Raw genomic sequence first — 61,795 nt, forward strand, 5'->3', positions numbered from 1 at the left:
TTGTTTGTTTGTCCTTCAAACTTCTAGATCAAGGTGATGAAGTCAAAAATGATATACCTTTCTGAAAGGTGATTTCATAGGTAATGCACCTGTAAACTGTGAATGCCTTGTCTTCTTTCATTCAAAATTTCTTACAGATGTTAAAAAAATATGAAAAAGACTGAAGGTTAAACTTAAAGGTCACAAGGTCAAAAACCAGAGTATATTCAGAATAGATCTTGAAGCAGGTAATGCACATTTCATATGTAAATGCCCCATCTTTTCACATTCAAAAGGTATCAGCAATTTTAACATTTTTGAAAATTAGGTCAAACTTCAAGGTCAAGGTCATGGGGTTAAAAATCAAAGTACAGTTGAAAAGTTCTTGTCACAGATAATGCACATGTCAAATATGAATGTTATGTCTTCTCTCATTCACTTTTGAATGAAAGATGATAGGGTGTTCATATTTGACAAGTGGATTACCTGTGTCAAAAAGTTTCCGAGTGTGCTATGATATTCAACCCTAAGACCTTGAAGTTTGACTAATTCTCAAACATTTTATCACTGCTGCTAACTTTTGAAGGAGTGAAGATAGGGCATTCGCATTTGACACATGCATCATGCATTAACTGTGACAAGCATTTCCACATGTACTATGATTTTTAACCCCAAGACCTTGAAGTTTGACTTAATTTTCAAAATTTTGACATTGCTGATAACTTTGAGAGAAGATAGGGCATTTACATTTGACATGTGAATCACCTGTTTCAAGACCTTTCTGAATGTTCTCTTGTTCTGGACTCCATGACCTTGACCTTGAATTTGACCAACAGTCTTCTTCAAATTAAATTTACATTAGTAATAACTCTTGAATGAAAGAAGATAGGGTTTTCATATTTTTACATGTGCATTACCTATGACAATGCCTTTCAGAAAGATACATCATTTTTGACTTCATGACCTTGACCTAGAATTTTGACCTACTTATCAACTAGAAATATGCCCATAGGACATGAATGCCCCACCCAGGGTCCATTAGTAATGCAATATGAAAATTTGTATTAGTGTAAGAAGTTTGATGAAAATACCTTGAGTAGTTTCTTTAAAACCGAGTTTTTACACAAAAGAGGTCTAAGGGCCTTGAATCGCTCTTCTGATAAATTGTACAACCTATCACTTCTATTTGAAGCCTCTAAATATCCTGTATATTTAGATAAAGCCTTGAAATTCCAAAAGTAGGACCTACATTTGGTTAAACACTCTGAGAACCTTAGAAGAATCAGCTTACAAAGTTTGATGATTCAAAGTCCCTTATTATCTGAAATATTCAGATATATCCATGAGATTCCAAAAGTAGGTCACAGTGACCTCCTTTCTGATAAACATACTCAGAGACCCCAAAATGTCTCAACTCACAAAGTTTGATGCCTTTAAGTCTCTTTTTTATTTGAAATATTTAGATATTGCCTTGAAATTCAAAAAAGTAAGTCACTGTGACCCACTTTTTAGTTGACACATTCTGAGGACTCAGAATACAGCAACTAACAAAATTTGATGATTCAAATCCAATTATTATCTCAAATATTTAAATATAGTCGTAAAATGTCAAAAAGTAGGTCATGGTGACCTACTTTTCAGTTGAAACACTCTAAGGACCCAAGATGCATTGACTTACTCAGTTTGATGACTCTGAGCCAATCAGTATCTAAAATATTGAAATATAATCATAAACTACCAAAAGTAGGTTATGGTGTCCTACTATTTCAATTCAAAATGTAAGTCACTGTGACCCACTTTTTAGTTGACACATTCTGAGGACTCAAAATAAATCAACTGACAAAGTTTGATGATTCTAAGCCAATTAGTACCTGAAATATTTAAATATAGCCATAGGTTTCAAAAGTAAGTCATGTGACCTAATTTTCAGTTGACATTCTCCGAGGACAAGAGATGCATCAACTGACGAAGTTTGATGATTCTAAGCCAATTAATATCTCAAAATATTTAAATATAGCCATAAAATTTTGAAAGTAGGTCACAGTGACCTACCTTTTAGTTAACATTCTCTGAGGACCCAAGATGCATCAACTGACAAAGTTAGATGATTCTAAGCCAAGTGGTACCTGAAAATATTTAAATATAGCCAAAAAATTTCAAAAGTAGGTCATGGCCACCTACTTTTCAGTTGACGTTCTCCAGGGACCCAAGATGCATAAAAGTTTGATGATCGCCTTAAAGTGTCCAAAATATGCCTCGAAAACAATCTGAAAAGGAATGACTGCAAAATTTAAAAAGTAGGTCACACTGATCTACTTTTTGATAAATATGTTTTAAGGCCCCATGATGCATCAACTGACATGGTTTGATGATTCTAAACCTCTCAGTATCTGAAATAATGACCTTAAATGTTTTGAAAAAGATTAGACATAAAAAATTCAAAAAGTAGGTCATGGTGACCTACTTTTCAGTTGACGTACTCCGCGGACCCAAGATGCATGGTAATTGAAAAGCACGTAAATAATAATTTTTTTCAGCATTTTCAGCTCTTCTGAGCCAAAGAGCTAATGCTATGGTCATTTGTGAGGTGTGCAGTGTGCTGTATGTGTAAACTTTTTAGAATATGGGACATATCCCAAGAACCTCTTGGCCAATTTTTGTCAAATTAAATATTAAATACATGTAGTAAAGTCAAAGGTCATTGGGAAGGTCAAGGTAAAAAATAAATTGGACACAGTTGGTAAATTCTCACCAAATAATGTATCAGCACATATGCTCACAAAATTATTTTGAATAGTTTCTTTGAAACTAAACTAAACACAAATTTGAGAAAAGTGAGGTCAAAATCAAAGGAAAGATTGTTGGGAAGTTTGATAAAAATATCTTGAATAGTTTCTTTAAATTTAGCTTAACACAAATTTGAAGTCAAGGTCAAAGGAAAGGTCAAGGTCAGAAATGTTGATGCCATTGAATAGCTCTCATGAAAATATGTAAGTATAGAAAGATTGATAAAAATATCCTGAATAGTTTATTTGATATTTAGCTACACACAAATTTGAAGTCTAGGTCAAATGAAAAGTCAAGGGAAAAAATGTTGATGCAGTTGAATAGCTCTCGCTGAAATGTATCAGCATATTAAATTTAATAAAAATATCTTGAATAGTTTCTTTGAAACTGAGCTTAACACTTTTTTAAGAAAGTTAGGTCAAGGTCACAGAAAAGGTCATGGTCAAAAATTTTTGATGCATTTGAACAGCTCTCATCAATTTTTAATAAGCATATAATATTTTGTTTCATTGGAATTGAGATTATCACTAATTTAAGAAAGTAAGATCAAGGTTTAAAGGAAAGGTCAAGGGCAAAAATGTTGATGCAGTTGAATAGCTCTCATCAATATGTATCAGCATATATTTACATCCAACCTATATAATCTCCTGTATTTCTTATGAAAACCGTTGCTGTTAATCAGTTAATAAACACTGCTGAGGAAGTCACCTGTATAGATTTGTTGAGCAGCAGCTGTTCCATCAATGAAACATACAATGATGTACATATCAATGATACAAAAATTAACGTACTTAATTTATATATATGTATGGTTCTTTAAACAGATATAAATATAAACAATAAAATGTCTTTCTTTGTTAGTATGGGTGTAAGGCTATAGCTATTGCAGAAAAAAATTACATAACTGCAATAGCAATAGCTGCAACGTTAATTCCTGTACTAGCTACCAAAGAAAGTATTTTATTGTTTAAATAAAGTTTAATTAAAATATCTTGAATAATTTCTTTGAAACTTAGCTAACACAATATATGACATATGGACTATTACTCGTAATTGCATTAAAGATAAAAAATTTACTACAAAAAATATTGAGTCTAGATAATTGTCCAAAATTTATTTTGTATAATTAATCAGCATATTAGTAAATTTTGGATAGTTTAATATGTCAACACTGCTTCAAAAACCTGAGAGACAACTTGTAACCAGATACCAGGAAGGTTATAATTGAAATTTTGTTTAAGGTATAACTTGATTCTTCCCACTTAATCAACTCATACCCTGAGTAGTAGTTAGAAGTTGAAAGTTACCACTTTTGCCTGTTGGTTTTGAGTTGTTCAGACTACAAGTTGACAAGACACTCTGACACTTACAAAAATTGTGCAGAAGCATAATACAATGTATTAAGTTTTTTTTTAAAGAACCACTGTACACTCAGATTTCAAAGCTGAAATTACATGTTCTCTCTTCAAAATCTGCTTCCACTGTCTATAAAAGGTGTATCTGCTGCCAACATTCTTTAGTTTTCACATCACCTGAACACTGAATTTCATTCTACTTCTCCAAGGAAAATCTTCTTATCACTGCCACATGACAACACTGAGAAAAGTCAATAAATATCATTATCATAATGATCATTTTTCTTGTTAATAAAAGTATAATGCTTATTTTGTTCTTGAATAAATTGCATGTGCAAAGCACATGATAGATTCATCAGGAAAACAAGCAATAACTAGATTTCTGACAAGTCAGCAAGAGCCCCCCAGAGAGATATACATCTAAGGGTGGGGTTAAAGTTGATATTGGATTTGTACAAAAATGAATCCCACCATAAGGCATGCCAAAACAAAGAGTGCGCAAAAATTTCAAGCATCTGCAAAGACACAAGAATAAATCAGTACCGGCCTCTCCAGGGGTATAATAACAAATAATTCAAATCTTAATTTTATTTATTGATTTCCTGTGTTTTGATTGGATGAGAACAAATTCAAGAAAAAGTTTACACATCGATAAATCTCTCAACCAGAACTAAGGGTGAAACGTTTACTGAATTTTGTAAACGTTTAAACGAACAGCAGTAAACGAAATGTTACCGTTTAAACGGGAGAATATTTTGTGTTGAATTTTTATGGTTACTTACTCATTAAACACTAATTTAATACTCTATTCTTTCACTATAATGTAAGTATGAGTTGTTATAACTATTTATTTGTTGGTTTTTATGACGAAAGAATATGAAGCGCATAAAACTCATTCACTTTTACACTGCATTAATAGTTTGTTTGGCTACATACCGGACGTAGAAAAAGCATTGTCAAATTAATCTTGCAAAGATGGCTCTTTTAATCCTGAATTAAGTATACCGCGATTTGCTGACTGTGTTGAAACACTTTTCAAAGACTGGTGAAAACGTATTATATTTAAATTTAATCAACGTAAATCAAGTTTGATACTTGGAAAAATAAAATAAAATCATAATAAATCTTTAGTATTCGCTACTCGGAAATCGGAATCAAATATGTTAGACGCAATTGGGTTTTAGATATTTTAGTTTAATAACATGTTTCCAGTATCGATTTAAACAGAAAACAATTGTTTTCTTTGGTAATTATGAAATTAAACAACTTGTTTGTATTTATCTTTACTTCTGATAGACATTGATAATGACCTTCGTCTAAACGTTTACACAATTCGTAAACGTTTAGAGCATTTAATCGAAACGTCGCCGTTTACACGTGTAATCGTTTCGCCCTTAACCAGAACTACTTTCTTGGTCTAGCTTTTATTGTAAAAAAAAATGAAATCGTTACTTATAGTCTGTTTTAGCTAAACGATTACAGAAACTTTAAATTAAATAAAAACAATACTGACGACATACAGGACTGACAGAGGGGAATGCTATGTTTATGTCACTGTCAGATCACAAGTGTGACTTTTTATTTAAATTTCTCATAGGATATTATCGTCATTCTTAATGCTAAGCAAATCAGCTCAGTTCTTAGTACATGTAGCTGATAGGAAAGAGAATTAAACTACCTCAGACTCTTGCCTTAATAGCATCAAATTCATATTTCTACATGCTATATTCTGTCACATCTTTAAACAAACCAGAGCAAATCACCGGTGTTGTCAGAGTGCTACTTTCATTTTAGACCATTTATCATTAATGTCAACATGGTCAAGGACAAATTCTTCTGAAGTCTACTTGTATTTACGATATTCGTTGACTTAAACAATATTCAAAGAGTTTTTATAATTTGTTTTATTGAATGTTTTGACAATTTAAGTTAAACTTTATCGATGTTCATCTCAATTGAGTTTCATTTCCACATCACGACATAAAGTATTCCTACGCTGCATACAGAAATAACCGATTGTATGGAGGCTTGAAAGAGAAATTATTTTAAAACTTCGTAATTGGAATTATAAGAATTAAACATTCTTTTTGAAAATGTTATTGATGTGTAAACTCTTGACATTTTACTCAAATTTATACATAGAAGAATTTTTATCCAAACGAGAAAATCGTCAATTATCATTTAGCCGATAGTAATGAAGATCTTGTTGAAATAATTAACAGCTTGATGAACGAACTGTTTTAGGACATTGAAAATATAGAATTAAAAATTCCTGTATTTTGGTTTTGATGATTTTTTTCCAGTCATATTCAGTAGGCTGTAACAGGGAGATATATACAGGAACTTTAATTGTAGTATACACGACCCTGGCTGTAGGTTGTTTAGAAATCTCTATAAATTCCTCGTTAGAATCGGTTTCTGGCTCAGCCTAGTAAGGTCTGATGCAAAGCTCAATAATTATTCCGTCTGGATTTTTAAAACTTATAGACCAATGCCTCATATCAAAGCTAAAATCGTCGTCGTTTTCAAAGTTAATCTCATTGTCGTTAATACTGACCCGCTTATGCGGTACATGTTGTGACGTCACACCAGTAGAGCCTCGTTATCGATCATTTCTATTTTCGCTTGATTGGATTTTCAAAACAGGTAAAAATAGGCACCTTTAAAGCGCGATAACTTCGTTATTTGTGCATAGATTTCGATGCGGTTTTTTTCTTTCGTATTATTTTATTGTGATCTTTATCATTTCAAAAAATAAAATGCTACTGCAGGTAATCTTTAACATAAAAGTGCTTTGCACTTTTATTTAGTTTGTGAATAAAATGTCAAGAGTTTACACATCCATACATGTGATATGTACCGGCTGTACGCAAAATGTACAGTTTTTCGGGCCCATTCATCGTGTACCGGCGGGACAAAAAAATTCACGGAATATGAAAATTTGTACAGTATTTTGAATTTCTAGCTAAATGCCGCCATTTTCCTCTCATTCTCGCTCGCGAGACACTGGGAAACGTCACCTGTGTTTGACACTTGACCTTCTGATAATTGTGTAGTGTACATAAACCATCGTGTGCGAAGGTGTGAACTGCCAGTTGGGATAATTATCTTGCTAATATGTTGACGGTGCAACCGTTAGGGCGAGCGCAGATACCTTTCAGTTTTAATTTAGATCGGGCTCGTCAAACAGCACGTAACATTTACTACGTCTAAACTCTGACTTCATATGACGTCGTATGTATGTTGCATTACCAAAACGAAGTCTGAACAGTGCTAATTTTGATCTACTATTTATTTGCTTTATATCCATTATATCAAGGTGATTTTATTTTTTGTCGAATTTTTGTTGCTACCGCGAGAACGTTGTTTGCGGCGAGATGCAATTTGGATCAAAGTGTAAAGTCAGAATTTTCTCTTCGCCCAGGCGTTGCTTTAAGAGCTCGCAGTGACGAGCGGCGCTTCGCGCCGATCGCTGCGCTCGCTATAAATCCGTATCAAATACCCCTTTAGGTAGCTTTATGTTTTAAGGTGTACTTAATTACTGTTAATGTTTCGTATACGTAACTTGATTGAAAAAAATTAAGCCAACTTTTTAAAGTTGATATACATGACTTATGATATACATGACTTAATATGCGTGAATCTGACCCAGATCTTCGTAGGTATAAAATATACGATGTTTATTAAAATGAATACGCTGGAATTTCGTCAGAATTTAAGCGATATTTTATACCATTTTTTGTACCGTTTTTTGATAGGCAGTGTACAGTTTTTTCACCCAAATTCCAGTTTTTTTTATGGCTCCTGTACAGTTTTGTGGTCTTTGACTTATCACATGTATGCACATCGATAAAATTTTCAAAAAGAATGTTTAATCCTATAATAAATGTATGAAGGCTTTCATTTTGTGGAAATATGCAGGATGAGCACCCAATACCAGTTAAAAAGCATTTAACACCATTACCAAGAACACTGAGGGTACTGGATAAGTTATGCTGAAATCTTGCACTCCAAAAATAGGGCTCAGTGATAAGAACAGAATAACCAATTGATTGAAATAACATCTTTATAAATTGAGCACCTGGAATCTATCAAGAATCGACTGATTTTTTATCATAATCAATGATTAGAACAATGCTAGCTAAAAAACCAATAAAAAGAATTTTGTATCTTGGCTTATCTACTTCTGCACCAAGTTCTACTGATATTTGACAAAACTGCAGAAGGAGGAATGTTTTGAAAAATTTACAGACAAGACAGAAAGATGAAGGTCAATTTACTATTGCATAAGGTCTTTTTGTCTTTAATCAGTAGAGCTTAAAATGAACTATGTTATACCTATTGGTTCTGTGGGATGGAATCCTACATCATTGACAGACCCTGCATGTCCTGGTAACTTATACAATATCCTGCGTGATGTAGTGTCCCATATATACAAATAACGATCACCTGATCCTGCTGAAATCTTACTGCCATCTGATGACCAAGCACAACGTAACAAATTCTGAAAAATTAATAAATGGTGGATAATACTGAAAATATTCTTGAAGATGATAAAATTATAAGAGGCTCATGAGCCACTACGCTCTCCTTAGTCATCATTGCCCTGCTGTTCTTTATCAGTAGATTTTTCTTTCTAAAAATCTCTTTTTTAGGTAGAAGTGAGTTTCACAATTTTATTCCATTTTTTTTTTTAAAAATATGATTATGTATCATATTCTTCCTATTTGTGACTTGTCGCTTGATTATTTTATCTTTTCACAAATATTAACAAATTAATGCGTTTTATTTTCATGCATATAGTATTTAAAACAATTTATATGCCTATCTGACTTTTCCAGACATACGTATTTTATAAGATATTTTTATACTGTGCCTTTATTAATGGCAAATTTTAACTAATGCATATTTTTTGCAATTTTTTTTCTTTATATTTTCTTTAAAAAAAATCCTACAAAAATAATTAAGAGATAATATCAGTCTTTCCATGCTAAAATCTGTTCTTGAGAAAGAGATTTTTTAGACATTTTCCCTATACCGTGGGTATATTACAATGTAATATTTTGATAATGTTAGTCATGATTTCAACAAACATGAATCTACACTGCCTAAGGATGCTTCAGTATAAATATGATTAATCATGCCTTTGCTGTTCTTGAGAAGAATTATTTAGATTTTTTTTTTCTTATATATTCCCATGTAAAACCAATGGTTGCCTAAAGTGGCCCAACTCTACCCTTGGGGGTGGGGGTTATGATTTGAATAAACTTGAAATAAACTAACTGAGGATGCTTACATATTTATATGACTAATCAGGGCTTGGCTGTTCCTTGAGAAAGTTTATAATGCATTTTTCCTTTATATTCCTTTGTAAAATTTTGATATCCTAATGTGCCCCCACCCCCCAAGTGCTGGTGCCTTGGGGTCATGATTTGAACAAACTTTAACCTACACTTGGTAATAAAGCTTTTACATGTTTCATCTTTTCTAGCCCAGTGATTCTTGAGAAAAGGATTATTAATTGATGCCATCAACTTTTCACTAATTCTTTATTATCTCCCCCTGAAAAAAAGGTTGTCCTTTATTTAAATAACTTGAATCCACTCGACCCAGAATGCATGTGCAAAGTTAAGATGAAATTGGCTCAGTGGTTCTGGAGAAGAAGATGAAATTTTAAGATGACAACATCAGACAAAAAATTTTGATCAGAAAAAGCTCAAGTGAGCTAAAAACTAATTAAAGATATGTATAATACATTTATCTTTAATCAATGTCATTCATTTATTCATTGCACAATGTAGACACCTGATTTTCAAAGTAAACTTACGAAGAAATTTTACAGTTGTTTTCATTTTACAGCTGTTTCAGAGAATATGCTTTTACAGGTTTCTTAAATGATTTCCATAGAAAATGCTAGTGTATGCATTACAATTTTCAACTGACATTTCATTTATCTCTACATTCACTTCTGTTGGAAGGATACTCTTATAACCTGAAAGTTGTTCCTCTCCTGGTGTTTTTATTATACAGTCAAACCTTGTTATCTCAAACTCGATGGGACCAAGAAAAAACTTTGAGATAACTGAAGGTTCGAGATAGTGAGGGTAAAATACTTAAAACACTTCAACATATCCATGGTATTTGAGATTTCCTTGTTTGAGATACCGAAGTTCAACTGTATACGTATATATGTAAGAAATATATCTTTTTCTTTACTGAAAATATCAATGAAATTGATAGATAAGCTGAATACAGTGAACAAAATGAATTATTACCTGATGTACTTTCCTTACCTTCTCAAATGTGTGCTGATGACCTTGGAAAAGTTTAACACATCTTTCCTGTGGGGCAAATGGTCTTACATCCCATATTCTTACTGAATTAAAAAACAACAATGATTAACTAGAGGTCCATGGGCCACAATGCTCATCTGAGTCATCACTATGGCCCTTCTGTTCTTTATCATCAGATTTTTTCTCTATATATTCCTATGTAAGATTAAGATCACATATTGTGATCCCACCCTACCCCCAATTATCAAGATTTGAACAAACTTGAATCTACACTACCTGATGATGCTTCCATATAAATATGGCTAATCATGATTTTGCTTTTTTTCAGAAGAAAACTTTAAAAAATTTTCTACATATGCTTAATATACTGGAAAAATTTGATCGCCCATCAAGACCCTCTCCTACCACCTAGGGAACAAACTTGAATCTACTCTTTGTCGGGAAGCTTTCACATAAGTTTCATCTTAGAAGTAGATGAAAATGTGAAAAATTTACACCACCACCAACAACAATGACAGACAATGGACAAATTTTGACCATGAAAGCTCACTTGAGCCTTTGGCTCAGGTAAGCTAAAAACACTGATTATTAAAAAGTTATTTTCCAATCATGGACCTTGAGAATCATTTAAGTATCACGAGTATTTCCACATTCTCTCCAGAACATAAGCCAGCTTTGTATGTCATATTGAGCAGGTTGGAGAGAATACTTGAAATTGAGTACCATCTGTGAAATCCCTTATAGAACCCCATATTGAGCGTTGTTGAATCCATGAAATTGGGTATCCTTCGCAACTTTCTGTATAAACAGAAAGAAACAAAGCAATGATGTATGATGTCAGTGTTTATGTACCTCTGTTTCTTGGGGGTTTATTTTTATTGAATCCCATTTACAAGTTTTTTTTCTGAATAGCTGAAAATGACATGACAAAACATATGAGATAGCAAGGAAGACATGGTAACATCATTATTCTTCACTGAAAACATCAAAAACAAATATCTTCATGTTATTTGTGTTTATTTCCAACTAGAATATTCCCTAAGCTTAATTTGTAAACTTTCGCTGTATTCACAAATTGTTTTTGTTTGTTTGTTGTTTAACGTCCCTATTGAGAATTTTTCATTCATATGGAGTCACCACCACTTGCTAGTAGAAGGGCTGCGAATTTTGACCTATACTCGGCACTCAGGGCCATTGAGCAGTGAGGGATCTTATTCATGCCAGCACCTACTGCAACACGGGACCTAGGTTTATACAGTCTCATCCAAAGGACCGGTCTCCATGTCCCGCAATGGATTTGAACCCTTGACGTAAGGATCAACCCCTTACATCATGACTCTAGAGCAAACACTCCAACCACTGCGCCTCGAGGGTGACTTCACAAATTGTAAAACATTGAAGAAAACTAACAACTCACTGTTTGTCATCTATTTTGTACATGTATCTTAAAATGTATGAAGTCCCTTTCATGCTAAAAATCTGACAATGCTCTATTGTTGGTGTAAGTATTTCTTGCTGATATACACCAATGGGATATACATGAAGCAAAAATTAATAATTTCATGTACTGGAAAGCTGGTTATGTAAGATTAAAAGACATAAATGTATCAAAATCGAATTTCATTACAGGCCTAAACAGCAGATTTGTTGTGATTGTGTTAGAAAAAGCACATGAGGGAAATGAAACATTTTTTTTAATTGCAATGATAGAACAATTCCTTATTAGTAGCATATCTAAAAGTTATGACTAGAAGTATGTCCATAGGACATGAATGCCCTGCCGAGGGTATATTAGTAATGCAACATGAAAATTTGTATTAGTGTATGAAATTTGATGAGAATATCTTGAATAGTTTAAAATTGAAATCTAAAAAGTTGGATACGACAATAAATTCTCACCAAATTATGTTTAAGTGCTAAAGCTTACATAAATATATCTTACATGGTTTCTTTAAAATTGAGCAAAATGCAAATTTAAGAAAAGTGAAGTCAAGGTCACAGGAAAGTTCAAGGTCAAACATTTTTTGATGCAGTTGAATAGTTCTCACAAATAAGTATCAGCATATTAAGTTTGATAAAAATATTTTGAATGGTTTATTTAAAACTGAGCAAAACACTAATTTTAAATAAATGAAGTTAAGGTCAAAGGAAAGGTCAAGGTCAAAAAATGTTGATGCAGTTAAAAAGGTTACATCAGTATGCATTAGCATATGAAGTTTGATAAAAATATTATTAATGGTTCCTTTAAAACTAGTTAAACAGAGAAAATTGAGGTCAAGGTAAAAGGAAAGGTCAAGGTAAAAAAAATTTGATGCAGTTGAATAGCTCTCATCAGTATGTATCAGCATATGAAGTTTGATAAAAATATCTTGAATGATTTCATTAAAAACTGAGCTAAACTCTAATTTAAGAAAAGTGAGGTCAAGGTCAAAGGAAAGGTCAAGTCAAAAATGTTGAAGCAGTTGAATAGCTTACATCAGTATGTATCAACATATGAAGTTTGATTACACTATCTTGAATTGTATCTTTAAAACTGAGCTAAACACTAATTCAAGAAAAGTGAGTTCAAAGTCAAAGGAAAGGTCAAGGTCAAAAAATGTTGATGCAGTTGAATAGCTTACTTCAGTATGTATCAACATGTGAAGTTTGATCACACTTTCTTGAATGGTATCTTTAAAACTGAGCTAAACACTAATTTAAGAAAAGTGAGTTCAAGGTCAAAGGAAAGGTCAAGGTCAAAAAATGTTGCATAGCTCTCATCAATATTTATCAGCATATGAAGTTTGATAAAAATATCTTGGATAGTTTCTTTGAAACTGAGCTTTGAACTGAGCTAAACACAAAGCGCGATGGAAAGACAGACGGAAGGTTGGAAGGACAGAAGACAGACATGACAAACATTATTTGCCCCTGCCATATTTATGGCAGGGCATAAAAATTGCCTAATAATGTAAAGTCTTAGTTTTTGTTAATATATATTTTTTTTATATCTTAACAGATATTTATTAATTTATGATTTTATAAAAAAAAAACTGTATCCAAGAATAACAGCGGATGTATCATCAATTTGTTTTATCAACAGCCTAATAGAAAATTAGTCAGTTCTCCGTAAAGTATCTTAGCAATAGTAGTTCACAAAAAAACTTGTATTTGTATTTTGTATTACAGTCACAGCTAATGAACTTACCAGGTATATCCCCCCTCCTGCCACACTCATACACACTTTTATCTTTTATTGAATATTATAATAAATACAAGTATATAGATGACCAGGTTTGTGCAGAGCTGTGCAATGGTACACGCAGACCTGCATTTTATTTTTACTCCTTTTTTACAACTTGAATTCAAGAAAATTATAATGAAAGTGTTTGCATTTTTAATTCAGGATAAAAAAAAAATTAAAAACTATTTTGAAAAGCTGGTCAAAGATCAAGTTCAAAGTCAAGCACAAAGTCATTATTGTGAAGAGGATAACCAGAAATATGTCCATAGGACATGAATGCCCCAGCCTAGGGTTTATAAGTAATGCAATGTACCTTGATTCTTTGTTTAAGATAAGAGTAATTGAGGACTAGTGAGGTTAAGGTCACAGGGAAGGTAAAGGTTAAAATTTAGACACAGTTGAATAGCTCTCACCAGTTTGTATTAGGTATGGAGTTTGATGAAAATATCATGAATAGTTTCTTTGAAACTGACTTTTAAACACATCAAATAGTAAAATCAAAGATCACATAGAAGGTCAATCAAGGGAAAAAAATGGACACAGTTAATATCTTCTCAACAATATATATCAGTATATGCATAAAATACCAATATATATCAGTGTATAAAAACTTAAGAATAGTAAGGTCATGGTCATACAGTCAGCCAAGGTCAAAAAATGTTGATGCTGTTGAATAGATCTCACCAATACGTATCAGCATATGAAGTTTGATAAATATATCTAAAATAGTTTCATTGAAACTGAGCTATGTGTAAATTTAGGAAAGTTATGTCAAGGTCAGCAGGAATGTAACTGTAAAAAAAAATTGATGCAGTTCAAAAGCACTCACCAGAATGTATCAGCAAATGAAGTTTAATAAAAATATCTTGAATAGTTTCTAAACACAAATTTAAGAAAAGTGAGGTCAGGATCAAAGTTCAAGGTCCAAATTTGTTGATGCAATTGAATAGCTATCATCAATATGTATCAGCATATGAACTTTGATACAAATATCTTGAACAGTTTCTTTGAAACTCCGCTAAACATAAATTTAAGAAAAGTGAGGTCAAGGTCAAAGGAAAGGTCAAAGTCCAAGTATTTTGATGCAGTTGAATAGCTCTGATCAATATGCATCAGCATATGAAGTTTGATAAAAATATTTTGAATAATTTCTTTGAAACTGAGCTAAACACAAATTTAAGACTAGTAACCCAAGGGCCTTAAGGGTCACCTGAGTATAATATAATTTTCAAAAATTGATGAATTTTAATGAATGTCTAATCAACAGAGCCCTGCCCTTATACCAGAACCCCTGACCCAGGGCCAGAATTTTCACAATTTTGATAGAGGTACCCTTGTTCATCATGATTATGCACTGAGTTTATCTGCTTAATATCCAGGAGCAGAGAAAAAGATTTTCAATGAATTTATGTATTTGCACTATAAAATCAATAGAGCCCTGTCTTAAATCCAGAACCTCTGACCCAGTGACCCAGGAATTTCCCAAATTTGGAAGAGACACCCTTGCTTATTATAACCATGCACTTAGTTTGTTAACTTTGCTTTAGTACCCAGGAGCAGAAATTTTCAAAGAAATAATGCATTTTCACTGTATAATGAATAGAGCCCCACCATAATACCAGAATCCCTGACCAAGGGGCCATGAATTTCACAAATTTAGACTGGGGCGTCTTTGCTCAGCATAACCAGGCAATTAGTTTGTCTGCTAAATATATATGGGTAGAGAAGAAAATTTTTGAAGAATTTATGCATTTGCACTTTATGATCAATAGAGCCCTGTCCTAACACCAGAACCTCTAACCCAGGTGCCATGAATATTACAATTTTGGAAGAAGTACCCCTTGCTTATCATTACTATGGACTTAATTTACTTGCTAATTCCCGAGGAGCAGAGAAGAAGATTTTCAAAGAATTAATGAATTTTCACTATGTAATCAATCGAGGTTTCATAAAAATATCTTGTATAACTCCTTTTAACCTGAGCTGAATGGAAATGTGATGGATGGACAGATGGAAGGATGAAGGATGGAAAGACAGAAGGATGGAAGACATGACAAACTCTATATGCCCCGGCCATATTCATAGTGGTGCATAAAAATGTTCAAAACTTTTCAACTGACAGTTGAACTGACAGAAGATGAAAAACAGATTTCAGACTACAGGTACGTGTACAATGAAGCTTTGTTTGTCTCATCCATGAGAGAAGCAATACCTGTGTTATCCATGGAGTTAGACAGGAGATAGGACCCATCTGCACTCAGCTGTATACCTGTCACTGTGTCTGTATGGCCTCGTAATCGGTACAGAATGTCATTCTTTCTTAAGTCCCATACCTGTGAATGGAAGAATAAATACTTTGAAAAGTATATATTACATGTAATTGTTCATATATTTAGCATGAAGAACACAGTTACTGGAAGGACATATGGAATAAAAGCATATATATATTGAATTGTTAAGATTCTAAGGTGTTAAATATATATACAATTGTAATCCATCACAGCTTACTGCATCCAGTAACACAGAGTGAATGTTTCATATCCTAGAACAAAGTGTGCTACACTGAGGTATAAGCTCTAGTTGATTGTGTTTTAGTTACTGAAAATTAATAGACTTAAATGCCTTTTATATTGAGAATGAACATTCATTTAAGACAAATAATTGAAAGAAAATTACACATATCTCTATTAAAAGTTTTGAATAGTTTTTTTTTGTTTGTATATTGTTTAACGTCCCTCTTGAGAATTTTTCACTCATATGAAGACGCGACCACTTGCCGGTGGAGAGCTGCAAATTTTGTCCTATACTCGACACTTACGGCCATTGAGCAGTGAAGGATCTTTTTCGTGCCAGCACCTACTGCGACACAGGACCTCAGTTTATATGGTCTCATCCGAAGGACTGGTCTCCACGTCCCACAGTGGGATTCGAACCTGATCCTAAGGATCAACTCCTTACTCCGTGACTCTAGAGCAGACGCTCAAACCACTGCGCCACGCAGGCGACTGATTTAAATAGTGCTTAGAAAGGCTAGAATTGCTTAGAAAGGCTAGAATTTTAAAAGAAAGTGTTGTGCCAAGGGAATTCATACCATGACTCTAAAAACAAGAAGTCTGTGAGCCAATGCTCACTAATAATACCCCCGCTCTGATGTGAATACACAAGTTCAATTATGGACAGACACAGTGATAATCAGGAAATTGACATCAGATTTGTACAAAAATGAATCCCACCATATGGCATGCCTAAACAAAGAGTGTGTAAAAATTTCAAGCATCTGTGATGAGTAGTTGCTGAGAAAACTGCCACCCAAATTTGTTATGTATGGTACGGACAGATGCACGGATAAACAGGAAGATGATATAGGATTTGTACAAAAATGATTCCCACTTATGGCATGCCTAAACAAAGGGTGTGCTAAAATTTCAAGCATCTGCAATGAGTAGTTGCTGAGAAAACTGCAACCAAAATTTGTTATGTATGGTACGGACAGAGGCACGGATAAACAGGAAGTTGACATTGGATTTTTACAAAAATGAATCCCACCATATGACATGCCTTAACAAAGAGTGTGCTAAAATTTCAAGCATCTGCAATGAGTAGTTGCTGAGAAAACTGCAGCCAAAATTTTTATGTATGCTACGGACAGATGCACGGATCAACAGGAAGTCGACATCAGATTTGTACAAAAATGAATATCACAATATGGCATGCCTAAACAAAGAGTGTGCTAAAATTTCAAGCATCTGCAATGAGTAGTTGCTGAGAAAACTGCGACCAAAATTTGTTACGGACAGACACGCAAGGGTAAAACAGTATACCCCCCTCTCCTTCGCAGCGGGGTATAATAACATTTATTATGAGAGTCAGCAGTCTAATTATATCTGAGCTATCCTAACCATGCATGCAAAAATATGGTTTAAACAAACATATCAACTCTACTGCTTAAGGCAGCATCACTTTTTGAAAGGCTAAAGCGGCCACTCAAAGTTACTGTGATGAGAATGAAAAATATTGATTTGCATAATTTATTTATGAAGGGTGATCAAAAAGTTTGCCAACTATCTCTGTATCTACATAACCACAATTCAGATCAGAATGAAATTTGTATACATACAGTAATAAACATGTTCTATAAATAGGATGTGATGCGTAATATTTTGCACCATGTTTATGATGTCATGATGTATAAATGATGTCAATAAATGATTTGTGACCATAAAAAATGCTTGGCTCAGTTGTACAATGTACTCCAGCAAGGATCAGCTGTAAAGTTTGATGCATATCTTGGAAAGTCCTTTGCTGCAATATATAATGATTTGTACAAGGTTTATGGCAACAAAGGACTTGCCAAAAGTTCAATTAGTAATTGAATGGATTGTTTTAGTGAAGGGAGATAGTTAAAAATAGGGAGATGGTTAAAAATGTTTTTCTGGGTGCCTAGTGAAAGTGAGTTGGGAAAGATATGATAAAGACAAAGTGCCCATACTTGATCTACAATGGATATATGATGCGCCCAAGACAGAGGAGTGGGGTTGTGATGGACACCATTCTTGGGAAAGGAAATCCTTATCCACCCATCTTGAGTCTGAGATTTAGCATTTTGTGACATACGGGCTATTCTTGTTATAAAAAAATAACCTATGTGGTAAGAAATATAAGACCAGGGAAAATTTTTGGGCTGTTGGGAACAGTACGCTATGGAGCATGTCAAATGACCCCTGGATCACATTTCATGCTTTGGCAGAAGGTGGCATATGTGTAAAACCAGAGGGGCCTACTTTGACAAAGAATGAACAAAGAAACCCAATTGAATTTTTTTTAATGACAGTTACAAACTTTCTGACCACCCTTCATAAATGATGTTTTTGTCTATTTCATTTGATTTTATTTATTGCAGAGGTCATTTGTGGCCAAATTTACATATTTATATTTAAAAAAAAAACACCATGTGCAATGTTACCTCTTCTGAGGTCTGAATCTCCCTCTTTTTCATCATAGTAGGTTAACATGTCTTCATAGATCAGAAAAGTGACTACATAGGTTGCAAAGTAATATCTAATGAAAAACCATAACCTTAACCAGTACCAGTATTATGATATGTTATATAATTTTTATTTGCATGATGTCTAAAAGTATTGAAAAAAGGGGTTTTAAGGAATGCATGAATTTGATGGTTTTGGTCCCATCTCTCATGCACTAGAGAATATGGAACTATGACATTCACAATATTTGTTCCCTTTCATCCATTGATTTACTTCTCAAACTGATTAAAATTGGTTCATCCATTTTTTGAGAAGTAGCTAAACAAGAGGCCAGAGGCCTTCTTATTACAATCTTGCCAACAGTTTGACTGCTTGATTCCAGGAGTAAACAAGAACATTTTTAAAGATTGCATAAATTTTGATGGTTTTAGCCCCACCCCTCAGGCCCCAGGAGGGGCAGGGGCCATGAATTTTAAAATCTAACTTCCCTTCACCCATAGATGTTATATGCCAAAATTGGTTGAAATTGGTTCCATGGTTCCAGAGAAGAGGCTGAAAATGTTTAAATGTTAATGCACTTTGCACGGTGACGGGCGAAAACAGAAGGCAAAAGGTCACATGAGTTTACTCAGGTGACCTAAAAATTCAAAAGTTCACAAAAGACATACAAAACAGACATGAATCCATAGCAATAGATTTCTTGGGTAATTCATGTGACTTAATAGAATTATTGGCTTCCATTGTTTGATATATTGTATTTACCTTTATATCATTATCTATTCCTCCTGATAAAACTTGTTCAGCTGTGTCATTGAATGATACTGCTGTCACCTGGTATGTGTTTTGAAATGTTTGCTGGCATCCTTTTTTCCGAGCATCCCATAACTGTAACATTAATTGTACAAGGCAATGAGTTTAAATTGAAGAATTTAAAAAAAAAAAGATTAAAATGTTTGAAATCTTTTGTGATATGTATGTTTTTTTTTTTGGTTGTTGTTGCTTTTACAACTTTGTAAATAAGAGGCCTATGGACCACAATGCTCATATAAGTCAACTATGCTCTGCAGTTCTTCAAAAGATCTTTAAAAGATTTTTATCCTTTTTTAAGGAAGCTTTAAACACTGCTCACTGAAGAGTACCAATTCCAGGATAGTCTTATGCCATAATCTTTTGAAACCATATTGAAGTTTTATTCTTGCTCCACAGGGTCATGACTTAACCAAACTTCAATCCACACAAAATCGGGATGCTTCAATATCAATATAACTAACATGGCCTTTCTGTTTTGGAGAAGTTTTACAGAAGATTTTATTCTGTAGACATGCATTTTAAGATGTATAAGTTGAAAATAATGAACTCTAAATACTAACATTAAAATGTTATTTGAACTTGAAGAAAATTATGTCATAAAGGTATACATATTCAGTTTATCTAGTTCATTTTCAACATAGGTACCTTCCACATTTCCCCAGAAAAATGTTCAAAGACAATAAACGTCTTTGTAAACAGATATTACTGCTATTTACTTACATTGAGAAAATACATTTTATTAAATTACTTTACCTTGGTCTTATATAATGTTAAGACTACTATTACATGTATCTAGTACACATTGTGTCTTTCACTGTAGATTCCAGTTTATTCCATCTTGCATCTAAAGGCAGATCACTGTAACTGCATAAAGCTTCCCTGGAATTAATACTCTCCAGTGAGCAGTGTTTAGAGCTTCCTTAATCTCATAAATCCATAAAAAAATAAGAATAATGGAGAAGGCAAATACATGGACCTCTGAAAACACTAGAGGTGGGATCAGGTGCCTAGGAGGAGTAAACATTACAATGGGTGGGATTTGAACCCCAATTTAAGTCCCATTGTAACCCTGAGGTCCATATATGAAACATAGGTAATCATAGATTACAAATCTCAACTCAATGAATTATTTATACGGCAAAGTCTCAGACCAAATGAATGTTTCAGTAATATAAATCTCTAGATGCAACATCCAGGCAAGTTTGGTTTTGGATGGTTACTTGGGAATGGAACTGCTCTGAGAACTTAAACTATTCAACCATCTGGGAAATGAAGGTCAGATGCAGCATCCAAAGCAGGTCTGGTAGTGTGTATTCCTAGAAGAAACATCCATTAGAGGCAAGATTATAATCATTTTGGATGTGACTTGCTACAAAAACTTGAACCTTTTCAATTATACAGGAAAACTTGGATCTGATCCAACATTGCAAGCAAATCTAGTGTGCATCACTGCAAATCTGGTTACCAAAGGGCTTATAGTTACTTGGAAATGGACATGGTCCAAAAACTTAAATCTGGTCACTTATTTAGAAAATTTAAGTCAGATCCAGCAACTTTAGCAAAGTCTGGTAGTGTGAATCCCTATAGATGCATCATCTATATTGCATAAGGATCTCAAATAGCATTACATATTAACGTGATTTAGTAAAAGGCCCTGCAACTCCTGAAAAGAATACTTTTTAAATCCAATATTTTTATAAGTAACTCCAAATCCCTATTTTAGCCCCATGTCCCAGGGGCAATAAAGTGCACTGCCATGGCATATGATATGCCCATCAAATATTGTTCAATTATCATAAACAGTTTAGAGTGCAAGGGAGAAAATCATGTCAACCTTGATACAAAGATTTCAATGATTTTTCCACTCCTCATGCTTGATGAGCATCTCTTGTGGTGTAGTTATTTTAAAATTAGAACAAATAATACATCATATATTTCTCAACTGGTTGTGTTAGAGTTTTACAAATGTCCATTTGCAGTTTTGTTCAATGTATTTTTTATGAATGATTAACAAAGATACAGCCTAATTAAACACCAAATCACTAATCATTATCATGTCACTCTGCAATTTGTTGATGAGAAATAAAAATTTAAAATTTAAGCTGATTCGGAGATAATTAAGGCTCTCCAGATTGACATCATGGGGGTAACTGGTCAGTTTTGGAAATGTTAATTGCTGTTTAAACACCATGTCTTTACCCAGCCTGTCCTATGCCTCTTTAATGATTTTAATTAAATGATCGTTGAACACTGTGAACTAATTATAATGTATATAATCTGTACCTTACCTCTTCTATCCTTTCCAGTTACCTTTTTTTTTTCTTTTTTAAATTATATTTTTAAACAAACATTGTAAATTAAGTGGTGGTACAGACTTAGTTTGATTATGGTGACAATGCAGAATGAACTTGCGTTACATTTTCGTCTGAAATGTTTTTAATGTATCTGATACTCCAGGCATGTTTTATGGGTTCTTACATTTTTTACCTACTAAAATTGAAATTAAAAAAATATATAGTGGTCTGATCAAGTATAAACATAATACTACATGTAAAGTTTTCATAGTCTTGTTAATTTAAGTAGCGCTTACAATGATGAAATATGTCGAGAATTTTTTATACGATTAACCAATTAATCTGTTGGAATTTCTTGCATTAACCGATTGGCAATTCTGTATTCTATTGACATATAATATTATATATATGCTTGGTAGATCAATAACCAAGTGTAACTTCATGGATGAAATCAAGGTTCTCATCTACCCTTCACTCAAATGTTCATGATGTATAATTATTTTTCTCTCATAACATCTAACAGCCCCCTCCCCAAAAGAAAAAAAAAATGAAAATATATTGAAAAAAACAAACATTATTAAACTAATTTAACACAAGTTCTATTACATGTTGGAATTCACAGTCAGATGACGTCAAAAATGTCAACAACAACTAAAGGTTTTTATGTATGCCCCCAATGTTTTTAACATTTATGATGACTTTAAAACTTTTTTTTTGCTAATGTTTTTTTTTTGAGGTGGGGGGGTGGGGTGGGGTGGGGGGGGGGGGGGAATAAATTTTGAAATACAAACTCTGTATCTTTTTGTCAGCATTTTTTGTTTAGTAATTGATTAATAGCATCGAAGAGCTCCAAGAGATCGACGGTCATTTCACCACTACAATGTCTATATACATACATGTCTATATACACATACATAAAGCAGTTTGTTTGTCCTATCATACATAACAGCTGCATTGCCATTTTAAGCAGTATGCGAAGACGTCATATAATATCTGTATGAAACACTATTATTTTTACAATATTACATTTGTTTTCCTCGAAAACAAACCTTAATTGTGCCATCATCACTTCCACTGACTATTAGTTGTGGCCCTCGTCTGGCAATCTGACAAGAATTTACAAATGTTGTGTGACCTTTCAGTTTTTTTATCCTCTCCCCAACTTCCACATCCCATAATGCAACTGTCTTGTCTGTGGAGGCTGAGACAAGTGAACTTGAAAGGAAAAAAAATTCATAACTAATGGACAGACCATGATCTGAATAAATTTGAATCTAACCTGCATGGGGCTGGAAAGGAATTGAAAATATAAAAATTTTATGACAAAACAAAACAAACAACATAATACACAGATAGCCAGTGATTTTTTTTTTTTATCAAATAAGCTCACTTGAATCTGAAGTATGTGACCTAAAAACAAATGAATTTGCTCATCTGAATTTTCCATAATGGAAGTCTGAATTTACACTTAGTACTGTGATGAAATCCATACACTCTTGATATAAATTTACAATGCAAGGAAATATAGGTGTTTTAATTCAGATCCCTACTTTCCATCTGTTGAGAACTGAAGTTCCATAACTGCTCCTGTGTGTCCTTTTAAGACAGCAAAGTTTTCACATTCTCCATAAACTGTCCAAAACACTGCAGAAAAAGTAAACATTTATTGAAAGACAGAAACAACAGACACAAGGTACTTTTGCTAAGGAAACCATGACTTCATTTAAGAATGATATTTGTGAATGAGTAATGCTAAATGTGCTGTTGTTCACAATTCATGACATATAATAGGGGTATTTTAAATTGGTTCCCCCTTTTTTTTTCCAAACACATTGCTATATTTTATTTGTATGCAATTATGTGCATTTACTAAGCAAAATTAGACCATTTCAAGTTTTCTCTATATATTTAGTGTTCCTGTGCACCTTGGTTTTTGACACTCAGAAAACATAGGTAATCAAAGATTACAAAGCTCTACTCCAATACTAATTAGTAAGACAAAGTCTCATACCAAATAAATGTTCTGGTAATGGGCACCCCTAGATGAATCAATCCTACAAGTTTGGAATGGGTAGGACTGATGGTTATTTTGAAATGGACCTGCTCCTAAAACTTGAACTATTCCATTATCTGAAAGACGTAGGTCAGATACAGTAAACAAAGCAAGCTTGATAGTGTGCCACTCCAAATGTATCATCCATGCAAGTTTGGTCACCAAAGGATTTATAGTTACTTGGGAATGGACTTGCTTCAAATACACTCATACTTGAATCTGGTCACCCATCCACAAAATGTAGGTCAGATTCAGCATCTGACACAAGCCTATTAGTTTGCATCCCTAGATGCATCATCCCACTCTCTACCACCATCGGTTCATACATTCACCTCTGTCATTGGCTCATGTATATCACAGTGATACATGTAAGCACAAGATAATATAGTGCATTTGAATACTTGCCCTAATGTTTGTCCTTTAAGATAGATATTTACTATGTAGATCTATGAGTTTAATTTGAAAAAAATCCTTGGATTCGGAATATTTATTTTTTTTTACTTCATGTCAAAAATCTTATTGTGAGCCCATTTAAGAGGTGTCAGAGGGAGAAACAAACAACAACTTTGCACAGGAGATAAGCATTATCCATACAAGATTGGTAGGGCTTTTAGTTCCTTGGGAATGAACTCTCTTTAAAAACTTTAATCTGGTCACTCATCAAGAAAATCTTCACAAATTCAGCAAGTCTAGTAGTGTACTTCTCTAGATATCAATTTCATGCAAGTTTAATTCAGGTAGGGCTTATAGTTACTTGGGAACAGACTTGCTTCTAGGACTCTAACCAGGATGCCGCCTTGAACACCAACGTCCGAGGAATAGCAAAAGCTCATCTCATCTCTGTCAAGGTGAGCTAAACCACAAGTCTCAGATGAGACTGTAGCTCTACTGGTTTGTACTTATAATGAAGAGAAACGTAGCAATTGCATTTGAAACTATGCAGCAGCAATAAATAGAATAATGGTCCTTGGTTTAGTCTCTTTTTTGTGGCAAGGTTTATTGCAATCAGACTAAAACTGTTGGAGGAGTAGCATTTTTAAAGAATTTCACAGAAATTTCTTTTTTGGGTAACCATGGCAAAACCGTTCATCAAAACCAAAAAATGATAAACAGAATTATATATCTCAACGTAGTCTACTTGAATGTCATGATATTTTGAAATCAGACCAACACTGTAGAATGAATAGCATTTTCAAAATATTTCAAAGAAATTTCTATCTTTGTAACCATGGCAACACCATTATTAAAAAAAACCCATACATAGAATTATTTATCTGAGTTTGAAATCTCCTTAAATGAATGTCTCATTAAATTTATTCAGTTGTATAGGAGGAGTTGCAGATAAAAGATGGGTTCCCCCAAGTGTACTGGATGGAGAGACAAATGGACAGCTTTACAGACAGAGGGACAGACAGACACCCCCATCACCATAGTCCTATTGCACTTCACGACGTCACGTTGTGTCAGAGGTCAATCGGGGATAGATTTTACATACAGGTTCTTCCACTGTAGTAAACACTGAATTAGACGACAAATATATGCCAATAAAATGCTTCATCTCTTGGTATAAATACTGAAATGCAGAGTAAAACATTCAGTTTCGGAAAGTTTCAAGTGAACAGATTATGATCAGAAAAGAAATTGAGCGAATTCCATTCAGTATTGAGTTAATCATTTTAATATTTATTGTGTTCTTTTACTTCCCATATTCCAATACAGCACTGTCTTTACACTGTTTATTTAAACAGTAAAATTATCATGATTGTGGGTTGTTTTACTATATATATATATATTTATTGAAAAACTAAACACTGCACATGTGACACGCAGCACCATTTACATTTTTTTCCTAATGAAAAACAGACACGTAGCAACATTTTTAAAAGGGGACTCTACAATAATGTCAGCTCCGATTTTTTATCCCCTCCCTCAAAAATAAAACACGAAGAGGGCTACATTATTGCAGCTAGGGAACCTCCCAGAAAATAAAATAAAATAAAAAGAATGATAATAAAATTAAATTAAAAAAATGAAATTTAAAAAAAGACATAAACTGCCCACAACTCAAAAATCTTGTTTCGCAGGAAAGGGGGTTAAGTTGGACCTTTCTCGAATTTTTTGGTACATTTTTTTTCAAATGCTTGAATTTGCCAGTGTTCAACCTTATAGAAACAAAAATGGGCGGCGTTTGGGTGGGGTGGGGTACACAACCGCATCTGAATGATGAAAATTTACTTATTAAAACTAAAACAGTTACTATTATTAAAACTGAGCAAAAGACTCAGTATATACTTACACTTTTATACAACATTTTTTTTAAGTGTGTAAGATAAAGAAATGCCCTAACCTCTACTATAACACCTCAAGGGTAGGGGTAAAAATCAATTGGATGTATTGGATGTCCAATGCTTGATCAGGTTCTGTTGACCTTTAAGTACAAAGGTAAGATTAACACTATCAGATCACTACTTTTTATTATTTGCTTATAGAAAATTAGGTCTCATGGAGGTGAGAAATGAAAAAAACAGTTCTTATTTTTTTTTTTTCATTGCTAATTCAATTTTGTGTACATGTATGTACCGGGACATTTAGGACTAAGTGTAAATAAAGTGTACTATAAATTGTAAAATAAATACATGTACTTACATGTATGATTTATACATTTATACGTACAGGAGAACATAACTTAATTGATCTGTAGTATGATTTCTAAAATGTTGAATCTCAGTCAATTAGAGACCAAGGAATATTCTGTCATATAAAATTAAATGTTTATCTCAGTTATTCAAGTTCTGGCGGGGAGGTGTAGAAATGATTTGATGATATTATTTCATCAATAGGTCTGTATTATTTCAATATCTCACTTAATTCAAAGTGATTACTCATTTTAAAAATGTACATAAACTTCCCAAACTTGGAAATAAAATTTGAAAAAAAAAAAGCAAAAACAAACATACATATATAAACTACCCAAACTGTAGGTAAAACTGGCATATTTAGTTTACTTGAGGCAAAGGCCTGAGCAATCAATCCTGCTCGATAGTCCTCTATTGGTCAGAAATGAGCGTAACTCCTCAATTGTCCAATGAGAAAAATCATCTAGAGGATCCGTATTGTATCTAAAAATTCTGTATAAAAACTTCAAAATTATACAAATAAATCAAAATGGACCGCTGAGAACAACTTCCTAACTAACACTGTTTATATAGATACGACTTGTCCCTGATTGACCTTTGACATGCATATATAATTTGCAGTAACAAAATGGCGATCCCGAACATGCAATAGGACTATATACCCCCACTTTTCAAGTGGGGATATAAAAATGATGAAATCAAATCCTTTGAAAGATATCATTTTTAAGACTATAAAGTGTATTTCATAGTTTAAATTTTATGTTTTTTTTATGAATAGGTGGTTTCTTGTATGACAATTGGATGTACTAAACAGAAATTAAAAAAAAAACTTGGAATGGCCTCATGCAGACTTGGTCAATAAGAACCCTTTTTCCCCCCAATACTTAATAATTTTAAATTTTATTTTTCTGGCTTACATATTAATCTGTCAAATCCTGATGATGCTATCATCTGGCCATCTGGTGAGAATTTAGCAGTGTATATTTCTCCCTCATGTCCACTTAATTGCATGATGGGAGCCTCCAGGTTTGAAAGTCTCGGTGTACCCTGTAAATCATGATTATGAAATAATATTTATATGTTTCTTCATCTTTAAGAAACTTTTTTTTTAAAAAATACTGTGGATTATTCCCACTAAGAAACTGACTTCTATTATGGTAATTATACAGGTTTTTAAGATATCAAATTCAACTTTTAAAAGTCATGAATTCTCATCATAATGATTAATCTCTGATAATGCATGCAAATATATATATATATATATATATATATATATATATATATATATATATATATATATATATATATATATATATATATATATATATATATATATATATATATATATATATAGTGATTTTTCTACACCCAATTTAGGTCCGAATATCGGCCCTTTCCCCTATCAAAAATTACCGATTTTTTCCCAATTTCAGTTGCTTTTCCCCCCCAGAAAAACCGTTATTGATTTTGTTATATTGAATTTTTTATGTACGACTTATCTAAATTGGAACGCTATTGCTCTCGGTCATTCAGGTAACGGGATGTTTCGCACCTATGCATGGTTCGCCCCGCGATGTTTCGCGCCCATTCTGTTTCGCGCTGAGATGGTTCGCCCCATGATGTTTCACTCCAAGTACATAAATGTGCTACTGAGTTTAGTTCATTTAACAAAATTTTAGATTTTAAATATATGTTAATATAATGTATAGATATTTTTGGAACATTTTTTTTTAAATTTAAGAAGATTATATTTGATGCAGAGACGTAAATTATTTGTCTGTGTTTGAAGTGTACATACATAGCATGATTATGAATTACTATAAAACTGTGCTAATTACCTATATATACAGTAGATAATTATAATACCGCCATCTAATTAAGTAATTATTGCTGGCTTGGACAACCCACACATCAACTTAAATTCTCACCTTTTGATCTCCAACTTATTCATGTTATTACAATTAAATCTTCATTGAATCACTGTTGAATTGTTGAACAGACACGCTGAGCAAACGGGCACCGTACGATCCGTTAACTATGGCAGTGCATGTTATTAAGTCATGAATTAGAGTACACAACATATTTATATCTTATATTTGATAAATAATTTAAAACGGATCAAAATGTGATGAAATATTTAAAATAAAACGTGAGATGTTTCGCGCCAAAATCGACGCGAATCATCCTGGCGCGAACCATCTCAGTGCGAAAAGGAACCAGCGCGAAACATCCCGGATTCGTCATTCATACTCTTAAAATAATAGTGAAAAACAGCAGATCATTTTGTGCGTTTACAAGACATAGAAAAACACATGGATCATGTCAAACGTCAAAATAAATACATTGTAAGAAAGTGTAAGATGCATGTGAACAGGCGAAACATAGCTTTATTTGTAAATCCAAGAACTAGTAGTTCTACAACAAGCATCCCTGATTCCATGAAAATCAAACTGTTTCTACACCCGGCAGATGCAACTAATATTGCAGGGTAATTGCAGCACAATGATTAGGGTGATTTAGAAAGCTAGAAGAAAAATGATTTGTTTTAAATCATGTCAGATTATATCATCTTCAATGGCTATTATGAGTAGGATTTTTTTTTTATGTCTACCATTATGGCAAAAAAAAAAAAAAAAAAATTGAAATATAGGACGGTCACAACTAATGACAACTTTCAAAGATTAAAAAAAAAGTTAAAAATGTAGAACTGTGTCTAATTTGTTATTTTGTAGTAAGTATTTTGAATAAATGATGTTACATTTACTTATATATTTTATTTTACCTGTCAATTAAGGTTTATTTCAATCTTATTGATTTTTCCCAATTTTACACAAATGTCGATGATTTTTCCCAATTGTAAAGGCCCAGGCCCCTTTTAAAAATGTAGAAAAATCACTGATATATATATATATATATATATATATATATATATGTGTAGGCAACATAGAAAACATAATGACCATAATTATATACATATGGTGGCATTTTGCCTGACTGCTAGGAGAAACCAAAAATAACTACACATGTATTTAAACAAGCTAATCCAGAGAACTTGTGTCCCCCAATTAGGGAAAAAAAGAAGAACTGAAAAAAAAATATGCAGATGTAGAAAGAAAAACAAGATGTGTTTGTGAAACACTGATGCCCCCGTATGGCAACTTATAGCAAAGGTTAAACTTTCTCAAATGCAAATCAAATATGTTGGTACCCAAAGTAAGGTTTTGTCTCGAGGAATATACCTGTGAAATATGAAAACCCAGCAGCAACCATTGAATAGATATGGAAAAGGTTAAATTTTTTTTCAAAAGTATGTCAAACATCAAGGTCAAAGTCAAATGGTCAAAAGTAATGGTGTCCAAGGAAAGATCTTCTCCCAAGAAATAGGTGAAATATGAAAGGCGATGCACCAATCGTTCAAAACTTATGACCAAGGTTGAAGTTTTTCAAAAGTAGGTCAATCTCCAAGGTCAAGGTCAATGGATTACAATTGTTAAGATCCAAAGAAAGGTCTTGTCACAAGGATTACATATGTGAAGTATGAAAGCCCTAGCACCAACCGTTCAAAAGTTATGGCCAAGGTTAAAGTTTTTCAAAAGTAGGTCAAAGGTCACAGTTGAGGTCACATGATCAAAAATTTCTGTACCAATGGAAAAGTCTTGTCATAATGAACACTCATGTCAAATATTAAAGCCTTCCCCTTGACAGCGCAATAGTTATGGGCTAGGTTTAAGTTGACAACAGACAGACAGGACAAAAACAATATACCCACGAGATCTTTCGATCCAGGGACATAATAAAGGTCAATCTTTCAGCTTTTGGCCTTAAAGTCAATATAGGGTTTTTTTCTACATTCAAGAAATTCATGTCCTAACATTATTATCTGAAAACTATGTATGCAATGGATTTCTGCCCACGGTCTTTGACCTTTTGACCTAAAAATCAATAGGAGTCCTTTTTTCAAAGTCATATTGACTAAAGATATAAAATCACATTACAAAACCTAAAAGAGAACTAAAGTCATCACCAGGGAATCATATATGCATGATATGAATTTTTGACCCTGACCTAAAAATCAAAAGGGGTCTTCTTTGAGACATTGGGAATTATGATATAAAATTTCAAAGAGAAACCTCAAAGGAAAACTTAAGTTATCATCTGGAAACCATTTTTTGCATTGTATTTCTAACCTTAAGCTTTGACCTTTTAATCTAAAAATCAATACTGGTCTTCCTTAAGTAAGTAGGAGTATAAATAACTTCATTGAAAAAGCTCAAAGAAAACTAGTTATCATCTGATAATTCCAATCTTAATTTTATTTATTGATTTCCTGTGTTTTGATTGGATGAGAACAAATTCAAGAAAAAGTTTACACATTGATAAATTCTCAATCAGTACTACTTTCTTGATCTAGCATTTATTGTGAAAAAAAAAATGAAAGAAATCGTTAGGCCTACTTCTATTCTGTGTTTTAGCTAAACAATTACAGAAACTTGAAATTAAATAAAAACAAAACTGATGACATACAGGACTGACAGATGGGAATATTATGTTTATGTCACTGTCAGATCACGAGTGTGAATTTTAAATCTCTGAAGTCATATTCTCGACGTTCCTAATAGGCCTACAAAACAAATCAGCTCAGTTCTTGGTAGCGCTGAGATAGGAAAGAGAAACGTACCTTAGACTCTTGCCTTATTAGCATCAAATTCATTTTTCTACATCCTATATTCTGTCCCATCTTTGAACAAACCAGGGCAAATCAAGGTAGTCGTCGGTCTGCTACTTTCGTTTTAAAGCATCTGTCGTTATATTGTCAACATGGCCTATATGCATGGTCAAAGGCAAATTCTTTTGAAGTCTACTTGTATTTACGATATTTGTTGACTTAAACAATATTCTAAGAGTTTTTATAAGCTTATTTTATTAAATGTTTTGACAATTAAAGTTGAACTATCGACGTTCATCTCCATTACGATTCATTTCCACATTGCGGCATAAAGTATTCATACGCTGTACAGAAATAACAGATTGTATGGAGGCTTCAAAGAGAAATAATTTTAAAACTTCGTAATTGGAATTATAAGAATTAAACATTCCTTTTTCAGAATTTATCGATGTGTAAACTCATGCCTTTGTACTCACAAACTTTATTCAGTTTGTGAGTACAAAGGCATGAGTTTACACATCGATAAATTCTGAAAAAGAACGTTTAATCCTATATAAACCACTTTTTTGCAACATATAAATTTTTGACCATGACCTTTGACCTCAAAATTAATACAGATCTTTCAAAGGCCATAGGTTTTGATATAAAATTTCATTGCAAAATCTCAAAGGCTTTTTAAAATATTGTTTGGAATTAAAAGTGTTATGAATTTAGGACCCTGACCTTTGACCTTTACATCTCAAAATCAATAGTGGCCTTCTTTTTAAAAAAAAGTCTAACATTTCTATTGTTTTACTGAGCGGTCATAAAAAAAATTGATGTTTGACCGCAGAGTGAGATATTGGACTGCTTATGTCACACTGTGGGGAGATCAGTAAAATCTTATTTGCATTCGTTGGTATGGAAGCCAGCAAAAGATACATGTATAACAAAAAATAAATATATAAAAGAAAAAGATATAACAAAACATTTATTGACTGTGTTCTTGGTCAAAATGCGTTTTGTCGACCCCTCGAACCAAACTGTTTGCCTTTGGCCTAACAGCGTCAGGCAAACAGTTTGGTTCTTTGGTCCGACAAAACGCATGTTGCCCTTGAACCCAGTCAATAGATCTATATTATTATAGCGAGTGCAGCGAGGCGGCACAAAGCGCTGCTCATGTAGCGAGCTCCATAGACAACGTGTACGAACGGAGGAAATTCGGGTTGAAATCTGCACATTGTTCAAAGAAATTTTTATGGTCCCACATGAAAATATTCCATACTCCCAATAATCCTTTGCAGTGCATAGCAACATGGTGGCTTAAGCATAGCAACAACTTACTTGATAAAAATAATATACAACAATTTAATTCAATTTCCATGCCATAATTGCCCACAAAACTATCGTCTGTGTCCTTGGTACACACAACTTTATATGTGACGTCATATTTTCGTCACTTCAAAGACTCGGGTATTTCTGATTTTGTCGGAAATAACTGAGAAATTAGGAATTATGATCCCGATGCATGGGGAGTCTGCAAACTTCAATAACGGTTTTAAAAAAAATATATGTACGATACACAGTAAACGCACGATAAAAGTGTAATAAGCAGAATGTAAAATGACATTTGAGAAGATGTGTAGAGTTTTAGAAAATGAACTGCACTTGCCCTAACGGTTTCACCGACAGACATGTTAAGAGTGAATACTCTTCAATAGGTATCCAACAATACACAATTGTGCTAGCCCCAACAGTCGCACCGTCAACATATAAAGAAATCTAGGAGGTAAACAAGGAAATTTCATTGAATTTTACCACGGGATGGAGATAGAATAGACCTTAACATCTTTCATTTTTATTTTTAAAGAAGTGCTACATATAGACTAGATTTCATTTGTCAGACATTGCCCCCATGCCCATGAAGATGACCCGGCACAGGGGAATAACATTTGTACAGGTCCAGTACAATCAGTACATTTAGCTACGTAACTAAAGTTACCTACCATAGCTTTATTTACCTACCTCAGGTAGCTTTATTTAGCTATTTTAAGGCAACTTTTCACAATTTTCTTTTTATTTTAAAAAGACAAAGAGTCGCAAGTAAATGTCTACTAATATTTATTCCAGGTATTATTTAAAAAGCAATCTATAGAAGAGATAGTTTTAACATTGCTGCGTTTGAACACTTTTAAGGAAAATATGTATTTCCATTGTTTGAGTAACTGTACACCACCTTGTGTGCAATGAGGCGTGGATAAGTATGATTACTTCACATTGTGCCCATGTTAACCAAAACTGGTTTTCTTTGTTATTTCACTCAAGAGGTAACTGTTAGGTCACAAATTAACTGTTGTATATAACCCCAAAACTTTTAGAACTTTGATTGCAATTGCGCAGAAAAAGACACATCTCCAAGAGTGATTGGGTAGACTTTACTTTACCGGTCCCCATATCCGCAAGATCCGCGCGCTCATTGCACTATGATGTAAGATTTACGTACGTCACTCAACTGATTAGGGTTAGTTTTACACATTTTTTGACTGGTTAGGATTAGTCTTGCACCCACCTGAAAGAATAGGGTTAGTCCTTGCACAAGTTTTCGACAGATTAGTGTTAGTCTCGCATTCATCCGAGAGATTAGGGTTAGTCCTCGCAGATGGGTTAGTCTAGCATCCGCCCGAGAGATTTCGGTTAGTCCTCGCATACCATCCGAGAGATTAGGGTTAGTGTTTTGTTGTTTTTTTTTTTTTTAGATTAATTACGAAATTCAGATGCATCTGTATTTTTTGTAAGATCTTAATTCAGCTTCAACGACATTTCGTTGGTTTGTTTACATGAAAAAAATGGCTAAGTACGACACTAAGCATGCGCCGCACGCACTTCGTTAACAATTAATTTTTGTCTCCTTTTCAATGAATAAACAATATTTATTACTTTCTTCAGAGAACGAGGTTTTATACTAAACTTTTAACCATTGAATTCGATTTTGGGGTCAAAAAGGCTTTAAACCTCATACTTTTTATTTTTTTCGATCGCTCACACGATCTCATATATATTGAAGTTGCCTACGGCGACACTATATTTTGGCACGTTTTTCTGGGGACCGGTAAAGTAAAGTCGTTCCGAGTGATTTTTTTCATGAATAGTTTTCAGAGGAGTTCAAAGTTGAAAATTATCACTGCATCAAAGTGAAATTTTCTGCACTTTCTGGGAAAAATGCTAACTTAAGAAATAAGTTTGATTTAGTAGCTAAATAAAGCTACTTCAGGTAGGTAAATAAAGCTATGTAGGTAATTCAAGCTACGTAGCTATATGTACTGATTGTACCAGACCTGTTGTAAATGTAGAAGTCAACTATACCGTTTCCATCAATGTACCATTCTGTCCACCACTAAAAGTTGTTATTTCATTTCTTGGTTTTTTCATTGGTACAACAGCGGTTTCAGTTGCTTTTCTTTTGAAGTCCATTGCGAAAAATGTCCTACTTTCTTTAAGTATAATGATTTAATGTTTTCAGCCACACGCTTTATACAGGAAGTATATGCATGACAAAAAAGTATTGAGAGTAAACCAAACACGGTGTTCTGAAAAAAAGTTCACGAAAACAATATTTCCCGATATTATGAATGGCAGCATGCATGATTTAATTTTAATTAATGCACGACATATATTATAAAAGTCCAAAATTTCAATAAAGATAGGTACTTTTAAATGAAGAAATATAAGTGATATATCATTTCCGTAATATATCAGTTTGCACTGTGAATTTTCAGATTTTATTTTCACGTGTCTTATTCCCGTTTAGAGTTAGGCCTACCTACTTCGAAGAAAATGTCAATATGATCAATGAGTCACAAAATATACATTTAAAAAGTATTCAGTCAGAAGTCTAACTCAGGTTTTATATAGCAAGTGACAATAATTCACGCATCTGACATCGTGACAAAAACTGCATCATTATCACCTTTCCCTGGGAAAGAAAGAAAAAAATAAACAGCTGCCAAACAAATGATGACAGTCTCTTTATATAAATACATTATGGATTTTACAATTTGCAGTCTATTATCTGTGCTTTGGTGTAACTTGTGAATCCTAGATTTTTTTTTTAAAGTGGAAGCCCAATAAATTGTGATGCAGATAAAGAGCGATGCCCCTGGATAGTGTCACCATATTAAACCAGAAATCAAGGATTACAGAAAGCACTGCGAGCTGACAGAGGTGGGAACAGGAGTTATATGTTTCCATGATGACTTCTCTTTTAGATGTTGAAAGGAAAATGGCATCAGAAGTAGGAATCTATACCTTGTTATTTGTCATTACAAACTTTGTCAACAAGGTAAGTTTAAAATACATGTATCACCTGTATTATAGTATGGAGATCATGTCCATCTGTCTGTCTGTCTGTTAGCTTTGAGTAACAATAAATGACCCAAGCATTTCATGGCAGGCCTGGGCATAAAAATTTCTTCAGTTAAAAAAAAACTGCTTCAGGAAGCAAAGAAATCTTGTTCAGGAATGGAGAGACTGGAGTGAAGGGAGGAACCTTCTACTATTTGTCAATATGTTTCAAAAGTTTAGGTTATTTATAATAATAAACAGGTAAAGTAAGTACAGTTCCCAAAACATTTCATGCATTGGTGTAATATGATTGAATAATACATATGACATTTAGACTGCATGTACATGTATATATAAATTCAAACCAGCAGGGCTACATGTACAGTCTGATCAGAGACCTATAGTTCTTGGCCTTCTTCTAAAATAGTAAAATTTCTGTTCCCTAGGTCCATGGATCAGGCCCTGGAGTTAAATTGGCCATAGCTATTGAAATTTATTACACAGTGAATATAATACCTTCTTAACTCCTGAATGTCTAGGAGATAATCTGTATAAATGTGATATTGATTACAGAGTCCTTACCAAACTCTGAAATTATTGTCACTTGAGACCAAAGTTCTAGTTGTGATCATATCTGAGAAAGTAATGATACTCAAAAGTAATGATACTCGACAGGTGAACATTAAGGCCTATGGGCCTCTTGTTCACATTAGTAGATTGAATTGCAGTACATATCAATTCTTTTCCCTTTTGTCTTGTAGTATGTCCTGTCTGTCTTAGAGTTTAAATACCCAACTGTTTTTCAAGGGTATGTATTTGTTTTTGTTACTTGATGATCAATCTTATATTTAACACATACAATTCTTTTCTCTACAATCATTATTAATGCATTATACAATGCCTTATAATTAAAGTTTTCTTCCTAATCAAGCTTGCATTTTTCAAGTTTTTCACCAAGTAAATGGTTTACTTAGTCTCATGATGTTAAACACTAACTTTATTGTCAAAATAAGACCATTGTTGTACAAGTAAGTCCAAATTATATTAAGGAATGCATAAACTTAAGGAGGCTGTAAACATTAATGAATTTTTTTGGTCTTTGGACTATGAGACAATGATATGATATAAAGGTATACATACTGAGTTTTCAAAATAATTAAGGTTCCTGTCATTTAATTCTCAAGAAAAAATATTTGAAGACAGTGGAGTATAAGTAAACAGAAATCATTGTTCTTTGCTTACACTGGGTAAGTATGTACAGATTAAATGCCCTCCTATATCTCTCCATTTTTTAGAACTAATGGAGAAGGGATGGAAGCTCATTGGTTTCAAGAAGGATATTTACCTACTTAAAATTCTTTGTTTTATAAATGCTCGTAATTATAATTATTGCTCTATTAAAATATGATACAAACATTTTTCAATTACGGTAGAGAAATGTACATCTTAATAAATTTTAGTCATATATATGTTTTATAGGTTGTCAATATTTTTTAATACCATTTTGACATCAGCTTCAATAGTTAAGCGTGTATAGTGTGCAGGACCTCAATGCAGAGGGTACAGGGTTTGATGCTAAGCATCGCCTTACTTTATCTTATTGATTCTAATATTTTTTTTAAAAGCTTAGCATCTGTAACCAGATTTGATCGTATGAAAGTACTTCTTTTATTCTCAAAATTAACTCATTAAATAACACACATTTTCTTTATCAATAATAGTACTTCTCATTTTATTATTTAAGTTCTTACTAACCAATAAACCTGTGTATTTCAATTAGTCACGTAAGTGACTTACCAAACCAAGAATTTTAATAACAAGAGTTTGCAAATTAACAAGTATTTATTATGGCAACAATTATATTTTATTAACAGCACAAAATATTTACATTTATATATTTACAACAAAAACTGATGTACTAATGACCTATCTTATTATTAAATGGGCCTCAATAAAAAATAGTGCCTACCTAACAGATGTAAAATATCCAGAATCCGTCCCACCCAATGCTAAGTCCGAAGAGAAGTGACCTACCCCTGCACGAAAAATCTACTATGCCTATCCTAACCGGTTTACCAAAATAGAAATAAGGAACTGGAAATTAACAAAAGTGGACGTGTAAATGAAGGAAACAAAAGGGCAACTTGAACGAGACAATGCATTACCAAGAATTTTGAACGGGACAGAGACCGGGATCCACCCTGATTATCAGAAAGTGGGCTGGCACGAACTTTTGAGAAGGTTCCAAACCAACTGATATATACATGAAATACTGGGCTTTAAATACCCTGCGATCTGAAGGTGTGTCTCTCTTATCCAATCAAAAACTGCATTCTATGTTTAACCAAGACAAGGACGTTTCCGAAACCATTGTATAAAACTAGAAAGTTTCCGAATGTATAATAAATGATCTTAACCAATCCGTAAAATCCAATCCTATCACACATCAATAAAGACAGGAGGGAGAACTTATAAATGATTATAAAAAATGTGTGGTCTCCATGTGACTTGGTTACAACTCTCCATTCCTGATGAATAATGGAGCGCTCAAACAAAAGAGTGGCAACACAAAGGATTATAAATGCAATTAAATGCACTTCATTACTTTTCAGGGATGGAGAGTTGTACTCAATTATACTTTTCAGGAATGGAGAGTTGCAATTTACATTGAAAACAGTGTTTGTTATGTACAAATTCTCCTCCCTGTGCCTCCAGCGGGGCAAGAACCTAGAAAATTTTATAAAGTTTTAATAATGTTTTCATTGTAAGAAAAAGTGTAGCACTTCTAGGAGTTGAACTTGGTACAGTCAGACACTCATTTCACTGTGCTATCCAAGCTGTTGAAGGATTGTGGAAGTTTAAATAACTACGTAATGCTTTCTTCACTGTACTCTCTCTTTCTTTCTCTCTCTATATATAAATTGAATACTACAGTGGTCTAGCACACTTAAATGTATATTTACAGAGTATCTTATCAATTAAAACATTTTCAGCTCACCTAAACGAAGTTGGGGGAGCTTATATAATACTCGGGCCTCGGCGTCGGCGTCCAAGGTTTTTTGGTGCAGTTTTCTTTTCAAGTACTTCTGTGCCCTATATTAATCAGAAATGCATGGGGGATGCTTCTAGTATGTTTCATTGTACCAATCAAGGTTTCAGATTCTGCAATTTCAGCTGCAGAATGATCAGGTTAATGTTTTTGAAGCAGGTTAAAGTTCTTAGAGCAGGTTAAAGTTTTTAGAGCAGGTCTCGTTTCCAAGTTACTAAAAGCCCTATATTGACCAAACTTGCATGAATGATACATCTAAGGATGCACAATACCACGCTTGCTTCGGATGCTGGATCTGACCTACATTTTCTGGATGAGTGACCAGGTTAAAGTTTTTGGAGCAGGTCTCATTTCCAAGTAACTAAAAGCCTATGTTGACCAAACTTGCATGGATGATACATGTACATCTAAGGATGCACACTACTAGACTTGCTTCGGATGCTGAATCTGACCTACATTTTCTGGATGAGTGACCAGGTTAAAGTTTTTGGAGCAGGTCTCATTTCCAAGTAACTATAAGTTCTATGTTGACCAAACTTGCATTGATGGTACATCTAAGGATCCACACTACTGGACTTGCTTCGGATGCTGGATCTGACCTACATTTTCTGGATGAGTGACCAGGTTAAAGTTTTTAAAACAGGTCTCATTTCCAAGTAACTAAAAGCCCTATATTGACCAAACTTGCATGAATGATACATCTAAGGATGCACACTACTGGACTTGCTTTGGATGCTGGATCTGACCTACATTTTCTGGATAAGTTACCAGGTTAAAGTTTTTAGAACAGGTCGCATTTCCAAGTAACTATAAGCCCTACATTGACCAAACTTGCATGGATGATCCATCTAAGGATGCACACTAGTGGACTTGCTTCTGACCAGGTTAATGTTTTTAGAGCAGGTCGCATTTCCAAGTAACTAAAAGCCCTATATTGACCAAACTTGCATGGATGATATATCTAAGGATGCACACTACTGGACTAGCTTCGGATGCTGGATCTGACGTACATTTTCCGGATGAGTGACAAGGTTATAAGGATGCATATTTACTGGACTTGCTTTGGATGCTGGATCTGACCTACATTTTCTGGATGAGTGACAAGGTTAAAGTTTTTAGAACAGGTCGCATTTCCAAGTAACTATAAGTCCTATGTTGACCAAAACTTGCATGGATGATACATCTAAGGATGCACACTAATGGACTTGCTTCTGACCAGGTTAATTTTTTAGAGCAGGTCGTATTTCCAAGTAACTAAAAGCCCAATATTGACAGAACTTGCATGGATGATATATCTAAGGATGCACACTACTGGAGTAGCTTCAGATGCTGGATCTGACTTACATTTTCCAGATGAGTGACAAGATTAAAGTTTTTGGAGCAGGTCTCATTTCCAAGTAACTATAGGTCCTATGTTGACCAAACTTGCATGGATGATACATCTAAGGATGCACACTACTGGACTTGCTTTGGATGCTGGATCTGACCTACACTCTCTGGATGAGAGACCAGGTTAAAGTTTTTAGAGCAGGTCTCATTTCCAAGTAACTTTCAGCCCTATGTTGACCAAACTTGCATAGATGATACATCTGACCGACATTTTCCAGATGAGTGACCAGGTTAAAGTAAACTATAAGGGCTATCTGAACCAAACCTGTATGGATGATGCATTACAGGATGAACACTCTCAACCTTGCTTCAGATGCTGGATATGACATATTTTCTGGATGAGTGACTAGTTTAAAGTTTTTAGGTAAGTCCATTCCCAAGTAACTGCAAGCCCTATCGGACCAAAATTGTATAAATGTTACATCTAGGGATGCACACTACTAGATTATTAGTTTGGGACTTTGCCTTACTTGAAGACAACATTCCTTGAGGTGAGCTCTGTAATCTCTGATTACCTATGTTTTTAGTATATAATGACAAACAATAATTACGAGCATATAAAACAATGGATTTTAAGTGGGTCAATTAATACACTCATAGCACTCCTTTCCTTAAAAGCAATGGGTCTTGGTCCCATTTGGGGCCTCAGCTCCATCACTTTTTAAGGAATGCGCAGCACTACTTGTACATTAACTCTTATATAATGTACCTAATCAATTACTTTATATTGGGCTAATATAATGTTAAGAATAATTTGATCTATTACAAATTTGTGTTTCTTTTTATTAGATCTTACATGTAAGGGCAGATCACTCTAACTGCATACAAATATATGGAATTAGAACTCTTCATTGTGCAGTGTTTAGAGCCTCCTCAACAAGAACTAATGTTACATAATAACAGGAATCATTGAAAAAGAGTTTACTGTCTAAGGCGAGTCCTGAAATGTTTGTATTACTTAAATACCTATAGAGTGTTGATACAAATGTAGTGTTCATTACAGATGGCAGACTCTGGTTGGTTTCATAGTTTTGCAACTCTTAGTTATCACAAAGCGTGTTCCACCAATGCTGACAGACACAAACAGGTCTTGCAACATATTAATTGTATTTTCTTCCTACTTTTGATGTGAATTTTGCCTGTATAAGAGATTTTAAAAATTTACTAAGTTAATAAAAAATTCTTTTCTATATATAGGTCAGATTGGGTACAGTGGATCCCAGGGATGATGTTGTTTGCTGGATCAGTCTATTCAGGATCAAAGGGTCTTGCTAACTTGGTAAATTACAGTTTCTGTGCCAGCATGAATCAGCCTGAGATGAAATGTGAACATTTTTTTTATCCATTCATCTAGGCAATCTTTGAAATGATTTGTCCAGTTTATGTTTTTTTGTAAAGGCCTAAATGAAATTTAAACATAAAACTAGTGGCAGACACCAGGACTCCTTTGACTGGTTTTTCTCAGTTATTCCATTCCTTTTCCAGCCAATGCCAGTGTTCTTTGCTCTCCAAAACCTTGCCTCTGTCATTGTGTGTGGAGTCCAGATGATCATTACTCAAACAGTGAGTTCAAATCTAAAATACTGACACATACTTGTATGTGCTTCTTATGCCACGTATGACATGGCAAGCACATAGCTTGATGATAGAAATATGTAATTGTTAATATTTGTACTATAGCTACTAAGTTCAACAATTAGCACATAGTCATTAAATTATTCCTTTTTTGAACAAAAGTATCACTTTTTTTATTTTTTAATTAAAAGTTGATTTACCCCTCATATTTATGTTTTCTTTTTGTTTCTTTTCTTTTGAAAATAGCTTATTGTGTACAATAGGCCATTAATGTATTTTGAGGTAAAGATAATCAACTAAAGAAATGTATCCAGGGTATGAGATTGAAATATTTTAACAAAAAATAATCATCCATATTTATATTTTCTAAGTATTGTATAGTGTAAGAAAAGATTTGAGGCATAGTATATGATTCAATGTAATTGATGATAATCCCATTCTCTGGATATTATATACATGTTCTGTGTTGTAAGAGTTTCTGGCAATAACTTTGCAGCATTGATAATGTGAAGAAGATGCAATAACATTGGTTTTATTTGTTGTAATTTACAAATGTGTTAAATGTTTAACTACCAGATTCATGGATATTTAAAATAAAATTTCATTCTCAGTTTAACAAATTTTGTCTAAGGAGGTTCTAACACTGCACACTGAAGAGTTCTAATTCCATCATGATGGTACTTTTGTACAGTTAGAGTGATCTGCCCTTAGATATATAATGAAAAAAATGGAAATCTACCCTCCTCAGAATCAAAGTTTAGGAGACATATAGGAATCTTCTTGTCCATCTATCTATATATGATTTTCCTTTAAGCATTTCAGAAAAATGTATGCCGGTAATTCAAGTCCTGGACATACCTTGCCACAAAGCAACCTTGTAACAGAGAAACTAGTTTTCTCAAAGTCAAAAAAAAATTTCATCAGTGCTAAGAGCCTCCTTAAGTACTCTTAGATTTTTTACACTCACCTCAGCAAAGTAGGTGAGTATTTTGAGTATGTCCCTTCCCAAGTAACTGTAAGCCCTACCTAAATAAAACTTGCATAGCTGATGAATCTATGAATGTACACCTACCAGATTTGCTTGCTGATGCTGCATTTGACATTTTCTGGATGAGTGAACAGGTTGAAATTTTTGTAGCAGGTCTATTTCTAGCTCTATTGGTCAGAGACCAGAACTGATGTGATAGTAAGGTGTCCATTGTCTATCCATCTGTTTGTACACAACTTTTAGCTCACCTGAGCCAAAGGCTCAAGTAAAATTCTGATCAAAGCATGTCAGGGGTCTGCCTGTTGTCTGTAAACTTTTTACATTTTCAGTTTCTTTTCTAAAACCATTGGACCAATTTCAACCAAACTTGCACAAAGCATCCTTGGGGAAAGGAAATTCATTTTCTTTTCAAATGGCAGACCACTCTTTGTTTAAGAATAGTGAACATTTGGTATGGCCATTTTTAAAAAATCTTCTTCTTAACAACCACCGGTCCAGAAAAGATGAAAAATATGAAGAAGCTTTCTGACATAGTGAAGATTCAATTTTTTTTCAAATCATGGCTTCTTAGGTAGGGTGGGGCCACAATATGGGATAGAAGTTTTAATGGAAAAATATAGGAAAAACTTCTTTCAAAATCTTTATCTCTAGAACAACAGGGCCATGCCTAGTCATATTAAAATGCAAGCATTCTCAGGTAATGCAGATCCATGTTTGTTCAAATCATTACCCCTAGGATTAGGGCAGGTCACAGAAGGGGGTCTAAGTTTTAATCCCTGGGATTATAGTTGGTCCACAATAAGAGATCAGAATTTTACATGGGAATATATAGGGAAAAAATCTCTTTAAAAATCTATTTCTCAAGAAAAGCAGGGCTATGATTAGTCATATTAAAATGCAAGCATCCTCAGGTAGTCCATATAAGTTTGTTTCAAATTATGGCCTAAAAGGGTGGTATGGGGTCACAATTTCCAAAGGAATATGGAGGGAAAAATGTCTTTATAGATCTTTATCTGGGACCCATTTTACAAAAGAACTTACGACTAAGACCAAAAACTTAAGTTGATTGTAAAATTTTGCAAAATTGATGATTCCCTTTAAAATTGCTATCGTAAAAGTATCTTACTACATTCCTTTTAAAAAGATTAAAACCATTTTCATTTTAATGTAAATTAAAAAGTTGTAAGCAGAATTAAATTTTGGTCTTAGTCATAAGTACTTTTGTAAAACAGGCCCCTGGAGAACAACCTGAACAAGGTGACTCAGGTGAGTGCTGTTGCCCTTTGGCCTCTTGTTCAAAATGCTACTTCTCTTACAGTTTTGGACCAATTTCAATAAAACTTGGTTTACAAGTAGACTACACTAAGATATTTAATTCAATGTATTGATTTTTATTTCAACTAGCAATGTTCCCATGGTTAATTAAAAAATTCTGTGAAATTTTTTCAGAATGCTACAGATTTTGTCGATAAAACTTTTTACAAAGTTTTGATTTCTGATTGTTTAATATTCATGTTGCCGTAACTTTCTATGTTCTCAGTGAAATTCTTTGAAATTCAAAATGCAGCTTTTTATTATGGCATTCTATCAGATTTTGTTCATGTATATGTACATGTATATGGTAATTTTCGAAATCTTGTGCTTGCTCATGTACTTAAATCTGATTTGCTTATGCTCACTGTGCTATATTTGCATTGTTATTTCTTCAAAATATTTTGAAAATAAGTTCTTTCAATCTGCAATACAAAGGTCAAGGTTTTGCTTAATTTGTTAAAACATATAGGGAATGGGGCCCCAAAGGGAGTAGGGAGAGCATTTGGGAAACATCTGTAACAGTCTCAGTTACAATTACAACTAGTTCATATTTATATGGAAGCATATTCAGGTAGTGTAGATTCAAGCTAGTGCAAATCATGACCTGGGGGGTGGGGGAAGGGTGGGGCCACAATAGGAGATCAAAGTTTTACAGAGGAATATATAGGAAAAAATCTGTAAAATTCTTTTAGAGCGAAGATTAATCATATTGACATGTATCCTCAGTAAGTGTAGGTTCAAGTTTGTTCAAGTTATGGCCACTTCCCTGCCCCTCTCAGGGGAGGAGGGGGAAGTAGGTTGGGACCACTTATATTTTTAAACTTTTCAGTACTAAACTGATACCTGCTTTTCACCAGCCAAAGTGCTCAGTGAGCAGTGTGGCCCATGGACCTCTTGGTTTGTTTAATGAAATGTCTTTAATGTTAAACTTACTCCTATAGTATATGAGACTTTGCCTTTCTTGTATAACATTTGTCAAAGTGTGCTCCTTAATCTTTGATTACCTATGTTCAAATAATAGTAAAGTATTTTCAGTTATCTTTTGTTGCAATGAATCTTTGATTTGATGAAGAATGATGCATTTAAGACTTGTTTAGTATTCCTATTTGAACCCTCTTGTTCTGTTAATTCCTCTATGATTTAATTGACAGTTGACAAGCTTCTTTACCTACTGTATGATGATGCTGACAGTGATATCTTCTATTATCATCATCCACACTGACCCACAGGTAAATATCAAATGAGGCCATAAATAAGTGATTATTGAAAGACTGGACATTGTGTCATTGTAAACTCTCTCTTGCCCATGAACTTCTAGCAGGCAAACAGTTTACATAGTTGTACAGTAAAATTATTCTAATCCAGACTCCGATAAAACCATAGAAATTGGTCGGATTAGACAACATTCCAGATTAGACAACCTTTAAACAATTGAATTTACTGAAAGGGACTTAAAGCTTACATTGTAATAGACAAGAACATCCCAATTAGACAGGTTTTACTGTAATATGCAGTAAAGATGACCTGTCAAACTTGTAAAATTTATTTCCCCTCTGGTCTGGATTCAGGCCCAAGGTTGCCACTAAGTAAGTCATATACATGTATTAAAAAAAAAATAATTTTATCACATAGTTACTCCTTTATACAGTGGATAACTCATGTGATATCATTTTCATATCAACATTTGTGACAAACGATGTAAAGTGATGGATAAAAAGAATCTCCCAAGATTTATGGTTGGATATGATTTTTAGTTCACCTGAGCTGAAAGCTCAAGTGAGCTTTTCTGATCACAATTTGTCCATTGTCCTTCTGTTTGTCCTTCCAACTGTAAACTTTTCACATTTTTGACTTCTTCTTCAGAACCACTGGGTCATTTTCAACCAAACTTGCCACAAAGCATCCTTGGTTGAAGAGGATTTAAGTTTATTTAAATAAAGAGCCATGCCCTCTTTTAAGGGGAGATAATTAAGAAGTAGTGAAAATTTGGTGGCATCTTTTAAAAATCTTCTTCTCAAGAACCATTGAGCCAAAAAAGTTAAAACTTATGAGAAACCTTCATTACAGAGTGTAGATTTAAGTTTGTAAAAATCATGACCTCCGAGGGTAGGGTGGGGCCACAATGGGAGATCAAAGTCTAATACAGGAATAAATAGGAACAAATCTTCAAAAATCCTCTTCTCAAAACAGGAATGCCATGATTAGGCATATTATATAGAAGCATCCTCGGGTAGTGTAGATTCAAATTTGTTCAAATCATGACCCCCAGGGGTTGGATGGGGCCACAATGGGGGATCAAATTTTTTACATAGGAATTTATAGGAAAAAAATCTTTAAAAATCTTCTCAAGAACAGTAAAGCCATGATTATTCACATCGGTATTGAAGCATCCTCAGAAAGTCTAGATACAATTTTGTTCCAATCATGACCCCCAGGAGTAGGATGGGGCCACAGTGGGGGATCAAAGTTTTACATAGGAATATATAGGGAAAAATCTTTCAAATTCTTCTTCTCAACAACAGCAAAGCCATGATCAGACTTATTGATACAGAAACATCCTCTGGTAGTGCAGATTTAAGTTTGTTCAAATCATAACACTTGGGGGGTAGGATGTGGCCACAATGGTCTATCAGAATTTAATATAAAGGTATATAGTAAGTATAGGAAAAAAAGTTAAAAATCTCAAGAACAGAGGAACCATGATTATGGTAGTCATATTGATATGGAAGTATTTTCAGGTAGTGCAGATTGAAGTTTGTTCAAATCATGACCCCAGTGGTAGGGCCACATCTTCAAAAATCTTCTTCTCAAGAACAACAAAACCACAATTAATCATATGAATATGGAAGCATCCTAAGATAGTGTAGATTCAAGTTTGTTCAAATCATGACATCTGGGGTTAGGGTGGGGTCACAACAGAGATCAATGTTTTATATGAAATATGGAGGTAATGAACAGTATTCAAGCTCAAAGTTCATTTAAACAATACAAATAAGGAGCAGAGTAAACGTGGACCTCCTAAAACATCGGAGGTGGGATCAGGTGCCGTGGAGGAGTGAGTGTCACCTATGAATATATAAGTGAAAGAATTTGCTGATGAAGAACAGCAGGACCATATTGATTCAAGTGAGCGTTGTGGTCCATGGGCCTTTTGTTTATCCAACTCAAGTGTTTTTATCCCCTTACCAAGGCTTGGGGATAGAAAACACAAAACTCTTTAAATAAAATCATATCCAACCACAAACCATTGAAGATCCTTTATTTAAGCATTGAAGTCTTATTTTTGAATGTCATCTGTGAATACCACTCATTACATGTAGCACAATATGATAATTTGTTGGCACTAACAGGTGCTGTTAAAGGACCAACAACATCCACAAATAAAAATTCAATGTTTATATTTACATATTCATCGTTGATTTTATAAATCTTTATCATGAATTTACACCTTTCAGAACTGGTGTGCTTACTAGACATTGTGACATGGAAAGTTAAATAACACAAATTAATCAAATTAATATTGCGACTGTATATGTATATGATTAACCTATGTCCCCTGGGTTAAAGTTTCATATGTTTGGAGTAGGGAATTTAGTAGTACATGTATTTGAAATGCTACTCCTAAGCCAATTCAAGCAATGTGGTAATGACTAGAGTCCCATAAAATTTTTTAGGATTTGAATGGATCCAAAGATCCTGTCCAAGGTGGTGCTGAGATGGTCATAGCTAGAGGTACCTAGATACTCATAAGACCAGAAGAGGCTTAAAACAAGCAAACAAACAAACAATAACAAATATCTTGTATTAAATGATTTGATTCTTTATTTTCAGTTTAGTCAAGAAGGATATATCTGGATTGGACTTCACATTATTTTTACAGGTAAAACTGATTATATTATCAAAACAATTTCATATTCACACATGCAAAGAAAACACAAATACAATAAAAGTGTGCAAAGAGTTATGTGAGGAAAATAACTACTGGTAAAAATAAGTTATTTTTATTATATGCAGTAAAACATACTGAAAAGCACAGGATTCTGGCTGATTTCTGCTTAAAACATGTTGAAAGCTAAAAAAAATATATATATTACAGTTGAACTTCGGTATCTCAAACACCGATATCTCGAATACCATGGATATGTCGAAGTGATTTGGAAGTCCCAATCCCTTATTCTGCAAGCATTTTACTCTGTATACATGTATCTCAATTCCTTGGATATTGCCAAGATTTTACTTGCCCCATCAAGATCGAGATCATGAGATTTGACTGCATGAAGTTACATGTATTTCTTTTACCACATCTGACTTTGTGAAAACTTATGATAAATCCTTTTTCTTTAGGAGGTTTACAGATTTACACAAAATTGATGAAAGGAAGACTGAAATCTAGGTAAAGCAGAATTGATGTACACCAAGATAATAACAGAGCAATATTGATTTTCTTTGTTATATTCTTACTAGGGATGTCAATTTTGTCAATAGTTCATATTTGAATATTCAGTGAAAATATTTTAAAACATAAATATTTAAAAAAAAAAATACAGTAAAACTTGTCTTATCAGGATATTGTGTATTCCAAAATCTTGTCTATTACAATGTTATCTTTCCTTTCAGTAAATTAGTTGTTTATTTTGTTGGCCAATCTAGCCAATTTCTATGGAACCACTACTTTCTGGATTAGATAAGTTTTGCTATATATTTGAATATTCAATAAAATAAATAAAATCTTGTTGTAAATTAATATTTTAAATATGCATCATCCTACCTTCATGTATGGAAATGTACATATTACGCTTCCATACTCAAGAAATTTGTGTTGGTATTTGGAAGTAAAAATTGGTTGTAGACTTTTGTAGGTGTATAGCAAGGAGTATCATCTCATCGACTGAATATTCAAAAATATTGGTTGACATCCCTAATTCTAACCAGTGTTTATTTGGTTGTTAAAATGTTTTTGAGGTATATGAATATGAGATTTAAGGACCATTGATTAAGCCAATACCGGTATATGAATACTGCATGTAGTTGAGTGTAACATTGAAAATTTTCACCCCTCAAAAACCATTGTCAACCGAGGTGCAGCCTTGGTTGACAATGGTTTTTGAGGGGTGAAAATTTTCAATGTTACACTCAACTACATGCAATATTTTTTATATTATACTGACTGTTTTATACAAATATATATTACAATGAACCTAGCACGCATAAATTCTGCGCAGTCAATATTTTTTGGAATATCACCCATTGTCAAGCAATGTTGACTGTTGCTATGCTGGAGGGCGTGGCTTCATTATTCAGTGGGTAATAGTGTTTTTTAACAAATGTTTCTCGACAAATCAGATTCAACTGATTTACATGAAAGTTTAATATTGTCATATAAATACATGGAGTCTGTAATATATTATTTTGCTACATCAGTTTAATGTAATGCATTTCTATATAGAAGTTCTTTATTCTTTTGTTGCAGCTCAATAGAGAAGTTGTATTGTAGTTACATCTATTGGTAAGTAATGATTGGAAAATGAATTGATATTATATTTAGAATATAATGTGGAATGAAGTTACTATTATAGTTACTGTACATCTACTGACAAGAAATGAATGCAGAAAGGAGTTATTATTAAAACTACATCCACTGTTGAATTTTAATTCTGGTAAGAATTTTTTGTAGAATTGATTAAATATTGCAATTACTCATTTACTTGTAAGATATTGATGTGGAATGGAGTTAACATTATATAGTTACCGCTACTGATAAGAAATCAATGCAGGGTGAAGTTGATTTTATAGTTACATTTATACTTGGATGATTATTTATGTGGAATGGAGAAAATATTATTGGTTTCTACTGATAAGAAATGAATGCATAGTGGAGTTGATATTAAAATTACATTTACTTGTAAGATATTGTTGAGGAATAGAGTTAATAACTATAGTTATATCTACTGGTAAGAAGAGAAAGGAAAATTGCATTTAAAAAGTAGTTGAATGTATAAACTGAAGCCTGTTTAACAGAGCGAACGTTCGTGAGTGCTCGCCAAAATTTCTTATCCCTCCAACAGAAATGTTCGCCAGCGCTCGTGAATGTTCGCAGTGCTCGTGAACGTTTGCTTTGTTGAACAGGCCTCTGGTCAGATATTTATACTGAGTGGAATTCATATTTCTTGTAAACAGCAAAGTTGTCATCTCAAAAATGTCACTTTAATTTTTCCTAAGATAAATCTAGTGCATTCAATGTATTTCTTTTTTTCTTTCTTTCTTTTTTTTTTTTTTTGAATAAATAGGTAGTTGAAGTATTATTCTTTATTTACAGCATAATTTTGTTTGCGCCATCAAGTTATTTAATAGGTAAGAGTCTATTAACATGTTAAGTTAGTGTGTATCAAGTTGTATGATGTAAAATGTCTACCCTGAGTTGTCACTCCTCTCATTAATTCCATGTAGATTGTTATCACAACAGATGTAGAATATTAAGTAGAATATTAAGTAGTCACACTGGTGTTTTGGTATAAATATATATATATATAAATAGCTGATTCTCATGAAGGAGTATTTTTTTTTCTACATATCAAGATAATATAATCAAAACTCCTTGATTTACAACATTTACAATACAATTTTATCTCTCCTCAATGAAGTCAAGATAAGCATATGCTATGCCTCTGGCTTTGACATCCCTCTTAGATTTTTAAGGGCAAGTCCTTACCCAAGTAACTTTAATAACCCCTACCTGGACCAGACCTGTCTGGAATGATGCATATAGGAATGTACATTACCTTACTTCAGATGCTGGATCTGACCTTCATTTACCGGATGACTGAATAAGTTAAACATTTTGGAGTTGAGGTCCATTCCCAATGCATATAAGCCCTATCTGGACCAAACTTGCATGGATGATGCATATATAGGGATGCACATTACCAGACTTGCTTCAGATGCTGGATCTGACGTATATTTTGGAGCAGGTTCATTCCCAAGCAACTATGAGCTCTACCTGGACCAGAGTTGCGTGGATGATGCATCTAGGGATGTTCATTACCAGCATACTTCAGATATGCTGAATATATATATTTTCTAGTTAGGTGACTAGATTTAAGTTGTTGGAGCAGTTCAACTTGTTTGAATATAATTATAAGCCTTATGGTGATTAATTGAATTTGCATAGATGATGCATCTAGGGATGTACATTAATAGCATACTTCAGATATGCTGGATATATAATATATATTTTCCAGTTGAATGACTAGGTTTAAGTTCTTAGAGCAGGTCGACTTGTTCGAATATACAGTCAAACCTAGTTATCTCGAACTCAAGGGGACTCAGAAAAAACTTCAAGATATTCAAGGGTTCAAGATTTCAAGTGTAAAATACTTAAGAAATCTGTGGTTAGGACTTCCAAATCACTTAGACACATCCATGGTATTTGAGATAGATGTATTTGAGATACCACAGTTCAACTGATTGATTGAATTTGCATAGATGATGCATCTAGAGATGTTTTCTACCAGACTGCATCTAGCTTACATTTCCAGATGAATGATCAATATCTTTGGAGCAGGTTCATTCCAAAGTAACTATAAAGTTTACTTTGACCCACCTTGCATGAATGATGCTTCTAGGGATGAACACTAGCAAACATGCCTCAGATGCAACATCTGCATTTATTCACCTGGATGATCTGACCTATTTTTATGCCCCGCCATGAATATGGCCGGGGCATATAGTGTTTGTCATGTCCGTCTTCTGTCCTTCTGCCTGTCTTTACGTCACGCTTTGAGTTTAGCTCTGTTCAAAGCTCAGTTTAAAAGAAACTATTCAAGATATTTTTATCAAACTTCATATGCTGATAGATATTGATGAGAGCTATGCAACTGCATCAACATTTTTTGACCTTGACCTTTCCTTTGACCTTGACCTCACTTTTCTTAAATTGTGTTTAGCTCAGTTTAAAAGATACCAGTCAAGGTAGTGTAATCAAATTTCATATGTTCATACATTCTGATGTAAGCTATTCAACTGCATCAACATTTTTTGACCTTTCCTTTTACCTTGACCTCACATTTCTTAAATTAGTGTTTAGCTCAGTTTTAAAGATATCATTCAAGACAGTGTAATCAAACTTCATATGTTGATACATACTGATGTAAGCTATTCAACTGCATCAACATTTTTTGACCTTAACCATTCCTTTTACCTTGACCTCACTTTTCTTAAAGTAGTGTTTAGCTCAGTTTTAACAGTGTTCGAAATAACCGTGCACCCGACTGCACGAGATGCACTAATTTTGCAGCAGGCGAACAAATTTGCATGTACTGATGCCCGGATGGACGTGTTAAAATTTTCGATAATTAAAATTCATATATTTGATAAATCTTTTTCATATCAAGTAATAGTATCGGTAGCAAAGTGTAACAAGCCAATAGGAAGAATTTCATCAGTCTATAGATTCTGGTTTGAAGTTATGGTGACCTGGTTCCAGTCACATCATCGTTAAAAAACAAATTTATAAAAGACAATTTTTTTCTCAGGCAAGTAGATCTTTGGCAGGGCTGACAACTTTTACTAGCAGTCAGACCTGCATGTCTGACTAAATTTACAGTGAGTTTCAAACACTGGTTTTAATGAAATGTTTTTATCAAACTTCATATGCTGATACATACTGATGAGAGCTATTCAACTGCATCAATATTTTTTGACCTTGACATTTCCTTTGACCTTGACATCACTTTTCTTAAATTAGTGTTTAGCTCAGTTTTAAAGATACCATTCAACAGAGTGTTATCAAACTTCATATGTTGATACATACTGATGAGAGCTATTCAAATGCATCAAGATTTTTTGACCTTGACCATTCCTTTGACCTTTGACCTCACTTATCTTAAATTAGTGTCAAACTTCATATGCTGATACATACTGATGTAAGCTATTCAACTGCATCAACATTTTTTGACCTTGACCTTTCCTTTGACCTTGACCTCACTTTTCTCAATTTGTGTTTAACTCAGTTTTAACGAAAACATTCATAATATTTTTATCAAACTTCATATGCTAATACATACTGATGTAAACTTTTCAACTGCATCAACATTTTTTGATCTTGACCTTTCCTTTGACCTTAACTTCATTTATTTTAATTAGTGTTTAGCTCAGTTTTAAATAAACCATTCAAAATATTTTTATCAAACTTAAATATGCTGATACGTATTTGTGAGAAGAATTCAACTACATAAAAATCATTTGACCTTGAACTTTCCTGTGACCTTGGCCTTACTTTTCTTAGATTTGCATTTTGCTTAATTTTAAAGAAACCATTTAAGATATATTTATGTAAGTTATGCACTTATGCATAATTTGGTGAGAATTTATCGTTTATGTCCAACTTTTTAGATTTCAATTTTAATTTTAAAGGAACTTTTCAAGATATTCTCATCAAATTTCATACACTAATACAAATTTTCACGTTGCATTACTAATGTACCCTCGGTGGGGCATTCATGTCCCATGGACATATTTCTAGTTTAAAGATGATTGAAACATTTTAAGTTTTTGGAACATTCCCTAAAAAACTGCAGATCCCACCTAGACCAAACTTGCATGATTGTTGCATGTAGATATGAACACTACCAGAACATTCAATTGCTGAGACATAGCTTTCGCTTATAGATAACATTTGTTAAGGTGAGCTTTGTCATCTTTGATTACCTATGTTTAAATTTCTGCAATAACAGAGGAGTATTATTGTTAATAATAATTTGTCAAGCGAGTCAATAAGATTTTATAAAGTCACATTAATCTATTGCTATCTAGCAAACCATCTTTTGCATGATTATAATTAGCAAGTAGCCCTGTCATGGTAGCCTACTGGTAGGGTGCTCGCTTCATGATCGGGAAGCCCAGGTTCGATTCTTGTTCGCCGTGCTGCGTCAAACCTAAGATGTAAACATAAGCAGTGACTGTTCCTTCGCCAAGCGCCCGGCATGAGAAGTGAAAGTCACAGGTCTTTGGAATGAGACCTTAAAAACTGAGGTCCCATGTCATGGTGGGCGTTTGCATGATAAAGAACCCTTACTGCTCAACTGCCCTGAGTGCCGAGTATAGGTCTAAAGAACAAGTCTCAATAAGGCTTATCTGTGGTCCCCGGTTACTCGTCAGATTTCGAACATTTATTAAAATTTTTAAAAATTGAATTTTTTTATTAACTAATGTCTTTATTATTTGAACCATCATCTAAAAATGTCAAACAATAGATATAGGCAGCATACGAAGCTGCGCGTTGAAGGTAGGGTCCTTTGATTTTCATGAATATCAAAAGAAATCAGTGACAGCTACACATTTCAAAGTTTTTGTAAACACCGAGCTCAGGTTTGTTCAGAGTTGAGTTTGAAATATAATGTTTATACATGTATTATACGTTTAAAGGTTGAGTGAAAAGATCTTTGTTGAACAACCTTGTGCTCTATGTTTTCTAATTAAAAGTATTGTGATTTTGAATCTCTTCGCTATCTTCATTTACATGCGATTAACCTCTTTATGACCTGTTTAGAATCATAACAAGCCACGTGGATTTGTATCGTTACGGGTAAATGCCTCCACTAAACGTGCTAGTTCTCAGTTGAAACGTACTCAGTTTTATGTCGATCAGCATGGACTTGTTTGGTTCATCTTGTTATAGTTTTTACTGCCAAAGTTTTGTATAAAATAGAAAATTGTATTTGTAGTTGATTGTGAATCGTCTTTGAAAGAAAAATATCATACCAAGATCTTTTTATAATATCTAATCTAAATGTCTCCGCCCATTTCCATGTAATAGAGAAACCGTAGTCTGATCGGGGGAAAATGTTCCGGCATTTTTTAGTGCGATAGGTGTTAAAAATATGCTTTTATTTTTTGATATGTTTAATTATTCATTATAAATACACAATGTTTTAATTAGAAATACTTCGTTATAAACAACGAAAACAAACAAAGTACCGTATGCTAATATTTAACCGGTAAACCAGGGTGTAAAAAGGGACCACACTACTACACTTAAGTAGAATACTCCTTTGAAGCCCTTGACCAGCATACGGTGACATCTCTGTATGAGTGAAAAAATTCTTGAAAGGGATATTAAACAACAAACATTCAATCATTTTTTTTTTTGTTTATCATATCCACTTGGTTCAGGATTCAATCTCCTTATTGGGTATTTTGGTTTTATACTGGAAATACAGCATGCATTTTAAGATCTTCATTTCACTCCAGACCTGTCAATATCTAGAAAGCAGAAGGCCTTGTATGATCATAATTAGCAATTTAAAATTATATACCCAAATTGTGATATATAAAAATCTTCCTAAAGCTGAGCACAACTCATAAATAGGCATACACCTTACTAGATTCACTATCTTCAATATCAGCACTGGGGTATACCCTTCGTATTCATTACACCTGACTACTTTATTGTCACGGGTACCAGCATGGAATGAATGACGTGTTTGTGCTGGTAATCTTACATTAACAATTGTAAAACAGTTGTAAGTTTTCTTTCTCTCCTGCCATGGAAGAAGTAAACAATTATTTTTGTTGCTAATGAGTGTTTTACAATAGCTATGTAGCATATGTCCATCTACACAGGTGACAACTGATTACACTGAATGGCTTATATAGGGGCCTTCAGATATAAAGACTGAATAAAAGAATATGGCGGACAAATTCCTTTTACAAATTGAGCTCAGCTTTAACTCATGGATATACTGTAGAAGCAGAAATATTTTTTCAAAATTAATTTAGTTTATTTCTTTGATAAATTTATCAATGAAATTAAATCCCATACAAAATTTCATAGTCAGTAAATCATCCAAATTTGAATCAGATGTGGCAGACTGTATATTTTAAATGAAGCATGTTCATGTAAATTCTTCAAAGAATATTATTTTCTCTATGTTACAGGTGATGCCCTGGAAGCAGCCAGATTTCCTCATCTGTATTTTTCCAAATTTTGGCTAGGATGTTTATTGAGGTATACCTTGCTTTACAACACCTTCAAAGAGACTTAGCTATAGCTAGAGAAAGACTAAAACACTTGTATTAACCATGATTAAAAAGTCCTACTTCTCCAGAAGTACATGGTACAGCATATTTACAGGAACTTTAACAATTTTAACAAAATATGTTAACTTGCAGTGAATGAAATTTTTTGACTGACTCTAAAAGGCTGCACTTTTTCATCACAAGTCAGTATGCAGTTGTTTTAATGTTGATAAATATTAGTTTAAAACATATGTCATTTGATAAATAAAAACCAATTTTTCAGTGGTGTATTTGGAGTGTTGTTAATTCTACATTCCATAAACTTGCAAGAAAAAAAATTAGGACAAGTGGACTTTGCCAAAGTTCAAGGCTTCTCCAAGGTAAGGAATATATATGCATTTTATTTATTTCATCCATTGAATGAATTAATAGAAGTGCACATGTGTATGCTCTGATATTGTGTAAAAAGCTGCAAGATAACAAAATTAGTTGTAAAGTACATACAACACTACAATTCAACCTGAATTGTTTTGCATAAAGTAACATATAATCCAGTAATAATATTTTTATTTCAGATACTAGCATCTCTCTTGTCATTCTTTACATTCACTGATTTCTACACAGCAAACTTTGCCATGTGGTAAGAGAAATACTTAGCAATATGTTAAAACAGAGAGGCGAGAGATATGATTCTGCAATTAGTATTGAACGACTGTCAGTGACATAATTAATTAATTATAATTAAGTGTTGCAGATGTGAGGATTAATGATATAAATCATTGTCATTTCCAACATTGTCACTTAATGACAAAATTATCATGCTAAGCATAATGATCCTAATACCAACACAATACTCAGTGAAACAAACATTCAAATGCATTATACATGATTAATTATACCCCACGCAACAAGTTGCGTGAGGTATAATGTTTTTGACCCGTCAGTCAGTCAGTGTGTCAGTCAGTCAGTCAGTGTGTCAGTCCTGTTTTTTTGTCAGCGCAACTCCTCATAAACAGCTGCACAGAATTTCGTCAAACTTTGCAGATATTTAGGACACAATGTGTAGATGTGCATATTACCAGGAAATTCCGATTCCTTTATTTTTTCTTGGAATTATGGCACTTTTCAACTTAGATTTTTGGCCATATCTTGAATATAGAGATGAACAGTTTGTCAGTGCAACTCCTCTTAAACCGCTGCACAGAATTTGGTCAAACTTTGCAGATATTTAGTACACAGTGTGTAAAAGTGCATATTTCCAGGAAATTCCTATTCCATTATTTTTCTGGGAATTTTGGCACTTTTCAACTTAGATTTTTGGCCATATCTTGAATATCTTGAACTAGGTAATAAGGAAATCCACTGGAATCAGCTTTTGTAATGAAACTTTATGTGAAATATTTTATGACCTTTAAAGTCCCCTATTGATTTTGAGATCAAAATATTAATGATTTAACACACACACAAAATCTTGGATAGTTCCCCCCCCCCCCCCCCCCCCCATCAAATTGGTGCTTTGCCTTAAATAATTTCATAAGTACAGTTTATAAACAAATTCATGAATTATACTGTGTATTTAAAATGCACTGTGCCATTCATTGCGTGTTGCATTGTCGAGTTTTGGGGGAGCGTGGGGTATGTGAGCTTGCTCACTTTTTCTTTCATTGCTAATGAATTTTTAATCAGTAGATATTGCAGCTCCAACCATAAATCCATATATGTTGTATTATTTAATTTCACCACAAGAAAACCATCATCTAGCTCGGCTCTTAAGATATTGTATTTCTATTTACTTATATGTACCAAAAGATGTTTCTGTGTTTATTACAACTAATGAAACTCAATTATTTATCAATGACTTTTGAGTAGATTTATCTGAAAATGATGATTGATTATTTTTGAATGTATGAGATAAAAATTGAATGGTTTATATCATGAGGACTGTAGGAGATTATATGGCTGAATGGTTACCGGTGAATGGTAAAAAATAGTTTTTGCATGGTAAAATTGCAAAGATCTGGTTTATATATACATTTGTATTATTATGGCAACAAATTTATTAATGGAAGGTAAATCATGACTTCTTACCCATCCATTTTAAATTCATTCTATTTTGCTTGGACAAAATTGTGATGAACTCATGCTATAGCCAAGCCTCAGCATCCAGATGCAAGTTTAGGCAGCGAGTCAATTTCTAGGTGATTATAAGCCCTACCTGGACCAAACTTGCATGGATTGTACACCATCAGACTTTCTTTTGGATGCTGAATGTTACATACAATTTCTGGATGAATATTTAGATACAAGTTTTTGAAGCCCATTCCAAGTAACTATAAGCCAAATGACCAAAGTTGCTTATAGGGATGCACACTTTAAAACTTGCTTTGGATGCTGGATCTGGCTTATATTTTCTGGATGGTTGAATGTTAAAATGTTTAGAGCAGGTCTATTCCAAGTAATTGTAACCACTCTTGCTTGATGATGCATATAGGGATGAACACTACCAGACCTGTTAGCTCACCTGAGCCAAAGGCTCAAGTGAGCTTTTCTGATCAAAATTTGTCTGTTGTTGTCGTCGTTAACTTTTTACAATTTCATCTTTTTCTCCAGAACCACTAAGCAAATTTCAACCAAACTTTTGTAGACCAACATGCTCATGTAATGCAAAATATGAGTCAAAATTATCTTTATTAATTTTCTTGTGAAAGTTTTAACTAACCTGAGCCATGCATTTTTGAATCTAAATCACATATCAAAATGTGCAAAATTATGAACCAAATCACTTTATAAGGGTTGATACATTGCTATAAATTTAATCAGATGCTTGTAAAATACTATGGGTACAGAATTTTTATGCAATGCTAATTTTTTAGTGTCAGCAAAATCTAGTTCAAATAGAGATATAGATTAAAGTACATGTGTTTTATCAGGATATTTATAAATTTGGTGGCTGGACTCACAGTGCAGGATACTCAACTGTCTGCTTCTGAAGCTTTTACTACAGGTATATGAAATTCACCAGCAAGTATAGTATTTCTATTAACACCTGTTATTTTTATATTCTGTTGAATGAATATTAATTAGTCTGAACTTTTCTTGCAGATTCCAGTGAATATAGGAATAAATTTCCACCCTGTAATAGAAGTTCTACATTTGATGATTTTATTAAAGATGAAGACGTTGAGGGAGTTACAGGACTAGATGACCTCTAATGTTTTTATGACAAAATATTATATATCTTTGTTAACTGTGTTTGTCTAGATATACTGTTGTTTTTGTGTTGCATGTATTTATAGGACAAGATGTGAATGTTAGTAAAATTGAAATCCTGAGAAGAGTGAGTGCTGTTTACCTAGCTGTTGATAAATTCTAAAAATTGAAGAAATATTTCTGTTGGGTAACTAGGAACAAATACTTTCAATCTCTTCAGAGATCTACTGTGGGCACACACAAGAAATATCATTCCAATTGGCTCTGTAAGAGTAATTACTGAATGAACAAATAACAGTTTTGTTATATAAAACAGATCTTGTATTACAGTAAAATTTATCTAATTTGGACAACACTGGTTCCAAAGAAACTGGACTGATTTGACAACATTCCAGATTAGACAACATGTTTAACAATTGAATTTACTGAAAGAGACTTAAAGATAACTTTGTATTAGGCAAGATTTCGGAATATACAACATCCAGATTACACAAGTTTTACAGTATATGCTTGGAAGACACATTGAAATTTCTTAAATGACCATTTTTGTTGTCTTCTCCACAGCATGGTGATGTAGTTTTTTGAATTTTGATATTACCTTCATTGAATGATTGATATCACTATTCTTATAAGTGATGTCACCTATTTGAATGGCTGAAATCGCTTATTCAAATGGATGATATCACCTATTTGAAATGAAAAGGACATACCACCTATTCAATTAGGTGATAGCACCTATTCCAGTAAGTCACATTAGCTACATCACTTATTGGCAATAAATACCAAACTAGTCCTCTTGGCAGATAGTATACACCTATTTACTGGCTATGAGGACAGTAGCAAGTTTTTTGCCCCCCCCCCCCCCCCCCCCCCCCCCAAGACCAACTTTTTCCTAAGCTGAGGGAAATAGCTGCTGTCGAGGAAGACCATAAACTTGCTTTTGTCTGAATAGTCAGTAAATAGGTGTTTAATTGTACCGAAGCAGTCAAGTCACCATCTGGATAAAACCAGAAGAGTTCCAAGGTGAATTGCATTGGAAATCAAATGCTGCTTCTGAATAGTTTAATGAATATTTCACCACAGGCAAATAGCAAAAATATATCAAGGTACAGGTTGCTTAGAAAAAACAGCAGGTTTATTCGACATATTTTCACATAGAAAAAAGATGTGTTCGTGAATCACTGATGCCCCCATATAAAAACTATGTAAAAGGTTAAAAATTCTCAATGCAAGTCAAACTCCAAGGTCAAGAGATCAAAGTAGGTCAGTCTTGAAGGTCAAGAGTTCACAAATTCTGGTATCCAAAAGAAGGTCTTGTCAGAAAGAAAACATGAAATATGAGAACCCTAGCACCAACCTTTCAAAAGTTATGCCAAGGATAAAGTTTTCAGAAAGATCAAACTCCAAGGTCAACGTCAAAAATGTTAGTACCAAAGAAAGATCTTACCACAAGAAAAACAGTAGTCAAATGTGATAACCTTAGTAGTACATTATGGCTAAGGTTAAATTTTTCAAAAGAAGGTCAAACTCTAAGGTCAAAAGGTCACAAATGGTTTTATCACAAGGAATAAACATATGAAATATGAAAGGCCTAGCCTCATCCATGGAAAAGTTAAGGCTAACGTTAATTTTTTTTCAAAAGTTATTCAAACTCCAAGGTCAAGAGGTCATAAATGTTGGTATTCAAGGAAAGGTCTTGTCACATGAAATATGCAAGTAAAGTGTAAAAGCTCCAGGAGCATTCGTTTAAAAGTTATGGCCAATGTTAAAGTTTGGTAATTTTTTGCAAAGGTAGGTCAAACTCCAAGGACAAGGTCAGGAGGTCAAATATTTGGGTTACAAAAGAAAGGTCTTGTCACAAGGAATACACACATGAAATGTGAAAGCCCTAGCTTTAACCAATCAAAAGTTATGGGCAAGGTTAAAGTTTTTGTGGACAGATAGACAGCTAAACGGAGGGGAGGGTGGACAGACCAAAAACTACTGATATTTGCCCCCAAATCTTTGATTTATATTTCACATGTGTATTCCATGTGTCCAGATCCTTCATTGGGTACCAACATTTTTTACCTCTTGACATTGACCTATGAGTTTGACTTACTTTTGAAAAACTTAAACCTTGGTCATAACTTTTGAACAGTTGGTGCTAGGACTTTCATAGATCACGTGAATTCCTTGTGACAAGATCTTTCTTTGGGTACCAATATTTTTGACCTTACCTTGACAATGGAGTTTGACAAATATTTAACCTTGCCGATAACTTTTCAATGGTTGCTGCTAGGGCTTTCATATTTCACTGATGCATTCTTTGTGACCTTTCCTTTGGTACCATTATTTTTTTTTACCTCATTACTTTGACCTTGGACTATGACCTACATTTTCAAAAATACTTTACACTTGGCTATATTTTCTGAATGGTTGCTACTAGAGCTATTATATTTCATGTGTATTCTTTGTGACAAGACCTTTCTTTGGGTATCAACATTTTTGAACTTTTGACCTTGGAGTTCAACCTACATTTGAAAAACTTAAACCTTTGCCTTGAGCTGCCATATGGAGGATCAGAAACACTTCTTTTTTTTTAGTCTGCAAATGCTTGTCATTACAGGAGGTCTCTGTTTTTTTAAAATGTCTCTTCCAAAGGATCCGCAACTTTCACTCCAAAGTACCTAGTACTTGGTGAAGGAACATCTACTATCTATTTATTTATTTTATGGACTTGGGTTTATTGTGGCCAGGGTGCTAATCAACAAACAATGACGTGCTAAAACACTAGTTTTCTTATTTCAGCGGAAATTTGCATGCTGAATTAGTTACCTCTTTACATTACCGACTGATCAATCAGTACGAGTTT

General features: G+C 33.5%; 2 protein-coding genes across 2 annotated transcripts; one reads left to right on the top strand and one right to left on the bottom strand.

The window, feature by feature from the left end:
• Window positions 1-3,865: 3,865 nt before the first annotated feature.
• Window positions 3,866-34,570, bottom strand: LOC133185462 (U5 small nuclear ribonucleoprotein 40 kDa protein-like). The gene is made up of 9 exons (XM_061320675.1): window positions 34,424-34,570; window positions 27,333-27,462; window positions 23,277-23,370; window positions 22,776-22,941; window positions 19,385-19,507; window positions 15,850-15,970; window positions 10,415-10,497; window positions 8,460-8,625; window positions 3,866-4,362 (listed from the first exon to the last, which is right to left on the bottom strand). Exons 1-9 carry the CDS (start codon window positions 34,529-34,531, stop codon window positions 4,313-4,315), a joined length of 1,041 nt encoding a protein of 346 aa, XP_061176659.1. The 5' UTR covers window positions 34,532-34,570; the 3' UTR covers window positions 3,866-4,312.
• A 315-nt stretch (window positions 34,571-34,885) lies between these two features.
• LOC133185455 (transmembrane protein 241-like) lies at window positions 34,886-59,082 on the top strand. The gene is made up of 15 exons (XM_061320661.1): window positions 34,886-35,399; window positions 36,163-36,209; window positions 40,843-40,926; window positions 41,037-41,118; window positions 41,325-41,402; window positions 44,868-44,945; window positions 47,548-47,596; window positions 48,061-48,109; window positions 49,187-49,222; window positions 50,033-50,067; window positions 55,651-55,720; window positions 56,015-56,111; window positions 56,307-56,371; window positions 58,662-58,735; window positions 58,834-59,082. Exons 1-15 carry the CDS (start codon window positions 35,307-35,309, stop codon window positions 58,941-58,943), a joined length of 1,047 nt encoding a protein of 348 aa, XP_061176645.1. The 5' UTR covers window positions 34,886-35,306; the 3' UTR covers window positions 58,944-59,082.
• The last annotated feature ends 2,713 nt before the right edge of the window (window positions 59,083-61,795 follow it).

This window comes from Saccostrea echinata, unplaced genomic scaffold, assembly GCF_033153115.1.
Source record: "Saccostrea echinata isolate AGI-Se365-2 ecotype Australia unplaced genomic scaffold, CSIRO_AGI_Sech_v1 ptg000001l, whole genome shotgun sequence".
NCBI lineage: Eukaryota > Metazoa > Mollusca > Bivalvia > Ostreida > Ostreidae > Saccostrea > Saccostrea echinata.

Bases quoted from the DNA above. Each gene is read 5' to 3' on its own strand.
- LOC133185462 (XM_061320675.1), bottom strand. From the start codon at position 34,531: ATGGACTTCAAAAGAAAAGCAACTGAAACCGCTGTTGTACCAATGAAA. The intron at 23,371-27,332 runs GTAAGCCAGAAA...CTTTTTCTGCAG, and splicing joins AGGATTTGACAGATTAATAT to TGTTTTGGACAGTTTATGGA. The intron at 4,363-8,459 runs GTATAACATAGT...GACTTTTCTCAG, and splicing joins CCATCCCACAGAACCAATAG to TGTTGTCATGTGGCAGTGAT.
- LOC133185455 (XM_061320661.1), top strand. From the start codon at position 35,307: ATGATGACTTCTCTTTTAGATGTTGAAAGGAAAATGGCATCAGAAGTA. The intron at 56,112-56,306 runs GTAAGGAATATA...TTTTTATTTCAG, and splicing joins AAGTTCAAGGCTTCTCCAAG to ATACTAGCATCTCTCTTGTC. The intron at 56,372-58,661 runs GTAAGAGAAATA...GTGTTTTATCAG, and splicing joins ACAGCAAACTTTGCCATGTG to GATATTTATAAATTTGGTGG.